This window comes from Artibeus jamaicensis, unplaced genomic scaffold (genome assembly GCF_021234435.1).
Source record: "Artibeus jamaicensis isolate MK-2021 breed Jamaican fruit bat unplaced genomic scaffold, CSHL_Jam_final contig_465, whole genome shotgun sequence".
Classification (NCBI taxonomy): Eukaryota; Metazoa; Chordata; class Mammalia; order Chiroptera; family Phyllostomidae; genus Artibeus; species Artibeus jamaicensis.
In genome coordinates, this window is record NW_026521843.1 from 22647175 (window position 1) to 22719263 (window position 72089).

The 72089-nt window shown below is 38.9% G+C and overlaps 1 protein-coding gene across 5 annotated transcripts; it reads right to left on the minus strand.

Annotated features, from left to right (window-relative positions):
• Positions 1–8614: 8614 nt before the first annotated feature.
• Positions 8615–56565, minus strand: ATL2 (atlastin GTPase 2). 5 transcript variants are annotated; one of them, XM_053666904.1, is made up of 14 exons: positions 56408–56565; positions 33967–34211; positions 24602–24736; positions 23972–24076; positions 21440–21490; positions 21075–21131; positions 19608–19700; positions 16891–17029; positions 15979–16106; positions 14849–14905; positions 13826–13897; positions 12745–13176; positions 11205–11219; positions 10642–11123 (listed from the first exon to the last, which is right to left on the minus strand). In XM_053666904.1, exons 1-14 carry the CDS (start codon positions 56523–56525, stop codon positions 11016–11018), a joined length of 1755 nt encoding a protein of 584 aa, XP_053522879.1. In that variant the 5' UTR covers positions 56526–56565; the 3' UTR covers positions 10642–11015. The 5 variants fall into 5 exon arrangements, with proteins under 5 accessions (XP_053522878.1, XP_053522875.1, XP_053522876.1 ...); XM_053666900.1 differs by lacking the exons at positions 10642–11123; positions 11205–11219; positions 56408–56565 and adding exons at positions 8616–10635; positions 55880–56071; XM_037165389.2 differs by lacking the exons at positions 10642–11123; positions 11205–11219 and adding an exon at positions 8617–10635 and having other exon boundaries at positions 56408–56564.
• Between the last annotated feature and the right edge of the window lie 15524 nt (positions 56566–72089).

A 72089-nucleotide genomic window follows, 5' to 3' on the forward strand; every position in this document is an offset into this window, starting at 1 on the left:
CACCCTACATTCCTGGCCCCTTCCTATACCATTCTTGTGCCCATAATAACATGTAACACACATGCACACACACAGCATTTGCTTTCTCAACATTTCTAAAATTTTCCTCTTATTCGTTCTGAAAGGCTAAAGATATAGGAGGGGCTACTCTTGCTAAGGGGGAAACAAGATTAGCTAATGATCATGAGGGTGTCTTTTCCCCCATCCTCCCAGCAGCAATAAAAATGCAGCTACCATTCAGCCTAAGCAAACACCTAAATGAAAATTCAGATTCATAGAAAATCTTAAGTTAACATTAAATCCATTGAATAGTCTTTCTTTTTGAAAGGATTCAGAGTAGAATTCCTTTGCTTAACAAGCCCCCCTCACAACTATTCCAGAAAATGTTGGGGAGAGCGGGGTGTTGCACATATTTGGAAGCAACGAGCAAAATGCAAAACCAGACTCCTTCAAAAGCTGAAATAGGTAACAATTTCCATTTGCTGAATCCGAAATGCTCAAGTGCCACAAATGATTTTGAAAAATGGATATCATCTGCCCCCTGCTGTATTCTAGGTAAATGACAGGATTTTCTAATTGAGCCTCAGGAAATGAAGCCAAACTTGGCCCCTACTACTAGCATCCTTTATTAGAATATAAAGGCTGTGGCCAAAGGGATGGTGTTTGTGCCACTGTTCACTCACCACTGTGTCTCAGCATAGTCGGAATATAGCAGGTGTCCGTGTGCCAGATGAGTGAACACCCAGGTAAGAAAGGTATACTTACATAATCTGTTTGCACGGGCATAGTGCCGAGAACACGTCGGCCCAGGAAAGAAAGCACTGCCCCTGTTGGGCACTTCTCTGTTCGTAAGTGTTTGAGATAAATTGGTGGCAATCAAGCATACCTGGGGTTCTCTGATAATTCCACCAGCTAGACAAAATAAAGTTGCAAGGATAAAAGTAGATTTTCTAAATGTTATGGCCAAGAAACAAATCTTTGAGAGTTTAGGATCTAAAAGACATGAGGTAAAAGACAAAAATGTGTGATTGTTTCCAAGGTGGCAGAACTAGTTGAGAGATCATAAAGTTCTGTGTGTCCCCTTTCATCCTTTTCTCCGGAGCCCCTGCTGCTATCAGCCCCCTGGGGCTCATCGGTCCCCCTCCCCAGGATTAGGGAAGCGAGGATAGGACAGGTGGGCCTTGTCTTCAGTTGGGGGTGGATTTGCTGAACACGAAAGAAGTCACATTATAGTAAAGATTTCAACATTTGATATCAGTATGTGCCTACCTGGAGCATCTCAGGCTTTATTAAGGAGTCAACGAATAAATAAGTATATGCAGAACAGTTCTAAAGGGAAACTAATTAAATGCCAATGGATGTGAGAGAAAATGTCCCAGAGAAAAATGCCTCCACCAGGGAAATATTTTAACCAGTTGAGACTGGCAGTCTCTTACCACCACAACTCAACAAGCAAATAAAATGCGGGAGGGGGAGGGGTGCAGGGGGAGCATTTACCATCTGAGCTGAGGTGGTTGCTGGCCCCGAGTAAGAAGGGAAAAGAAGATTTGGTGTACATGAGATGGGCAGGCAGGAACACACTGACCCATTTAATGGCGGAAGTTGACAGAGGACTGGAGCAACCCCTGAGAAGCAGAGGGACACCACCTGCTCAGATCTCTCGGGGATAAAGGTCACTCCCCCAGGTGGCCCAGGGCAAAGGAATGTGGAATGGGTAAATGTCGACTGAGGCCTTATCTGTTGTTCCTTTGTTGGTGAATTGCATAAATACACATGCTAATTCTCTTTTTGTTTGCCTCCCCCTTCCCCAACTATTCTACATAGCCTCTGTTGATTCATTTTACAATTCTTTCATCCATAGTTTACAGGGAGTTAAGACAGCGTTGTGTTTAAATTGGGATGAACACCACACCAAAATCCTGAATCGAGAGAGGTATGTGATGAACGGAAACTTTGGGCTTCCCCTCTGGAGGAGAGAGCAGTGTATTTATGTAAGGGGTGGTCGTATTAAGCTGGGCAGACAGAGATTTACTGATGGAAGAAGGGTGTGTGTGGATGATGGGCAGCCAGAGTGAACATCTGTCCATCTCCAGATCTTTCATACACCTTCTCCTCGCTTTGATAATTCCTCACGTATTGATCCTACCTCCATCATGTAGAATAACTTTAAGTACATTGAAAATTTTTAATTAATGCAACAGGTATAGTAGATTCTGCCAATCAGATACGCATGTGTGAGATTTTGTTTCGGAAGCAAGTTTTCTGAGAAAACAGACCGGGTAGCCCCGGCAGACCTTTGGCTGGCTGGCTGGCCCGGAGGTGGCAAAGGCAGGCTGGTTGCAAAGTCGGTGGGGACGGCTGCTCCCACCACCCACCCACAGCCCGGCTGGGTGTGGCTGCTGCTCCTTTGCACAGCCAGATCTGAGGTGTGGTCGGGGACTTGTAGCTAGAAGCTCAGCCTAGCCTCTCCCAAAATTCTGCAAATTTGGAATAGCGTTTGTGAAGCCCTTCCTCCTTACATCAGCTAGGGAGGATGCTGTTGTTAGAACTAAGAAATCTGGTTAGTTCCTTCTTGGATCCAACTACTTTGGGACTCTCTAGAGGGCAGCTAGATCAGGAGCAGAACCATAGACATGAAGAGCACATGGAGGGTTAGCAACAGGGGAGTGGGAGAAGGAGAAGGGGGGAGAAGGTACAGAAAATAAGTAGCATAGATGGTAGGTAGAAAATAGACGGGGGGAGGGTAAGAATAGTATGGGAAATATAGAATCTAAAGAACTTGAAGCGCGTGGTCATAAACTAAAGGGGGGGAATGGTGGTGGAGGGGTGTGCAGGGTGGAGGGGAATGAAGGGGGGGGAAATGGGACAACTGTAATGGCATAATCAATAAAATATATTTTTTTAAATGAAAAAAAAAGAAATCTGGTTAGGACAGAAAAATTGTCACAGGCCTACGGACAATTTGCTTTGCTCCTGTCAGCCTCACTTCGGTCATCTCTGAAAACTTCCGGGCACGGTGGTAAAGACTGGAAGTAACACACGATGCCTCTATGCAGGAAATACTCATATTATGGCCAACACAGTCATCAAAATATATCTGAAATCTATTTCCTTTCATCTGACGGAGGGTCATTACCACCTGGGTGGTTTCGGTGACACGCCCCCCAATTGATCATGCTTTTTCAGCCTTGCCCACCCGCCTGAAATCTGTTCTCATCTCCATAACCAGAATGACCCAGTCAAAATGGGAGTGAGCTCCTATCACTCATCTGCTCAAAATACCCTAATAGTTCCCAGCTTTCCTTCTACCAAACGTTCCTTTCAACAGCCTGTGAGACCTGCATGACCTGGCCCTCTAGCCTCCCCACAGACCCCACAATCCCGGACAAACTTGCCTTTAACATGACCATCACACCCACTCCTCCAGCCTCAGCACTTCCTGCCTGCTTCTTGTATCTGGAATGTTCTTCCCTAACACAAGGTAGGATGAAAGTCGCTTACAGCTGTGAGTACACGAAACACAGTTTATCCTTGTGAACTGTGATCCAGTTTATCCACAGTTTATCATTGTATTATTTTTCGTGCAAACAACTGTAAGCTTTTTTCCGCACCCTGTATACCTGCACAGCTCACTCTCTCATCTCCTCCCCTACCTCCCCTCACCACCCCATTTGAAATAGTAAACCTCCCACCTCCCCAACAGGCCTCGTCCTGATCCATTTTTTCCTATTGCACTTACCACCTTCTAACAAACCATATAATTTACTGGGTCACATTTATTTTTGCCTGACTTGCCTACAAAGGCTGACATGTTTGTCGCTTTTGCTCACTAATGTTTCCCTCATGCCTATAACTGGGTCTAAGATACCCAAGAGATGAGTGGATGAATCACGTCTTCAACTGCTCTATTACTACACAGTAGTCCCTGCTTATCCGTGGGGAGTATGTTCCCAGACCCCCCAGGGGATGCTTGAAACCGTGGATAGTACCAAACCCTATCTAGACCGTATTTTCTCCTACACATCCATACCTATGATAAAGTTCAATTTATAAAGTAGGTGCAGTGAGATGTTAACTTTAACAAAGATACACTGTAATGGAAGTAATGTGGTCTCTCTCTCTCTCTCAAAATACCTCACTGTACTGTACTCACCCTTCATGTGAGATGACAAAACACCAATGTGACCAGGGGAGGGGAAGAGAATGATGTAGGCGTTGTGATGTGACCGTAGGGTACCACTGACCTCACAGTGTGTCAGGAGGGTCATCAAGCTACGACGACACCCATGCTTGACTGTCAGAAGCACACAGCCTAAATAGTTGGGGACATTGAGTATTTGTGGACTGTTGCTGACCCAAGTAACCGAAACTTGGGTAAGTGAAAACGAGGACAAGAGGAGACTCCTGGGCTGCAGGACTGTCCTGGGCCTTCTCAGGTCACTTGTATTCACCTTACAACATGCATGGGCAGGAAGTGAAATTCAAAGCCACAGCACCTTTCCTCAGGTTCCTACATCTGTAATTACAACTCTATGAAGAATAAAAAGCTATTGGTTCTCAAATGCAATTTCGTTCTGGAGGGCAGGAAGAAAGGGAGGGTTCTTTTCATTTGTTGGTGCCCCAACTGCCCTGACTGATGAAACCTAGAAACTCATTCTAGCGGGGCAATGCTGAAATGATGAAGAGCTAAGGTCAATGGATCACCCTTAACTTCTGAGGAAACTGGTAATGTCTACAGCCGGTGCCCCCCAACAGGGCCATGGGCATGAGGAACTGAAAGCGCATTCAGTTGAGGAAAGTGCATTCAGTTGAGAAAATGAAACCACGTGACATTGTCTTTTCCCAAACAAAACAGCAAGGACTGCTACACCCTGCAAATGTGCTTCTTCTCTTCAGGAAACACTGTGCATAAAGTTAAAAGTAGGAATGATTTGGCAGGTGTGTTTTTCACAAATGTCACCGCCCTCCCCAGGTAAAATATGTTCAGAAGGACATCAACCAGGATTTTGGTACATATTCTCTCCCTATTCTCCTAACTCCAGACATGGATGTCCATTTAAAGATGAAGCTAAGGCTTACCTGTTACATGGGCTTAGCCAAGTTCAAAGGCTTAGAAGTGGTAGACTGGGATCAAACCTCAGTTTAAACTTCAAAGTCCATCTGCTTCACCTGGCACTGAAATTGAAGTATTCTCGCAGTTTGAGATTGTACAAATTTTTAGGTAGTCTTTCCGTGAAGTTTGTGACTGGGAAGTCTGAACTACTATTTTGATGACCTCTTTCTTGCTTTCTGGGTAGCTATGGATTCATTTTCCTCCAGAATGACTGTTCTTTAGTATGTAATCTTACTTCTTCAAATGCTACAATTCTTAAGTAAACATCCAAATGAATGCACCCCCTCTCGGACCCCCACCTCCCCCCTCCCCACCCCCCACCATTTCCCCAATAGCTAGAGCCTGCCTTCAAAATACTCATCAGACAACTGGTCGCAGAGCCAGCAGATGGAGCCTTAAGGCTGGCAACACTGAGTACCACCAACGTTCTAATCCTGTACCTATTTCCTAACCATCTTCACATTTCACTACTTGATTCTCTCACCACTATTGTGGTAGAGGGAAAATTGTCATAAAAAGTAGAAATCTGTTGTCAATAATCCAAGGTCAAGTGATCCCTCCTCAAAATCTCACCTCCCCTCAGAAGAATCAAAGCAACCACATGAGCACCAAAGAATTACTTGATGGCCCCAGAAAATTTTCACAGTATATGAGAAAATTATCATGTACAGGGTAGTTCTATTTTTGTATAAAATAAAAAATCAAGAGTATGTCTTATGCATACAGACATGGCAGTGAGCACAAGAGATTTCAATAGCACATATACCACCAAATAAGGTGCCTGTGGGGTGTGCATCAAATGAACAGGAAAAACTTCACTTCTTGCTTAGTATTTGTTTTTTAATGTATTACAGGTGATTTGTCACCTACAGTATTAACAAAATCTTTTCTCCACCTTTCAGTCCTTTTAGAACACAGCCAAGACAGAGCTTTCATCTTGAGTTAGGGACATTACTCATCTGTATTTGAAACTTTTAGATTCAAACCCTGGGAGGTATGTAGCCAAGTTTGGGGTTTGTGAGCCTGAGATACCCGACACCTTTTCTACATCTCATGGTACTGAGCTCTACAGAGGCTGCAGCCCCCTTCCCAAGCTCTTTTACACACACCTTTGGGGACTTCCACCTGGTCCACTGCTAGCTTGAGCTGGGATGAACCCAGAAAGTCACAAAGCTACAAGAAGCATAGTACTGGGTTGGCCAAAAACTGTTTAGTTTTCTGGGTTGTTTTTTTTTTCCAGAAAATAAGACATATTTTTCATTTTCACCAGTAACTTTATTGATTTGGGCATTCTGAGTATGTCAGCTATCTCCCACATGATCGAACATTGATTGTTAATTTGGGGGGCCATAAGACGCACCTAGGTTTTAGAGAAAAATAGAAAAAAGGTTTTGCAGCAAAAAAATGTGGTAAAATACTTCACAACATAAATAACATAGTATTTCACCAATGTAAATGTAAAGCTACATTCGGACTATAAGATGCACCCCTATTTTCCTCCCAAATTTGCAGAGTGCATCTTATAGTCCAAAAAATATGGTAATGTCTCGATTTGATCACTATCAATTTTAACTGGTCTACCTACCAATCGTGGAGCATCGTCCAGTGAGGAATATACAGCATGAAACTTCACAGACCACTTTCAACATGTTCGGTCAGTTACAGAACCTTTTCCATACACTGCAGAAATCTTTTTTTGCACGTTACCTTTCTTGAAATAATAAATAATATGCCAAAAATGTTACATATTTCCTTCCACCTGCAGTATTAAAATGGCTACACAAAAATTCACCAATTTGATGTTTTTGTTAAATGCACAGACATGACAGCTGTCACAATACAATCTAATAAAATTGTTTTGAATGAAGTTAAAGACAACTAAGCAATACCAGAGCCATCGCACAAAAAAAACTAAACTTTTTGGACAACCCAATAGTTATGTTAACCTAAAATATGTCAACGGTAGATCAATTCCTCAGCCTGAACTCCAGCAAACTGCAAATGTGCAGGAAAACAACCCTAGGGTCTAACGGAAGACTTAGAGGCAGTGTCAATCCTGTCCTGCTTGTTGGGACAGCCCTAATTTAGCTTTGTTTTCCCAGAAGCCAGCTGCAAGTTCTCCCTATGTGAGAGGCTCCAGACTGAAAGAGAGTGAGACAGAACCGGACCGGCACACCCTGGCCAAGGGGGGTGGGGGTGGGGAAGTGCTGCGGGAACACAGCTGCCAGCCCTCCAGGCTGATTTTCAACACCACCCCCAACTATGACACAGATGGAAAAACACTCAGGTGCACAGAGCCATTCTGGTCAAAGTACAGGAATCCAGGCCATGAATGAAACTGCTGAGCCCCAAAGTGCCTGCAACAGACACAGCAACCCATGCTGGCAGACAGGCAGCTGGTCAGTGAGTGGATCCCCCCAGTTAAAAGACTCAACTGCAGAGATGACTTTCTGAAAGGCCAATGTGAATACTTACAGAGTGCCCACTAACAGCATCCGTGTTTTCTGAAATTCTACAGCATATTTTAATAGGTCCTTAACCAAGACAAACTTTTTCCTTAATCCCATGATAATAAAGCAATGCAATTAACACCAACAGCACTCATACCTACAAGGGTAGCCCCTAGCCTGTCCAATTCTGAAGTACTGGGTTGGCCAAAAAGTCCATTTTTTTCATATGATGGCTCTAGTAGTGCTTGTCTTTAAACTCATCCAAAACAATTTTGTTAAGATTGTATTGTGACAGCTATAACATCTGTGTGCATTTTTTTAAAAAACTTATCAAAACTGATGAATTTTTGAGCAGCTATTTTAAATTGAAGATGGAAGTAAATACTCAACATTTTCTGCATATTATGTTGTATTATTTCAAGGAAGGTAAAAATGCAACTGAAACAAAAAAAAGATTTATACAGTGATGGAGAAGGTACTGTGATGGATCAAATGTGTCAAAAGTGGTTTGTGAAGTTTCTCAGTACTATTGACATTCTGAGCAAATAATTCTTTGCTGTGGGGCTGTCTTATGCAGTGGAAGATGGTTAGCAGCACCCGCGGCCTCTACCCATTGGAAGCCAGTAGTGGGAGACAGCCGACATACTCAGAATACCCAAATCAATACAGTTACTGGTGACAAGAAAAAATACTTATTTTATGGAAAAAAACCACAGACTTTTTGGCCAACCCTAGAAATAACTAAAGCAAGTTCCGCTCAGGGTTCTCTGAAAATATAACCCTCAAAGGTGAAATGCACTGTTCAAATCTACAATACACTTGTTCACTGAAGCAACAACGCCGGGTGATCTTTGAGAAATACATACATAAGGCATGCTCAAGAGCAGGGTCACAAATGAATTGTCCCTTCCACAAAAGTAAATTACTTGTCTTAACTGGGAAGATAAATCGTTTGTCATGAAATATTTCTTTGTAAAAACATACCATGTAATGTAGATCACTAAAAGATTATACCACAGAAATGTACTACACCGGTTTTCAGTCAACAGTTTTGAGTTTGTCTTTAATCCCTTTTATTGTTTCTTGCTTAACAATGTTCAGAATCTTCCAGCTGAAACCAAAGTGCTTTCTGGGAATTCTCTATAAAAGCATATCTTCTTTGGAGAAAACATTCTTTCCAACAAGAAATACTAAGAAATCCAATGGTCTAGATTTCACAACTCGTTTAAAAAAAAAAGAAAGAAAAAAGCTATGTGTCTTTAATTTCATTTAGAATCGCTATTATACAACAAGCTTTTTATTTTTTCATTCATAAAAACAGTCCACAGCATTCATAAAACAGGGTGGTAGAAGAAATAAAGAGAGACACTTTTCAGGTGGATTTTTTATGTTTAAGAACAGATGAGTTGGTAGCAATTGAATACAGATGGAAACAGATACAATCCATACAAAAACAGGAGTTGAAAGGGGGAGAAGAGTTACCAACCCAGGTAAAGTTAGAGCTTTCAGGCATGCAACTCAACCTCTGAGTTTTCTTCACTTAAAAACCAAAATCGGTGCTTTATTACGTGTTTATAAAGAGGCTACAAAAGTACTGCAAAAATGTTAGCCTTACGTGTACCACAAAAAAAGAGAGAAAGAAATTAATAAATCCCCAGCTACACCCAGGCTAATCACAAATTCTCCCTAACCAAGACAGACAGAGAAAAATAACTTTTTACAAGCTGGGCTTCAAGGTACAAACAATGCCTTTGAGCTCTCACTTGGGTGATTCCTGCTCATGCTCTTTTCAATATAAACAAGTGATTTATGTAATGGAATACATATTTGAAGAATTCCTTAAAAAAGAATCACAAGTTTCATTTTATATATACAACAAACTTTTAATTATGTACTGAAAATAAATTACAGGAAATAACCTTAAAATGCAACAGAGGACGAAGTCACAATAAACATTCCCATTGAATTCCCTTGGGGGGTGAGACTGCAGTGCTCAGGGAAGATAAATATCACAAATATATCAAAAACCTCAAATAGTCTATGCATTCACACACTGACATGAGCCACAAACACTCCTTCACAGGGACTGTACTGATTAGCCTACCACAGAACCGGGTTTTGCCATAAACTACAAAACTTTTAATACAAAATTGCTATTTATATATTTATAATTCATATACATGCCCTATCTGTGACTTTAGAAAATAAAAGCTACACACTGTACAGACACTCTTAACTCATAGCTGTAGGCAACGTTTTTGGATGGAATTTCTCCCCCAATAAGATTAATGGCATATTTTATGTACATGAAGACTAAACTGCATAATGACAGTTCAGTTTCCCAGATATGCATCTCCTTGTAGGGCAGGTTTAAAAATTTAAAAAGGCAAGAATAATGTACACCTCAAAATCACTTCCTTAGCTACGAGAGTTGCCACGTAATTTCCGGGGAGTTCTGATACATGCATTTGTGTAATACTGGTATCGAAGGCAGTAAAGCAGTATGTACTTTTAATGTAGTGGCTCAAGAAAGGCTTCATTGTCATTCCAGTCTGATTCTTTACAGTGATTCGTAACTTCTCTAAAAATTAAAATTCAATGGGACGCTGTTAAAAGACTCTAAATAGATTTCTTAAAATATTTTCCCTGAAATATCCTTTTACATAAGACAAAATTCACTGACATTAGATTAAGTAAAAAGGAAACGAATTAAAAACATGGCACAAATGTGCGTGATAAACTACTGCTCCTCAGCCAATCTCCATGCCTTAGGAGCCATGAACAGAATGCTTAAAACCAACCAACAATTTTCACACTCTGTGGCAGCCATCTGTGAAGCCAGTTGTACTAAACTACTTCTACAGTTGATTGTAAACTTTGGTTTATTCGTGTCTGAGTTCTCATTATACAGCAAGCGTGAAAAGGGGAGAGGAGTCCATGAGGAGATGACTGTCAGTCTGTCTTTAATCTGGCTTGATGAGACACCTGGTCAGTCAGGCCTGCTTTGATGGAGTTTGTTACAGACTGCCTTACGTTTTCCTCCATCAAATTATCACCCAGGGGCTTCAACACCTGTGGTATGAGAAATGTGCAAAACAAATAAAAACATGAGGTAAAAAAAGAGTTACATATAAAAATAGATACAAAAATTCAATTCAAAGCAATGAAGAAAATAACCAGGAATGTGGGAAATTAAAAGATGCTTCTCCCAAAAACAAAAGTCATGATGCTACAAATAATGCAGTTAGACATTTTATAACGCAACAAAAACCACGTTCCTCTTAGTCAAACCATTCACACTCCCTATGAGACGGATGTGCAATTCCATACCCTATGTGCAGCATCAAATCTGGTATGTACACAGCATTTATGCAGACCGGCCCAGTCGGTCCTGCTTATTGTCCTACATGTGTAAGTGTGAACACTTCAGAGAGAGAAAAAAGTGTAAAATACTAATTTTTCTTCTTGTTATTGTTGGACGACAGTCTCTGTCGCTGTGCTGATGAAAGAGCACGATGGACCATTCGACGTCTAGTAACTTCAAACACTTTGGAAAACACCTAAAACACGGAGTGATTTGTTAGGAGAATGGCTCAGATTGTTTAAGACTACAAGAATTTGAGACTTTGTAGGTTTCTCACCTTCCTGGGACTCCTCTGAAGCAAAAGAGAATGCAAAAAAAAAATTTAGACAAAGTATGTTGACACAGCACAGACCTCCTCTGACTAGTGATCACCTTACCTCAACTACCCTGAAAATATTCCACACACTTTAGATTCTCCCATTCAACTGTCTTGTAATGATGGTACCTCTCAAATCCTAGAATCAGTGCTGTACTGGAGATGACGGTTTTCACAGGAAGACACTGGACAATTATTGAAATTCATGTTGCAGAAAATGAATAATGGTGCAAAATTTTCAGGTGGATAATACTTTTTTAAAAAGTGAGGTTGTAATAGCTTTTAATCCATCTTCTACTAGAAGGTACCAAAGGAATGTGAAGAGTGACATTTTTGAGATAAAAATTTAAATATAACAAATATCCAAACAGAAGCTTCCAAATTAGATCTGAATAAAAATGAGCATTTCTCTAAAGAATAAATACTAAATTCAAATTCATATGTGGGTCACTTTATAAAATAATAATGATATTATTACAAGAAGAGCCAACATTCAACTGAACTTCCAAACTTTCTTCAAAAATGGTTGGCTTCCTCAGTCTTTGAATTTAAAGCCAAAACCAACACAGACCTGCATATTCTAGACCTTCAAATAAGCCCAATACTTCAACAGCCCAAAAATGGTATCTGAAAATGCCTATTTTACTGTCCATCAGTAATAACTGTAAGCTTTCATCCTGGTCCTTGATATGATGGCTCAAATATTTCATGACGACCATTTTAATGATAACATCCTTAAATGGAATTTTTTGTACACAGGCAATTCCAACCCACAGTTGGCCAATAAGCAACATGGCTTTCCTTAGCAGGTATTTGTCAGGCTCAACTTTGATTTCTGGTTTAAGGTAAAAAAAATTATGATATGAATTCTGGTTAAAGTAAAGGTTACGATTAAGAGTTGGTCTCTGTAGTGCTTTGCTTTGTTCACTAGCATTTCCATAGTACACAGAGCAAACAAAGTTTTTTGGTGTAAAGAAATCCCTACTTGATTGTTCCTTGTAGTGCACCAGTAACTCACTACCATCTTTATGAAAGGCAGCGAAGACCTGAATACCATCTACTACTTTTCCTGCAAAACAAGCATGCATTGCTTCTTGACAGTTATTAGTAAGAAACTTTTCTTGCTTTCCTAAAGCACTGAACTTCCAAACTTCTTTTCCTTACCTTCTTAACCCTCTCACCAATTATATATTCTTCTCTTAGGAAAATATCCTGAGAGACAAACGGGCCCTGCCCACTGTTTGGTAGAGTCATGTCTATGATTAAGAATCTGTGCAAAGGATATTAGAGATTTCAGCCAACCAAAGCACTCTATAGTTACAACTTTAAGGGAAAAAACACTCTCCTGTTCACACTTTATATTCAGATTATACAACCAAACAAAACAGAAAACCCTTTTGATAGTCCTCATAAAAAGGAACAGTGGGAATGCAAATACTGTGTGGGGCGGGGGGGGAGCCGCAGGGATTAGTCACTGAAAAACCAAGAGACAGATACCAACCTGTTCCCACAGTATCTCAGCAATCTGATCAATCATTGTTCCAATCTCTCTGAACTCCCCAGAGTATTTAACATATGCCCAAGTACAAAGAGAGGTCAGTGCCAGCCCCATGACCAGGTTGCACAGGACGGCTATGGAGGTCAGGCCAATGAATCCAGTCAGTCCTGAGATTATATACATAGCAAACATGACAGCGAACAGTGTGGCAGGGGTACGAGCAGCATAGAAGATATTTTTCCCATCATTGTGCTTTATAAAATTTGCATAGGTTTCTTCGATTTCGGCCTCAAGCTGGTCCTGATAACGACGGCAGAATTCATCTCCACCCATTTTTTTTACTGAACGAAACTGTTTAATCGCCACTTGCTTAAAATCCAGGTGTTTTCTCTCGAGATCTGAAGGTGCAATGTAAGGCTTGTCGCCACCACATACCTGTATGGACACAATCACGGTGCGGCAGGTTACATGCCAGCAATAAGTGACACTTGAAAATTCCCTTCTCATAGCGTTTAGTCCCAAAAAGTCAAACCACCTACATGGTTCGGTTTTAAACCACAACACATAACCATAAACTATTTGTTGATAACCTATGTTTAACAGAGGCAGGCAAAATAAGTTTTCCAAGTATGACTAATACAAGTAAAAACCAAGAATGATTACACCTCAATCTGCACCTGACTTCGCTTAACCCACCAATTAGCATAAAAGTACAAAAGACTGCTGGCAAGAGTCAGTAAAACGTAATAAATAAAAAGGTACCTTAATGTTCAAGTTAGCAACCTTAGCATAGAAATTGCTACTGGCCTTAAGCTAATATTAATTACATCAGAAGCTACTAATAAAGAGCACCTGAATCACCTGCCAGAAAATATTTCAGTATGGTTTATAAAAACACTGACTACCCATATCCTATACTCTGTGTGAATTATTTTCTTTGTTTACTTCTAGCAGAGATGATAGAGAAGAATTAAGAAATGATATAACATAACAATGCATTAGAAGTAAAAACTATTTCAATTATTTTAAACAATAAAAATCTTCTATCTCACTCTAGTGTCAAATTTAAATCTTAGTTACAAACCTGTTCCATACTTTTGGAATAAATCTCTCTTGCTCCTGCTACTGCAGCAAGATTATTAGCTTCAGCTGTTGCCTAAAAAAATAAAATATGTGCCAATATTATGCAAAAAAATAACCGACGATTCCATAAATCCTGATTAACACAGTAACTTATCTACAACAAACAAGTCTGAAATGAACCACAAAAAATATTACCAACTTCTGGTTTTCCTTTCCAATGGAAGGAAACACCAGTATAAAAGATAATAGTAAATTTTTCTAATAAGACTGCCCACCTAATTTTGTTTTGCTTAGGTTTGTTAAAATGGGTATAGAGAAAATACCACATTTGCTCAGGAAATTAAATAGATACAACACTAAAATGTGTCAAGTCTCCAGATGTAAAGAGTGAAGTATTACCTATATGGTTCTTTATCAATATTACACGAGATACTTTTAAATGCACAACATTGCCTATTTAGGGTGAGTATTATGAGAAAATACTGTTTAACACACTATAAAACTGAGCAATTGCCTAAGGTAACATTAGAAGCAGCTCTAAATCACTAATACAAAGAGAAAACGATCCTTATTTCAGACAACATTCACTGTCAAAGATTCAGCGATACAGAAACGCTTGGTTCCGGGAGGCCCATGTTCCTCTATCTCCTGCAACAGAAATTTTCCTACACTTTCTGGGCAACTGAAGAGAAGGTACCGAGGACTCTTATTTCTGGTGGCCTATGTGTAAGCAAGGTCTGTGATCTGTAGTTAGAAATAAATCACATGAAACCTTCAGGACCCAGTGTGCAGATGTTGTGTTGCAAAACTGTGCACCTGAAACCTGTATAATTTTGTTAAACATTGTCACCCCAATATATTCAATAAAAAGGAGAGAAAAAAAACCTTCAGGAACCATGGATGTATTGCCTTAAATATCTAAAATTTATGTGCGTGCGAAAAAGCACCACCCCGTTTCCAGCCCTTATCTTGAAATCAAAGATTTCTTTCCTTCTTCATAAATAATGTACAACGCACACAGTACCTGAAGCATGGACTTTGGATGTGGAAGTTCCTCTCCTTGATAAATTTTAATGTAAGCCTGAAAATACAGAGGACTCATTATATTGGTAAATTATGCAATTTGGCTCGATAATCCCAAAAAGGAGAAATGACTAAATATAAAATTATTCACTCTATTAAAAGAAAAATCTAGGCTTTAAAAATCGCCCACTCTCATCCCAACAAACTTAACCCCATGCTCAACATTATTAAATACACAGGTTGCTAAATAATATCCTAGAGAAGTATTTCTAAATATAATTCTAATATACATTAAAGTTTTATCTCATTTAAGTTATATATAAAAATGTCATTTACTTTATGAAAAAAATCCATAAGTCTCTCCTACTGCCAACGTTTAATTATGTTAGAAAACATTGTAATTCAGTATTTTACTTTGACCAGCCCTAATTATACTTTGGTTTAAGAAAAAGAATTATAAATTGTGGTTTAAGGGTAAGAAGGCAAGACTGGGGTTTTATGAAGTCCATAAGGAATCTTTCAACTTTCTAGTGACTCTAAATTAATTTCATAACTAAACAAAGACAGTAGATGTAAAAAGAATCAAGTGTCTGTAAAATGGTCACAAATACACCCTCAGTTAACTGTTCTCCCTCCCACCTATCCATAGCTACTATGAATAAATACAACCCTCTGATGGTCTTGCTTTGCCAATCAAGCTATAAAAAGGAAAAGAGCAGAGATAAAAAAAATCTATGAGTAATTTACTTAAGCCCAGAAATCAGTTTTGATACTTTCAGCTGCTCTTATCAAGTCCTCAGAACTCTAGAGGAGGCTTTTGTGAGCACTCAAGACGGAGAATTATGCTCCTGATCCCCACCACAGCGGTGTTACAATAATGTGGTGAGTAGCTCCTGTCTCCGTGTCGGAGCTGGAGAATGAGTAGGGTCATTCTGTACCAAAATCACTGTCTAGAAGATACAAATTGTCTGCCAGAATCTTAAATATCCTTAAATATTGGCACACCCAATTCAAGGCAGAAAAATAAATGATGTTACACTTTTGCTTTAAAACAATTTCTTGTACACATAAATGAGTTTTAAGTGAGCTGCATTTCTAACTTAAAATTCCTTAATGTAAGAGTTTTCCTACCTTAAAGTATTCCACAAGAGCTCTACAAGTGACTTTAGATCCACTTATCTCTTTTTCTACCAAATTTTCAGGGGCAAGCAGCAATGGAACCAGATTTCGAAGTTCTCGTTTAAAGTCTTCATCAATATCTAGTTGACATGAAATTAGTCAACATATTAGTCCCAAAAAAGTGATGAAATCCCCATTGGTAAGAGTTCATAAAATTCTGTTTCGTGAAATAAGAGTTCATAGTATCTATTACTTAAGTAGATGCACTTTAAAAACTCACCCAAACATGTCATTATCTCCTAAAAATAAATATAATCCCCCCCCCAGAATTCTTTCAGCTCAAAGAATAAATGAACCAAATTGTGGACTATCCAAATAAATCCCACATTAAGTACTAACTATCCCTTTTGGAAGGCAAATAATTCATGAAATTGTATTAAATTTTAATATTAGATTGTTTTCCCAGCCATACATTATAAGTTTTACCTATCCTCAAGCCTTTTACCATCCTTCTCAAGATAATCCAAAAACAATCACAAAAAATTATACTATCACCAAAAAACAGAGAGGCTTAAATATGGTCAAAGCAATATAATACAATGATAAAGCTTTTTAGCAGAGAGTAATCAGATAAAATACTGAAATGTTCTTTGCCTTCAGAATTTTTAGGACATCGGAGCTGAGCAACAAACTGACCACATTATAAATTATAAAATGTTAATCAATACGCTGGCTGTTTGCAAATGTTAATCAATAGGGGAGCTACAAAGACCACAGAGAGCACTTCAGCCAATCACATCATTAAGGATGCCATCAAAATGTCCTCCAGTATAAGACGTAAACTTTAAGAAACCATGTAGTTTTTAAAAGCTTTCAGCCCCTAAAAAAATAAGTTCTGATTTTAGCAAGAATGGGAATTCCCACCTTTCAATCTCCCATCAAAATTAGGATTAGTTGCAACTTTAAGACCAGGATGTGGCAAAAGGAAGCAACCAAGATTTGAGAAACAACTGTGAATGTGCTTCCTTACATTCTGCAGCTCTTCATGTTGATTCTGTTTTACCTGAGGGCAGAAGGAGACAGAGTGAAGGTGCAAATGGGAGGAGAAAAAAACTTGAAAGAAAACACATACATATTCACATGCATGCACACTTAACTCAGATGCTATTCCGATAGGTGTCTGACAATGTAGAATTTTACTAGACCCATTTCTGACCACTTTGGTAGGATCCCACTTTATCTTAAACTAGAAAAGATGTTTTTCCCCTTAGCTGCCAAAGATGAGAAAAATAAATATTAATAACTAATCATGGTATCTAACACCAGAATAACAAGTCGTGGTTGTGATTTACTGGTCAGGTAATAAATTGTAATAAATTAAGAATTTGCCTTTAAAATACTTACAATGGCAAAGAGACAAAGTATTAACCTGCCCACAAATAGAAAGGTCAGCCCTGTGCAAAATAATAGCTGAGGCAAACCGCTCCAGTGCAATCCAAAGAACCTTAGAAATCTGTCAGGATTTCAGCACTCACTCCCAATGATGATGATTAATGCTAACGCTAAATATCAGTGTTTGGGGAAGAGAGACTGCTGTGTATTTTCTGGAAGAAAACCTTAACTTTAGATTTTTAATAACTATCACAATATAACTCATATACTCTCCCAAAGATTATTCTCAAAAATCATTCTAAAAAATACCAAAAATACACCATTCATAATCAGCGAAACTGGAAACTGCCTAAATCTCCATTTAGAGTAGAACTGAAAAATCATTGCCTATTCATAAATGGAATAAAGGCACAGCAGTGAGCATAAATGAACTAAACTACATGCAACATTATGGATTAATCTCAAACATAATACTGAACAAAAGAAGCTAGATACAAATACATACACACTGTATGATTCTTTCCATAAAAAGTACAAAAACAAAGCCCGTTAGAGGTCAGGATAGAGGTAGAGAGGTTGGGTGGGGTGGTCGGTGGATGGAGGTGGGCGTTTCTGGAAGCTGGTCATGTGGCTATGTTTAATTTGCACAAATTCATCAAACTGCACACTTATAATTGAGCATTTTGGCATATCACGTCAATAAGACATTAAAAATCCTTTTTGGCCTCAAAGTATGTAGTTCTGAGTTTAGGTGATATGCCTGATGTGCTATGTGTTAATTCCTTCTGAAGAGTAGGGTCTGCAAATGCCTTTCAGATACTCCAAGACTGAGGAACTGGTTTTTAATCTCATTTTAGGAATATTGTACTCGAAGTTTTTGAATGCAGTTGGTCAACTAAATGCGTCACCACATAGGCAAACAAAATTTTATTAACAAAAAGAGAGAATACCCCTACTTATGAATAACAAGACCTTTATGTATCTTTAGTGTATGTGAGTAGATGAGTAGTAGCTGACCAGAGGGTTTCCCAAGTAATTCCATGGGAATAAAGGATCATGTTGGTGAGATTATTTTTGAGGAAAGCCTTGGTGTGGCAGGCATACTGCATGGGCCCGGAGTCTGGATATTTGGGTTCTAGTCCAGTTACCAATAATTACTTAAGGGACCAAAGGCAAGTCACTTTTATGGGTTCCAGTTTTGTTACATAGAACTTAAAAAAAAAAAGGCTGAACTAGATATTTAAAATCCCTTTTCTAGCTCTATATGCTCTCTACGAGATAGTATTCCTTGGAGAGAGGACCTTACATCCTCTGTGCTCAGTAAGTGCACATTATACGAGGGGGGCCTGAAAAACCAGTATTATCTTCTGCAGGACAGGCCCCTTGTAGTTCAGGCTCCCCTGCTCGGTGAGTGTTCTAGGAACCCATCTGTATCACTGTACCAGCTGGCGTTGTTGGGAGAGGCTGTGTCGACTTCAGCGAATTTTTTTTGAAGACTCTTTCTACACCTTTGTCCATTTCTAGATGGGTGATTTACTAGCGTACCTGCCCACACCACACTGAGTACTTAGCAGTTTTTGAACAAAAATGGCATGACACCCCCCTTCATGCCCCTCCATGCACTTGATTTCACTCTGGGAGACGCTTTTTGTTTCCCCAGATGAAAAAGGTCCTCAAAGGGAAATGTTTTGCCAATGTGGAAAATGGTGAAACAAAAAACACTAAAACAAGAAGCACTAAAAAACATCAAAATCAATGAGTTCAAAAACTGTTTTGAGCAATGGAAAAAAACATCTCAAGGTCTACTGCATCATACGGAGAATACTCTGAGGATGCCTGAAATGTAAAGATGTAAGAATACACACACATTTTTTAAATTTTTTCACACATTTTTATAAATAAACTCCATTTTTTCAGGGGGTCCCCCCTAAATGTTTAGAAGCTCAGCCAGGCCAGAGAGGAACATGCAACCTCAGTAGCTCAAAGTTAGTCTCCTTCAAACTTTTAGCCTTTGAGTATTGATTTACCAAGGGGGCAGGTGACTCTGAAGAGAAATATTTGCTCCTTGATTCCTACTTGTGGTCACTGTCCTTGTTCATAAATCACACATGGAGCCATCTAGGCTAACTGGGGTGCTCAGTTTATTGCAATGACACCTAGAGATCAGCAGTCTAAGCAGCCAGCCAGGAAGCCCACCCCTTCTCCCAGCCTGGTACTCATGCTCTCCTCTCTAAGAAATAGGGGCTTACCTGCAATCTCTTCTCAAGGAATTGTTTTCCACCTTCCAAACCATATGAATGCTCGTAAGGATAACTCCAATCTCTAATCAAAAACATTAACGTCTATACACAGGGAAAAAAAGAAATCATTTCTTACAAAGTTTTACCAAAAAAGTCACTACTCTAACAATTGAAGCCTCCCTTATTCCCTTTAACAATCCTTATCAAAAGTTATAGTAACAAAATGGTTAATACTGTTCATAGTTAATAGCAAGGACCTACCTAAACCAACACTTCAGTCCCTAAACCAAGCAACTGCCTCCATATGAGAACCCTGCTGTATACAAAGAGTCATCAACAAGCAATAATACAGGACTTTTAATATTAACAAAAGGCATATCAAAACATACACATCATAATATTGTCAAGGTTATTTAACTAGAAGACCAGCTAACCTAATTCTAGACCAACTAATTCTTTTCACAGAAATTCTGAATATTCATATATGCTTAGGTTTCTCAACCTCAATCGACACTCAGGGCCTCGTAACTCCTAGCTGTGCGTGGCCGTCCTGCGCATTGCGGGACACTGCACAGCATTTCTGGTCTCTAAGCACTAGATGCCAGTAGAATTAACCTCCTCCCCCCAAAATGTGACAACGAAAAACACTGACAAATGTCCCACCGTTAGCAAAATTACCCCAGTTCAGAAAAAATAAACCAACCAAATAGAGTGTATATCAACCATACACACAAAATGAAGCTATAACCTACCCAAAAATTTCATAAAAGTGATCACTTAAGCCAGATAATACTGAGGCAGAATCAACACAAACCCACTAAGAATCAACAGTAATGCCACACAGGAAGGACTTCACGCACTGATGAGCACGCAGGGTGGAGTCATTCTCACCTCCTAGAACACAACTGACCAAAGAGTACTAATGCCAACTTAGAAATTAGCTTTGTTTTTAATTAACCTCTCATTTCTTAATTAACTCAACCAAGGTTCTATCCTGACTCAATATTCTGTACCTAGCATTTAAAAAACACGGTGATATAGGAGCTAGAGTTGGGGGAGAGATAAAATAAATTGTATATGAAACCAAAATGAAGAATAACAGGACTAACCTCAACTAGTAACACACAGAAGAAAACTGTAATATTTTGTGGTAGTTTATAATGTTAAAAGAAATTTAAGTGACCATCTTAAATCTTGGAATTAAATAACATCTAATTAAAAAATTAATCTCTTAATCTAGGTAAAAGTATTAAGAATCAATCTATAGACAACTGTTATATTTCCTATCAAGTTATCCTACTACTGATGAGTTGGTGATAACAGTACCTACCATAAGTCAGTATCAGTTCTGCTGAATCTATTGCTAACAATGAGTTTGTTTTCACATCCTCATGTTTTCAGAGTTACAAGATGAGATGGCTTAATAGTTGTTTGGTTCATAAGTAACTTTTAAGAAATAATAAAATATTTATTTACCTGAAATGGTTTCTGGTAGATTTCTTCCATTGCAAGTCTACCGTACTCTGTAAATAACTATTAAATCAAGTTATTTAAAATAATGCCTCCAAAGAGATTGAAAGAAGACTTCTGTAAAGTTGTTCTACATCAGACCACTAGATGTCAAAGCCTTTAAAAATCATTTGAAAGTTCAGTATTTAAGTTTCTAACAGACTGGGTAAACATTAAAATTTAACAAATAAAAAGTTTAATATACAAGAAGTCAAGAAGTAGTACATCAGTTTAAGTCATGCAGTATTCAATCTTCTAGGGGTAAAGTCACAATAAAGTAGGAATTAAATTTTCAATAATACTTTGGCATGCATCCTTTAAGACATACGTACTTGCAAGTGCTGAAGATCATCTTCCTGAATATTCTGAGACAAATTATATACCTGTTAAAAAATTTGTTTTTATTAGTGTTTTATTTTGAACACCCAGCTGTGTAGAGCTTTACTTGCGGAAATGAAGGCTATCTTATACCTCGCACGAGTGAGTCACTGAGCCACTGGCTCACCTGGTGGCGCGTAAGAAGGATGTCCTCTTTGTTCCTGACAGCAGAGGAGAGTAAGGGAAGCACTGGTGGTAAACTATAAAACCATGAGTACATAAAGGGCCTAAAAATGCAGACACTTTTTAAAAGTGTAGTATATGTAGTAAGTTTCTTTTTCTCCTTTTCAAAGTTACTTTAACGTTATAAAATGGTCTTTTTTTCTTTTTAGTAAAGAATGTTTCCACAATTATTTTTCTAAGTTAATAAAGGTGAGGGGCATAGTTCTACAAAGATATATTCCTCCCTGATACAATCATAGTACCTAGTTTATCGTTATTCAGTGGGTGTTCCAACCACCATCAATTCTAACATGGCTCTCTTTTTACTTAAGTAAACAACATGAAAATTTTACCAGTCTGTGTGGTAAGGGACAAAATAACAGTAGGTGGCACTCTTGCCCTTTCTACAGTGTTTAGGAAGCTGTCCAAGGCACAGAGACCAGAGCTTGTAATGGAAGGTCTAAGTACCCTCAAAGGAGAAAAACCGGAGAAAAGACTCACTAGGCCCAGTCCTTCTAACTCGTGTTTTTAAAAGGTGACCTAAGCCACCACAGGTAAAAAAATGGATATCCACAGATGTCACCTCTGCTAAGAAGTTAGTTATGTCTGAGAAAACAGGGTTACTCCAAAGACAGAACATTTTGTTCTAACAGCAAATGAGTGATAATCTAGCTGAATCACTTGGAGATCAAAAATATAAACAGCCCTGGACAGGCAGCTCAAATGGTTGGAGCACCTCCCGTACACCAAAAGGCCATGGATTCGATTTCAGTCGGGGCACACTCCTAGGGTGCAGGTCGGTTCCCAGCTGTAGTGCTTAAGGGAGGCAAATAAATCAACATTCGTTTCTCTTTCAAATCAATAAACATATCCTCTGGTGAGGATTTGAAAAAAATATATATATATATATCACCAATATAGGTCAGCAAAATTAAAATAATTTTCTCAGCTGACTAACTTCAGAGTATTTAAAAAGTCTTTAATGACTGAATTGATTAAACCCTGGATTTAAACTTAGAACTGAAAACACAACCAACCTATTTTTACCCATATGGACCTTAGCTTTTAGGTAAGAGGCGCAGACCCTCTCACTGTCAGAGCCAGGGTACAAAGAGCAATGAGAAAGAGGATTTGTTTATTTAGGTCATCAGTAGTTAACACAGTGTACTATACTTCATAGATGCTCACTAATTATTTGTTGAAAGAATAAATGATCAGAGGATCAATATGTCATTGATCTACCAGCCAGGCAGTTATGTAAGGAAGGTCAGAAATCTAGCTTCAAATGCAGCAAAGAAAGCAATAATAAAAAATAACTTTGATCTTCTTGAATACTGATAGTTTACAAAGCACTTTCTTACACACTCTCTCATTTGGATCTCCTAGCTGATTATACACAACCATATGTGAGACAGGCAAGATGGGTAAAATCCTCGTTTTACACATAACAAGGAGTATGTAATGAGAGCAGATGAGTGGCCACAAGTGGTCGGTTGTCCAAATCCAGGCCTTCTACTAACATAAAGTTGAATAAATAAACAAGAGAACACCAAGGTACAAGTTTTAGGCCAGAGAAGTCCCCATTATAATTTAAGGTAAGCCACAGAGCCAGCTGATGTGAAAGGCTATAATGTGGTACTACTATAAAACAAACATGTGGCTTCTGCTTACCATAAGGGATCAGGTCTGCCACCTTGCAAGATCAGGGAAAAAGAGGTTGAACAAAATGAAAACAAAAGACTCGGAAGGTCCCCAATACCATCAGTTGGTTGATAGTGACAAATATCCCCAGCCCTATAACAAACAGAAGCCAGACTGAAAAGTCTTCTTCTTTTATCTCATAATACCCAAAACTTCTTCCACTCTGACAACTGGGTACTTCAAACTGAGGAAGGCTAGAAATGGGAACTTAGAGACTGACTTGTCACGTGTCCAGACATCACTGGAAAGCAGAACAAAACTGCCAAGAACTGTGACAGGATCACCTACCGCCCACCGCTGAGAAGAAACATTTCTTGCATGACAAAGAATACATTATCTGGCAGCCACTGAATCCGACTAAGAAACACAAGCGATAACTTTTCCTTAAAACAAACCAAAAAAAGCATGAGATGCTATGATGAAAAATCAAAGGGATTGGCTATTCATTTATTACATCCTTGGTAAATACTCAAAGTACAAAATTTCACATTGTGAGCCAGAACAGCAAGCCTGAAACATAACTAGCTCTCATTTCAGTCCTTTTTTTCTTCAACCAAAGGCACTGGAGGAAGAGCAAAGGCTCATCTGAACTGATCATCCCACAGTCCTCCTGTCTCTCTCACCTGGACGGAGCTCGTCATGGTGCTCAGAGCAAACACCGTGGCACAGTCTTTGATGGTCGACTGGCTATCGAAGGCACCCTGAGTATCCATTAGCAGCACGGCCACCTAGGAATGTAAAAGTTTAAAATGCTAAGTAAAAATTTAAAATACTAGTAAGTAGAATACTAACTAAAAAAAAATCAAACATAAAATAACAAATGCCAAAATCAGTAATTACGTCAAGAAAAGTGCTCTAAATTAAATATCTCAGTTTTGACATAATAATCCATATACAGGGTAGGGAAAAAAAGTAGGTTTCCAGACAAGGTTATGCACAACAGAGTTGATCTTGTATTATTATTTAATTATTGTATTATTTTCCATATGAACAGCTGTAAACCTACTTTTGTCCCACACTTCATGTTAACATTATCAGACGTTAATAGTTTTGTGTTGTTTTGACCTGTAATACTAGAAAATAACTCAAGAAAGAATACAGAAGAAACACAAAGTAAAAAGAGTAAGCAGATTGTTACTTTTGTTCCATTAGGTCTGTAATAGTTTTGTGTTGTTTTGACCTGTAATACTAGAAAATAACTCAAGAAAGAATACAGAAGAAACACATAGTAAAAAGAGTAAGTAGATTGTTACTTTTGTTCCATTAGGTCTGTCGATCACAAACACCTCATTCCAGACTTGTATGCCAGTTGTTTCTCTTTCACAACCACCTCGCCATGTAAAGCCAGTCAATGGTTCGTTGTTTCCACCAATCCAATTTTGAGATTCCTGTTGAAGTCAAGCATAAATGCAAAATAAAGCACAAATCATTAAGAACCAAAAAGAAATGTAAGAAGTCACCCATTCTTCATTTCCCCAGCTGAGGAAGGTAACCCAACCAGAGTAAGACACATGGGACCACCACACAAGCAGCTCCAGAGCAAAGTCGAGTCTCATCTGAGGGTCTGAGAGGTGGTCCCCCACCTGAACCTTCTCACCTCTGCTCCCATTTTCACTCTCTCGGCATCTAGATGAGTGAGGTCGCAACCACTTCTACCCATTTTGGAGAGACTTCCTATGTTTAGAAATCATAAAAAATAGCTACTATTTCAACATTTCTTATACAGATAAGCAAAACTATGTTCCAGACAGAATGAGTGTCAAAAATAGTACTGCTCTCTGAGAATAGCTTATACTAAAATGTTTTCACACTGCCTTTTCTCTTTAAGAAAATAGCAACTTTAAAAATAACGCAAGACTTGTTTGGAACCTGATTCAAACAATCCAACTGTAAAAGGTTTTTTCCAAATCCTAAAGAGAATCTGAAACCAGAGTGGGTATTATTTTAGATGGTTTTAAACCAGGATAAGGCTGATTGCTCGATGTGATAATGGTATTATGGTTGTGTTAATAATAATAATAATAATAATAATAGAGCCTTTATCTGTTAAATACGCAAGTATTTATGGTGAAAGGATATGCATGCCATTTGCCTTAAAGTGTTACGACAAAAATAAAATAAAAAAGAATAAAAGAGCAGGTTGGATAACGAATGAAAGAAGACCAGTAAAGCATTGACAGGTATACTGGGGTTCACCATACGTATACTCTAATTTATGGTATTAAAATTACCCATAATAAAATGTTTTGACTAAAACCACAGGCTAAACTGCCACAATTAAATATTATGAAATCATTTAAAAGTTAATATATCATAAGGTAACTGATCTAGAAAATTAAATCTGGAACATAATGAGTAACTTGGACAAATATCAATATCCCTATACTTTAGTATACTTTAAGCCTGCACACCCTTTACTCAGAGCATCCCAAAGGAACAATCCCTTTATTTCATTAATACACTTGGTGAGCCTAGACACACAGTCCCGAACAGATAACAAAGCTCAAATTAGGGGTGGAGAAAAGATGCCAACGTAGGCTCAGTGAGGGATAAAGCAATTTATGAAAAGCAGATGGGGGGGGTGTTAAACAGACCATCACCTAAAGTGAAGATCAGCTGTAACCCTCAAATCAATCACCTCCAATCGTTTTAGTCCACAAAATTCCCGACCGCAGGTTACCAATCCTATCAAGTACCAATGTCTTGGACACTCCCCTTCACTTTTCAGTATCTTCAACATAAGGCCCTCATCTCTCTCTCGGTCATAAGGCTGACACAAGGCACGAATCCATTCACTCACACTATATATACTGCTCTATGGACTTGTGCTTCATAGACACCCCTCGCAGAGATTAAGAGATTAACAGTACCACCTAGAAAGGCCCAACAGTGGTCCTGCCCCCAAATTATAATTTAGATTCTCCAAATAGGCCCTTCCATTCTTTCCTTCCCATACTCAATTTTATCAACAAGGAATGTAATCATGCCACTGTCTGCTAGAAAGTCATCTATGGCTCCCCATTACCTACAGGACCATCTAGAGATGTTTCATATACTTCACCTTCAATTTACTTGTCGCTCCTCTGCCTGTTACTCCCTATTAGATGTCCCTAACACCCATACCCACACACCCACACCTTCTTGTGTCTACCACACTAAAAAAGTCACCATTCCCCCATATATATGGGGTCTGGAAAGAGTTCAGCCATTGTTAATATAATGAGAACGATGTGCAACACATCAGTGTAACTTGGCAGCCACAAGACTGGACTGTATGTGAATAATGACAACTTCACTGTACTAGTCAGTTGAGGGCAGTAGACACCATTGAGTGAGCATGTGTACTGTGTGGCCACTGCATTCAAAATGACTGAGCTAGTACAACAATGAATCTGCATCCAATTTTATGTTAAGCTTGAACATTCTTCCACGAAAACTATTTGGATGATTCAGAAGCCACAGCTGTGGGCAACTGGTGATTGGCAGTTTCATAATGACAGTGCATCACGTCTCGTGTAGTTTTTTGGTGAAACATCAAATCACCCAGGTGACTCAGCCCCACTACAGCCCAGATTTGGTGCCCTGTGACTTCTGACTTTTCCCAAAACTAAAATCACCTTAGAAAGGAAACAGATTTCAGACCGTCAATGAGATTCAGGAAAATAAGATGGAGCAACTAATGGAGACTGGGAGAACTGTGTGAGGTCCCAAGGTGGCTCCGTTGAAAGTGACTGAGCCTGTGTACAATGTTTCTGTCCTGTGTACAATGTTTCTCGTATCTTCTTCAATAAATGCCTTTTTCATAGCATGTGGCTGGATACTTTCTGGACAGACCTTGTACGTCGTTTAGCGTATCAATACCTGTATCTTTGTTCTACCTGTTCTTTGCCTACACTGAGCCAATGGTCAAGAAAACTCCCACTTTTCTGGACTCTGAAATCACATCACTGACGCTGCAGGCAGTTATCTTCACATGGCTTTGCACGGCAGTTCTCAGAGAGTCTGGCCCGCGGGCACTGCCACCTCCACCCCGTCTGCCGAAGGGGCCCCACCGCAGCACCGTGCCCTGTCCTGGGCTCCCCGGGTGGCGTCTCGCCCCCAACCATGTCCGAGTGGCGTTTAATGAACTGATTACTTTTAAAAGGCCCAACCTACAGAAGTCATTTTTAAAAATCTATCCTTAGACAAATTTACTTTTACTTTATTTATTTACCTTGCTTCTCTATCTCCTTTTAAGTTCTATGAAGTTGTTTTCTCCATTCTGGGTTTTCTTTTTTTATTTTCAAGAATATAGAACAGTGCTTGGCTTTCAGCAGACACTCAAAATTTATTTTTTTCAATAAATAAGCACTTCTAAAACTTTTACTATGAAGCTTCAAAGGTATTCCCTTTTTAGCACAGGCAAGAGATATGGGGGTGGGAAATGATTCTTTTTATTATTCCTAGAAATAATACAATTACATAAACAAGAGAGTAAAAATAAAATTTTTAAAGTACAGATGACTAAAATCATAGGCTAGCATGTTTGTTAACATTAACCTCTCCAAATTGGTATCTTATTTTTTAAACATCTACTGACTATATATCATCTCTTCTTAGTTTGCCATTTCCTTAGTAATGGAAATGTTTAAATAACATTAAATTTATCAGTCAATAAAAGGACAAAAAGATAAACTTGAGAATGTAACTAATCGAAATTAGTAAGTTTTGGTATGTCAAAAAATTAAGTCTGCTTTTTCTAATATATCTAATACTGACTTTCATAAAATACATTCATATCCATTCAACACATGCACTGAAGCCCTACCATCTGCCAGCCACTGTTCTAGGTCCTAAGGATATAGCAGTGACCAAGAACAGTGGTGCCCTCAAAGAGCATTCTAGTGAAGTCTAGAAGCAGCCTCACTGTAGCAGACACTGTCTGCTATATTAATTTTCTAAAAGCAAACCTAGAACTTGAAAAACAGTAATCCGGTGCCATTTACTACTGGGAAGACCCAAAAAAGCCTTCAAATTTGAAATTCCAAAAATAACTTCATTCCTCCAGTAAAAGAAAAAGGAAAAAAGAAGATTCTTACAAAAATAAATCTCAATTTCAAAAAGCAATCTGAAAACACCTGTACTTTAAATGTAGCCAAATCCTGTAGTATAAGCTTCCCAATGTAATATAAGTTAGCAACAATGAAGAATCCCTACCTACTCTAAATAATAAACAAATTTATCTCACCACAGAAAAGATAATATTCCCTAGCAACAAAGTAAAACAACAGCTAGGTAAACTTTAAAAGACAGAGCTGGTGGTCCAGTCAGGTCTCCATGTATCAAAGCATAAAGACCTCCCTGCTTTGCAGGCCTACCAACCCCAAGACGGGAAGGCTGGAAGAATAAAGGCCCATCCAGAAGCTGTAAAAACTCATCACAGATAAAAGGAAGAGACAAGAAGTAGGAAACAGAAGACCCAGTAACATGATAATAAAAGGAGATCCCCACAACAACACAGCTGAAACTCGTATCCTGTGTAAAATCAGAACCTAATGCAGTAGACAGACTAACACTCAAAACCCAAATTCGTGAACAGAATGAGGAATGAGTGGTAGAAACACATTCTGATCACCAAGCATCATTCAGTGTTTTCATCTGAGTATGTAAATACTCTCTACAGCCCTACCACCGTGAACTTGCTCAATCTATCTGAATACGTAAATACTCTCTCTACAAGTCCCTGAACACATTAAGAAACATTAGACTCTTAAAAACAGTTTAAAATTGTCTAACATCTTACCCATCCCCCTGTCCAACTCCTCCCTTCTGGGGCTGGGCAAAGAGATGATATTATGTGTAACCTAACTCACAACAGACACAGGACAACTCTATAAACTTAGGTACAAACTAACGAAGAATAATTTTTTTAAAGAATGTTCTAGTTAAAAGGTGTCCTTGACCTCAAAGACATTAGGCTAAATGAAATAAGCCAGACACAACAAATATTGTATGATTCTACTTATATGAAGTGCCTAGAGTAGTCAAACATATAGATACAGAAAGTAGGGAACAAAAACATAGTAGCTGACAGTAACCAGAAGGGAGGTGGGAGGGGATAATGGAGTGGGGAGGGTTTTCAGAAACATCTATAAAGGACACATGGACAAAACCAAAAGGGGTTAGGATCGATGGCTGGGGTTAGGGGAGGGGAGTGGAGACAAATGTACTTGAACAACAATTTTAAAAAGTTTAAAAAAAAACCACTGTAGTTGATTTAACATCTCTCACAGTTTCAAATACACAGTTTGTTGATGTATGAATCCATAGACTGGACATGACCAAGAAAGTGAACTTGGAAGATATGTCAATAAAACTTCCCAAAATGAAATGCATAGGGAAGAAAAAAGAAGAATGATGGAATAGACCATCCAAAAGGATAAATAGCAAAAAATCTACACCAGGCATATCACAGTCTAACTGCAACATAACAAAGACAAAAAGAAAATTCTGAAAAAATCCAGAGACAAAAATACTTTGCCTACAGAGGAACAAGAATATGAATTACTTTGGACTGCTCATCTGAAACTATACAAACAGGACAAGAATGGAGTAAAATAGTTAAAATGCTGAAAGAAAACAGTCACCAACCTAAAATTCTGTATCCAGTGAAGTTACCCTACAAAAATAAAGAGGAAATAAAAACTTCCTCAGACAAAAACTGAGGGAGCTTATCACCAGTACACCTGCCTTACAAGAAATGTTAAAAAGTTCTTCAAAGACAAGGAAAATAATATAGGTCAGAAACTCAGACAAACATAAAGAAAGTGTCAGAGAAGGACTAGAAAGTAAAAATAAAATCTTTTGTTCTTTATATTCTTAATGGAGCTAACAGACAACTGTGTGTCCAAAATACTAATAGCAACAATGAATTGGGTGATTGCGGTATACAGATGTGATAAAGCAATGTGATAAAGGACAGGAGGGATGCACTGTCATAAGGTACCTGCACTAGTATTTTAGAATAGCATTATTCTAAAGTAAGCTTAGATTAGTTGTAAATGTATACCACAAACTCCAGGTAACCAGTAAAAAAAAATTTAAGAAGTATAATGGTTATCCTAAGAGACAAGAGAAAATGGAATCATAAAATGTTCAATTAAAACTATAAAAGGTGCCCTGACTGGTGTAACTTAGGGGATTGAGGGTCATCCCACAAACTGAAAGGTCACCAGTTCAATTCCCAATCACAGCACACACCTGGGTTGCAGGCCATGTCCCTAGCTAGGGGCGTGCAAGAGGAAACCAACTGATGCTTGCCTCACACATCAGTGTTTCCCTCCCTCTCTCTCTCCCTCTCTTCCCCTCTCTCTAAAAATAAATAAACGAAATCTTAAAAAAATAAAACCTTTTTTAAAAACTATAAAAGCCAAAAAGAGAGAATAAGATATAAGATTAAAAAAACAAAGAACAAGTGCAACAAACAAAAATAGTTGCAAACATAAAAGATACTAATCCAAGTATATCAATAATCACTTTAGATGTCCATGATCTAAATAAACCAATTAAAAAACAGAAACTGCCACATGGATTAAAAAAAGGCCCAACTATTTCTTGTCTACAAAAAACCCACTTGAAATACAGACACAGGTAGGTTAAAAGTAAAGAAATTGAGGACAATATACTGTGCAATCACTAGTCAAACAAAAGCTAGAGCAGCTACATGAATTTTACACAAAGCTGACTTCAAAACAAAGAAATGATCAGGAGAAAGAGTTGTATTACATATAATATAGCAGTCAATTCTTTAAGAAAACTCAACAAGCCTTGACATGTAAGCCAACTAACAACTCAGCATCAATCTATATGAGGCAAACACTGAACTGCGAGGAGACACGGACAAACCCACTATTATACTACTTGGAGACTTCAACACTCCTCAGTCAGTAACTGACAGATCCAACAGGCAAAAAATCAGTAAAGATACAGTTGAATGGAACTATTTAGCTGAAATTACAGGACACTTCATCCAATAACAGAATATACATTCCTCTTGAACTCACACAGAACATTCACCAAAATACATCACATTCTGAGCCCTAAGACAAATTTAAAGAAATAGTTATAATGGAATTAAACTAGAAACCAATAATATCTGATCTCGAAATAATCTGTGGCTGGAAAACCCCAAAGTAACTAGAGTTTTTATAATACCCTTTTAAATAACATATGAGTCAAAGAAGTCTCAGTAGAAAATTTTTAATATTTTGAAATTTAAAAAAATACAACTTATGAAAATGTATGAAATGCATAAAAAGCAGTGCTTAGAGGAGATTTTATAACACTGGGTTCACAGACTGGGAAAGATGAAAGATCTAAAACTAATCATCCAAATTACGACTTAGGAAACTAAGAGCAATATAACCTAAACAAGCAGAATACAAGTAGAGCAGAAATCAATAAAATGGAAAAGATAACAGGGTACCAATAGGATAAAATAATCAAAAAAACCAAAAGCTGGCCCTTTTAAAAGATCAATAAAATTGATTTGAGACAGAGAAAAGACAAACTAATAATATCAAATCACAGAGTCGTCAAAACTACTAATTCATGGATGTCAAAAAGATAATAAAGAATTCCATTGTTATTCTCCTTTCTTTTGAGTAAAAGCACATCCCAGCACTAAATCAGTACAGGCATGTTATCCCCAAAATCAGACACTGTTTAGTGCAATTTTCAATTAAGAGAGTAAGATTACTTATATCAGGAATTCTATATAGAAAGCTTCTGAATAAAAATTAATAAAGATATTTCAACTTAGAATCCACTACCTAGGTATGTAACCTCACTCAGATCCCCATAACCTTTCCTGCAATGACGTCAGTGACTTCCCTAGCAAAAGGGGGAATTCTATTAGCCAGAGACTGCAAATACATAACACATGTGTGAGCCGCTACTCTACCTCTGAACAGCCCCTACTAATTGATCAGAGATGGAATCGAAGTGGCACTTGAGGTGGTACTTATCTGTCATTGCCATACAAGTGATCTAAGTAAGCCTCCTTCCCCTTCTAACATTCTACTGTCTATGACCTCCTTGAAATCAAATGCATTTGCAGTGAACACCTCAGACAGAGATCGATATAATATATACAAACTAACTTGAGCTGGAACCACAAAATACAGGAATTCTTTATCAACTTTAAATGTACAGTGTTCTTTTATTAGAATACACCATGATTTATATACATTTCTCTATTTCAGATGTGAAACTCTGGGGGAAAAAATCAAGTCTAAATGGGAAAACTTTAAAATACTGTATCTTTCTCAATTTCTGATAAATGTAAATAGCGTTAATATGAACTACATTCTGATTCCCAGGCATATCTGAACATGCCTGAAGAGACCCCTATGGAAAGAACAATCTGAAAAGCAGATGCACACCCAACTACAGATTTACATAGAACTCATACAGGTAAGCACCCTGACAATTGTTTAGACAACTACATAATTCTGTCTGTGTTACTTTTAGCATCTACATGTGCTTCTAAATGTCCAACACCCCCTGAAAAGCCCTTCCCACTAAATGCTCTGTTCCAATTCCCTCTTTATTCCTATCCAACTCACATTCCTTCAGTCCAACTTTCAAGTGTTATAAAATAAACATTCTAATTCAAGTAAAAAAATTTTTGCTTTTTTTCTGGGAAAAAGTCGGAGGTTGGGGAGGTGTTTGGAGGGAAGTAACAATTCTCTGGTACCATCAAAAAGTGAAAATGTATAGAGAAAGGGCTATCACTGGCCAAAATATAAAGTATGTGCTTACTGTAGGCCAATTATCGTGCTAGGGGCAGGAGATACGGTATTCAAAATAAGACCAACCCCTGACAGAGGTTAAACTAGCCAGAAAAAATAAGTAAAAAAGTTGTATCAAGCAAACAAAAAAAAGCGTGTCAACGAAACACATGATCTGTGCCTGGAGAGTTGGGAGGAGGGCATGACGCAGTCTTAGACATCGGGGAAAGCCTCCCAGGAAAAGATTAGCCAAGGGCAGAGCAACATTTGAGAAATAACATGACACACTCGAGGAACTACAAAAACCACAGACACTTTACAAACAAAGGCAAGAGAGGAAGCTAGAGCATGGAAGGCCATGGAAGCCACGGTAGGGAACTGGACTTTATCTCAAAAAGTAATAGTCACTGAAGGTGATTTAATTGAGGAGCATGGCTGTACTTTTACAAAAGCCTCTCTTGGGCTACTTCCCCTACTGCTGTAAAGATGATCAAGAGGGGAAGGTGTGAGGAAATAACAAAAAGGGAGAGTTGAACAGGACACTTCAGGGACTCTGGTGAATGAATACTCAGACATCCTAGGTTAGAGCTACCACGCCTGGAACACAGATGCTCCATCGTATGCATCAGTATGTACTATAAGCAAAAAGGAATTATGGAGATAAAGGAGAATTAAGTGATCAAACAAACATACTACTGTCATAACTTAGAAATCTTACCAAAACTATATTTTTATAAAAGTAAAAATACAGCTCTTACTGTTTATTTTTTCTATTAGTTTTTAAGTAAGATTGGTTGGTTGGTAGTTTGTTGTTTTTAACTGGGTTCAATTTAAAAGACACTATTCACCTTGTTGTACATATATCTAAGCATGAAGTCCAGGAGAAATGATTTCCCTTTACGAAAAGCTCCTGCCACGGACACCACTACTACGTTAAGATCACGAATGTGCTCCTGTAACAATATCTGCTCCAAAGCTTCTTCATCAAGCTCAAAGTTATGGTCATCTTCATGAGCAAGAACAATCTGTACTGGACATGCTTTCTTCATAACCCCATCAGAGTTTACTAGGTCATCATCTTCATAATTCTCACCTAGAATTTTAAAAAGAGAACACATTACTTGAATTCCTGCATTACAGACTTTTCTAAAGGATCACAACTAAAGCAAAATTTCAGTTACTTCCCACACCACACCACCCCCATTTTCCCCATTATAACCATTTGAAAACAGTTACAACTGATGTTCCAATACATATTGGATTTGTCATTCCCTCCATAATAGGACCAACAATACCAGTAAGATTTCCCACTACATACCAGATAAACAGCAATACTAAGTATGGCCTCTATCTCAGTTAAGCTTTTAACTTGAACAACTAGATATGAACAGCAGTTGTTCTAAAGTTGAAGTTTCTGTTCTTAAACAAAACAAAACAAAAAACCACCTAGCTAGTTTCAGAAGTAATGTAGCATGTCTGGACTTCCTCCTTGCTTCATCCCATGTAGCAACAAGTGACTCCATGGGAACTCACCCTCTCCCACATCAACATTTTTAAGAGACTCTCCCCTTAAGCCTGTCTACTAGGTGCCAATTTCCAGTCTCAGGAACACACGGAGTTCACTGCAGTAACAGTCCCTCCTCTCCCAGGAGACAGCCGGTCCACTGAGGAGTACCCAGCAGTGGGACAACACTTTATCCACAGAACCACTACGCTCAGAACAAAGATTACATACCCACGTTAATGAATTTGGAATCTCTTTACAGGAAAAAAAAAGCTAGCTTATTTGATCTGCAAAGCCTTTACCTCCACATTACAAGGCACCTTTTAACTGTACATATAACAAAATCAACACCACTTCAACATGTGCTACAAATGGTGAAAATATAAAGAACAAGAGATTTCAATGGTATACAGATTTAGCAGGGGGAACTATTTGCATGCAAAAAAAAAAGGGAAACTTTCCAGGAAATGTACAACACAGTTAAATTTCAATTTAATATAATATTAGGTGAATTCAGATAATTTCACAAAACAAATCATTTTAATATTATTTTATTAACTCAACATATCCTTTAGTCATTTTGACTCAATCAATATTTTAAATATTCATTCTTTCACAGTGTCTTTGAAATCCACTGTGTATTTTACACTCACGGAACATTTTAATTCAGTCACTAAGTGCATATTGAAAAATGAATGATCACTTAAGAGATTTTATAAAATTTACAACCAAAAGTAGCTTCACATATACAAGATGTTCCAAATATAAAGTTTTCCAAAAACAGAATCAAATGCCAAAAAAATCATTTTCATTCATATTTGCATCTATACTGACAAAACTACTTCAGTTTTTCTAAATATAAATAAAATTCAAGCTTGAGCTCTTTAGTCATGTTACCCATATTGATTTAATATGCACACATTTGACTTGGGCTATGTATCTATGCATGCATTTGTTTGCTTTTGAATTAACTATCTATTCATAATCTAGATCTCTTTAGGAGTAAAAATACTGTAAATTTCAACCCAGAAGTCCTTTTACTTCTATGGTAGCAAAGTATCAAATATTTAACAGTATTTTGCAGATAAGATAGTTTTTAAATTCAAAAAAGATATGTGCTGCTCTCATATTTAAGAGTATATTGAGATATTTTATATACAGTACATAATTTAATGCTGAGAGCTCATTGAAAAGATTAATAGTTGTCATACATTTCCTTGTATATCTTTGACTTACATCTTACAAAACATTAGGTCAAAGTTTCAATTTAACATTAGGAAGCAAACTTTTTCCCAAAGGAACAATGTGGTTCTCTCAACTGATTGCGGGTAAAGAGCTAAAACTGGCTGTAAACAGACCGCAAACAGCAAAACTGGTAAGGCCCCAAGCTACAGACTGACAAAGCCTCAAACTGAAACTGCTTTACTTTCAATAACCCTACCCTGCTTTTGTGAGCTTTATAACTGATTCCCACAATAAGGATTAAAATTCAAATTCATAACTATAAATACTATGGCCAACTCAAAACTAAGGATCATTGGCAATCAGCTGATGTGAATCATCTAGATGAAAATATGGAGTTGTTCTTAACACACATATATGTACTCTGCTCTCTATTTTTTAATAAGTTTCTTAAATTTTGGAACTTGTTTTGTTTTTATTATGATCTCAAAAAATAAGTAAACCACCATAATGTCAAATTTTTTTAGAAATAAAAAATTTGACACTCTAGAAATAAAGCATGGCATTTTAAAGGGTATGGAAGTGAGGAATAGAAGAACATGAATTATCTTCCGGGTTCAAACTATCATGTTCAACAAAGCACAGCTGTGAAGGACAAAGAAGGAAAAAGTATACATCTCTGGGTCTCTACAATTACCAGTAACTCTTGTTAAATGTGACAGGCTGATTAATGATGTGGGACAACTGGACAGAATGCACATAATCTGCAAATCCATAAAACCGAACCGAACAGGCCATTTCCTTACAGAGACACAACCGACAGTCTTCAAAATATTCAAAAATTGGATAGGTGGGCTGGCGAAGGAGTAAGTTTTTAGCTCAAAAGATGGTTTGAGAGGTTTGGGAACAGAACTGACTAGCAATGAAATCCAATGGAAAATATTAACTGCCATTACAAATGCACTGAAGAATTTTCCAATCACGTTACCTGGAAATTGTGAAGAAATTGCTATTTGAGATCAGTATCAACAAAACAAAATTTCTCAAAAAGTGAATGCATTAGTAAAGCCAAGAAAGAAAAGCAATGTAGAATTTCAGAGCAAACTTGACCTGTTAGAACTTCATACATAGTGGTTCAGCAACAAAGCACTTCCAAAACGGAAAAGCAAGGAATCGCTGAAAAAAATCTTCTCTAGCATTTACTATCACAATTTTAACACATCAATAAGAAAAATATGAACTAGATGACAATAACTCTGGATATAATCCTAAGGTCTTTAAAATAATCTACAACTCCTATGCTTGCTAAAACAAATTCTACCAGAGAAGGAGGGTATTGCAATTTGCACTTTATATCGCTTTACTTAAAGAACCTCTGAAGAGACTCTAAGAAGCCTCAGTCAATTTAGCCAATTAAGAAAAATTCTTTAAAAGGTTATATTAGTATTAAGTATATAACCATTACTAAATAATTTATTTATATCAAATATCTAGTTTATATTCCTAATACATGTTCTTAAAAGACTGTCCAATATTCTTTTCATTTATTTTCAAGAACTATCATATACAATGAAACAGATTTCCTAAATCAAATTCCCAATGAGAAATAACACACACAGGAACTAAAGACCTGTCTGACTCAAGACTGTTTACCCAGGAACCAATGAAATAGTACGTCAGGTCCTGCACAAATAGAATCCAGGTAGTCATCACTCTCCAGCAATGAGAACTTCAAAAAGGCAGCAAGGCACCATGACTGAGACTACTGGGTGAAAAAACCGATGGGATGTATCAGCAATTTTCAACCTTTTTCATCTCGTGGCATACATAAGCTAATTACTAAAATTTTACGGCACATCAAAAAATATTTTTACCAATCTGACAAAAAAATAGATATAATTTTGATTCGTTTACACCAAATAGCTACTGTGTTAGCTGTTGCCTTTTTTTTTGACAATCCAAAGGAAAAGAAGTCAGTGGCCCTGAATCAATAGTCAGGTATTACATGGTGTAAAAATTCTTGCAGTACGCCAGTGTAAAACCACTGTCTTATAAACAAATACAGGTACCTGGTTTATTCAAAAGTCACTTTGGAGCAAAAAGGTAAGTAATTACTATTATATTTTGTAAAAAACTTAAAATTATACCTGTTTTTTGTCAGATTGCCAGAAAAACCTTTTTTTTTTTTTGCTGTGCTGCAGAATTTCAGTAAACAGTGTATGTGTGCATGAAGTGAAGAAGGTTGGAAACCGCGCTGTAGCTCTAACAACTGGGAAGGAGATGTAGGAGACACGTTCACCACCCCCACAGAGTCAGGGGCAGTAAACTCCACACCACGGGAAATCCCACTGGACAAACATGAACAAAGAGATTGCACAGGGAATAAAAGATCTACAGAAAACAGACTTAAGAGGCTTATCAACTAAATGCAGTGTGTTTAAGCAAAACAACTATAAAAATTTGAAACAATCAGGGAAATATGAACTCATGATATGTGATATTAAAGAATTATTTTTCTAGTGTTATAATAGTACCATGCTATGTTTTTAACAACTTTAATCTTTTAAAAAGACAAAACATACAATCTGCTCTTTGCTTCAAAATAACACGGTAGGAAGCTGGCTATGAGAGAATAGATAAAACAAAGTCTCCATTATATTAACAATAGTTGAATCTGGGACATATGTCTACATGGTTTCCTGTACATATTTGAAAATTTCTATAATAGAAGGTTTTTTAAGTAGTGAATCTAATAAAGACTTTATTAGGAGATGAAGCAGACCCAAATACAAAAAGATAAGTGACACAGGCCAGTGCTATTAGAAACGAGAGAAAGCCTCTCAAATATTCTAAAACACTTTCTCAACCTTTCTTCTACTTCCACAGCATTTAGGTTTTTGTGAGGGGCAGAAGGGTGCCACGGAGGATCCAAGAAATATACAAGACAAGTGATGGTAAAATCTGTGCCTATCCCACCGTTCACCTCAATTCACTTCCCCAGAAGTAGCTCTAAATACACATTAATTCTTGCCTCCTAATGTCTGCAAGCGAGATGTTAGAGCTTCTCTAAGAAGCTCATTAGTAGTTGGCTAAAAGAAGGCACTCACTTTTTCGCAGGGAAAACTGAAAAGAATCAGGTTTAAAAATCAAATCCATTAAATATCCTATAAAGACAACTTGAGGCCCAAGTGGCTTCACTGGTGATTCCACCAAACACTTCTAAGGAAGAAATTATACCAATTCCACACAGACTCTTACAGACAAAAGAAGCAGGGAACATTCCCCAACTTATTTTATGAAGCTAGTATTATTATCCTAATACCAAAACCAGACAAAGACATTACAAGAAAACAAAACTACAGATCAATATCCCCCATGATGGACATGAAAATCATTAGTCAAAATCCAGTATTCAGAATATATAAATAACTTCTACAACTCAGTAAGAACAATTCCATTTTTAAATGGACAAGAGATTTTTAACAGACTCCAAAGAAGATATATGAATGGCCAATATGTACATGAAAATATACTCAACACCATTACATGTTAAGGAAATCAATTAATACCATAATGAGATACCACTGCACCCTCACCAAAATAGCTAAAATTTACAAGACCAACAAGTGAGTTTGTGGGAGCAACTGGCACTCACATGCATTTCTGGTGAGAGTATAAAATGATAACAACCACTTTTAAAAACGTTCTGGCAATACCCTATGTACAGTTACACAAATACCATACAACCAGCAATCACACTCCTATGTACTTAAAAGAGAATTAAACATATGACAACAAAAGAACTGAACGTGAATGTTCAAAGCAGCTCTATTGATAATGTCCATAAACTGTAAACAACTCGAATGTTCACTTACTGGAAAATGAATAGGGATCTCCTTGGCAATGAAATGAACTACTGAAATACACAGTAACACAAATCTAAAAAGCATACTAAGTGAAAGAAGCCGCATGCAAAATACTGTATTGTCTGATTCAATTCTAGAAACAGCAAATCTGTAAGTAACAGAAAGTAGATCAGTGATTGTCAGAAACAGAAGGGAAGAGAACTGACTAGTGCCACGGACTGAATGTTTGCACATCCCTCAGATTCATAAACTGAAGTTCTAACCCCCAGTGTGACGGTACCTGGAAGTAGTGCCTTTGGGGAATAATTAGGTCAGGAGGGCAGAACCCACATGAATGATATTAGTAACAGACTTGAGAGAGATGATCTCTCTCCACCAAGAAGTTACAGCAAGAAGACAGCTATCTGCAAATCAGGAAGAAGGCTCTCACTAGACACTGAATCTGCTGACCTTAATCTTGAACTTCCCAGTCTCCATAATTGAGAAATGTCTGTTGTAAATGTCCCAGTCTACAGTAATTTGATATAAAAGCCCAAGCTAAGCCAAGTATAAAGGGATACAAGAGAACTTTTTGAGATGATGGAAATGTTCTACATCATTATTGTGGTGATGGTGGTTACAAAACTATGTAATTGTCAAAACTCATCAAATGCTACTCAAAAACCACTGGATTTTATGTAAATTAATTAAGTACAGCAGGTTTTGAAAAAAGTGTCAAATCCAACCTACCCCTCTTAGCACTTTCATTTATTAAATGAGCAGGATAAAGAGATACAACCAATTTATTAATCATTTTCCAGGAAAAAAAATTCTAATTAGCATTGTCCCCTTCAAGGGTAATTACCCATATTACACTCCAATGTCATGAAAAACTGGGGCTATCAATTCTGACACTGTTCAAATTCCATTTAAAGTATTTTCTATTGACCTGAATTCAGGATCTGTAAAATAGAATTCTATGTGTCTCTAATGGCAACAAATTTACTCCTTTATGAATGAATTCCTATGAATCCAGTACTTCATCATGCCAAAATATTTTGGTTAAAAAATAAAAAGGAATTATGAGGTTACTAATACTTTTTTCTTAAAGAGCTAAAAAGATAGCTGTTTATATTGGTGAGGGACTTCTTTATTCCTACAAGTGTTTTAAGTTTAAGCATCAATAGAATATGCATACACTACCTAGACTAAGAATGTCAAGACACATGAGGACATTCAAGTTCTAGTACTGCAGACCCTTGAACAACATTATTTCACTTAAAAGTTTCACTGTAACACTAATGAGAAAAAAATATATCGATACAGGGTTCCCCAACCCGTCCCCCGCCACCGTCTGTGCGGAGTTCTGCACGTTCTCCCCTGTGTGGGTTTTCTCCAGGTATTCCAGTTTCTTCCCACATCCCAAAGATGTGCACATTATGTGAACTGGTGTGTCGACCTCGTCCCAGTCTACGTGAGTGTGGGTGTGGATGTGAGTGACCCTGCAATGGAAGGGCGTCCTGTGCAGGGCTGCTTCATGCCTTGCACCCTGAGCTGTAGGGATGGGCTCAGGCCACCTGCTACCCTGAACTGGAATAGAGTATTGGGAAATAATAGCCTTGCTTCTTTTTTTTTTTTTTTTTTTTTAATTTTTAGACAGAGAGGAAGGGAAAAAGAGAGGGAGAGAAACCAATGCGTGGCTGCCTCTCACACTCGCCCCTACTGGGGACCTGGCCCACAATCCAAGCATGTGCCCTGACTGGGAATTGAACCAGTGACCTTTTAGTTTGCAGGCTGGCACTCAGTCCACTGAGCCACAACAGCCACACCTCTTGCTTCTATTCTTTTTAAATGTATATACAACTCACATTTATTTCAATGTATACTATTCAAAGTGTTTTAGGTCTTTCTTCTGAAGTTTGGTGATGTTTCCGTGACCAGAAATGTGCCATAGGAACCTAACTTTTGTTTGCACCAATTAGCTTATGGTAAACTTGGTTTCGCTATCCATAATTTCACTGCAGTTTCAAGAACCAATCAAAGTTAAGTAAGGACTTACTGTACTTAAAATTAAATCTAACATATCACTCACAGGGGTTTTGAACATTATGCAGCCAAACTTACTCATTGTAAAGATGAGGAAAACATACACCTGATCACTGTTGAAGGGCCAGGTCTTATAATTTTGCATCATTTCCTCTATAGCAGTGCTTCATAAACTTTTAACATGCATATGAAAGACCCGAGGATCTTGTTAAAATGTATGTCTGATTCAGTAAATCCAGGGTAGGGCCTGAAACTGCATATTTCTAACTCCAGTGAAATACCAACCATGCTGGTCCTCAGAAAGTAACAGGGTACCCAGGATCACAGTATTTTACAGGTATTCGGTATATTATCATTTTATTTTATTTTGTGTAGTTTCTAGTGATGTTAAAAGTTTTCAAAGAAGAAAAAAGCTTTCAATCTAAAGTAAAACCTGACATTCTTCCCAAAAGACAAGTTGATACTCTGATACAACTAACCACTCCATCCTAGCTACTAAAGACTCTGAATAGAGGCAGTGTACATGGACATCCCTACTTTAAAAATGTGAACGTAAAAAACATTTTAATATCTTGACATGACATAGAGCTAGAGTTGAAAATCAGTGGTGCGGAATCATCATCAGTCACGTGGGCGAGCTTTTACAACAATGCTGGACTTCCCTCCCCCGCCCCAGATACCTGCAGCCTAGAATAAGAATATTGAAAAAGACATAAACTTGGACTTCAATAAAGTTTGTCGTTGTTGTTTTCTGAGCCCTGGCTGGTATGGCTGAGTGGACTGCGTGCTGGCCTGTGAACCAAAGGGTCGCTGGTTCGACTCCCAGTCAGGGCACATGCCTGGGTTGCAGGCCAGGTTCCCAGTGGGACCCCAGTGGGTGCTCAAGAGGCAACCACACATTGATGTTTCTCTTCTCCTTCCCATCCCCCCTGTCTAAAGATAAATAAATAAATAAATCGTTTTTTAAAAAGGTTTTTTGGGTTGGGTTTTTTTTTGTTTGGGGAGTTTTTCTGGAAAGACAGAAGTAGTTATTAGACAATCGGGCAGGTACTACAAAAAAAAAAGTTTTAAGCATTTGCTCCTAGAAAACAATGTTATTAAGAACTTGCAAAGTTAAATTTCTCTCATACAAAACTGGAACCACAATGCAAGTTGCCAAAATAAAAACCCAACAGACTCCTAAAGAGGACCTATTACCAATGACAGCAGGGATGTAGGGAAGGAAGAAAATTTACTCCACCCTTCTAGGTTCTTCCAGTTGGTCTCATTGAATTGACATGAGTATCATTAAAAAGAGAAAATAACCACATTTAATTACATATACATATGGGAACCCCACATCCTGACAGGTTCGGAGACAGAAAAGTCAAATGAAGTCTACACAGCACCCCGAGCCAAGCAATGAGGTTAAGAGGCCTTGAGGCTTCAGAGGAAAGAAAAGTTGTCGGCAGGATGGTAAGAACAGAAGTTCAGTAGTTAGCAGTCTGCCCTGCCCTGTAAGTCATAAAAGGTCATGTCTGGTAATAGCTCTCTAACATGGGCAAGGCCCCTAGGTGGGGTTCTTTGAGGCAGTTAAAAAGCGGTAGGGCCTCGCCTGCCTTCAACTCAAAATAATCCACGGGCCAAAAAGGCATATCTTGGGGAGGCCTGTTTTGATTCCCTTCAGGTAATTTCCTCTATTAGCTTTGCCCCTTTGGCCAACAAGACCACCCTAAATCACCAAGTTTTAGAAATGCTTTTAAAGAGTATACAATGTAGTTCATCTCCTTCCTTAATTACTATCAAATTGGGACATAAATAAAAAGTTGTTTTCCTGTAAGATTCACATATTATTTTTCCACTTGAAATCTACTGTTTCCATAGTAACCAGCACTGATGTAATAGAATTTCTGCTGCTCCCATTTAAAGAATACTGAGTCATAAAAATGCCTTTACGCATTTATCTAAACAAAGAAAATTGTAAAACATTATAAGTACTTAAGCTTATCATCAAATACTAGCCAGTTCTTAAAGAATATTATTTGAATATCAGCATATTTTGAGATAAGAAAAAAATCTTTCAACTAAAGTTAATTTAAATTAAATACTTTAAATGAGGTTGGAGTTCACAAAGTCAATTTTGTTGGCTAGTTTAGAGGTGCTAAAATGAACAATGGCTCAGAGGACTCTGAGCAACGGGACGAATTCAGAAAAATCCTGTTCAGGTTCTGCAACCTAAAGGGTCCTCATCAAGGTTCTTCTCCATTTTCTTCTAAAGGAAAGAAAGTCTTGCAGAAAATCTCACCCAAGTCACCCCGAGAGTCTTGCATCTGCTCTTTTTGAGGGGCGGCAGGGCATACTTTTGTTCCCTGATCCAAATATTTAAACAGAATGCACAGTAGTGAAACTTTTTTTTCCCCGCCACTCGCCAGTAGTGAATCTTTTAAAATTTAATTTCTAGGTAATTTCCAGGGGTGTCCAACCTTTTGGCACCTCTGGGCTACACTTCAACAACAGTTGTTTTGGGCCACACATTAAATACACAAACACTAAACAAAAACTGATGAGCAAAAAAAAAAAAAAAAAAGGTTTAAGTAAATTTACAATTTCATGTTGAGCCACATTCATCGCCATCCTGGGTCCCAGGTTGGACAGCCCCGACTAGAATTTTTTTTTTAAGATTTTATTTTATTCTTTAGAGAGGGGAAGAGAGAAAGAGGGAAACAGCAATGTATGGTTGCCTCTCATGTGCCCCCTACTGAGGACCCGGTCCACAACCCAGGCATGTGCCCTGACTGGGAATCGAACCTGCGACCCTTTGGTTCACAGGCCAGCTCTCAATCCACTAAGCCACACCAGCCAGAGCCTGACTGGAATTCTTATACACACTCACAGGAAGAAAGAGACAAAGTCCCTTGTTTACTAAAATATTGTTTGTAATTGTAAAAACAAACAAAAAACCCCACTTTGGAACAACTTAAATATCCACAGATAAATAAAAAATGAAATAGTCCAAGATTTGAAATTAACAAGATCTAAATGTATACACATGGATAAAACTCAAAACCAATGGTCATATAAAAAATCAAGCCACAAATACACAGCTTAAGCCACTTACTAAATAAACTTTAATACAGCACAATACTATATATTACTTAGGGGAAAAAAAACACATAGACATGTTAAGAACTACTGAAAAACCAGGAAACATATCTACCGCTTCAAGATCGGCATATATCTCTAGTGGGTGTGGCTCAGTGGACTGAGCACCAGCCTGTAAACCTAGAGTTCTCGGTCAGACTCCAGGTCAGGGCGTATGCCTGGGCTGCCCCATCTGAGGGCCCAAGAGAGGCAACCAATCAATTGATAGCTCTCTAGTACATTGATGTTTCTCTCCTTCTCCTCCTCCCTTCTCCTCTCTCTAAGAATAAATAAATAGATAAAAATTTTAAAAGGCATATATCTATAGAGGGGAGGAAGGCAAGAAATGTTGGAAGAACCATTCGACTGTACAGTAACATTTTATTTCTCTTTTCAAAAAAAGATTCTAAACAAATATAGCAAATAGTATTATTATTAGATCTATGCAATGGGTACTTGGGGCATCTATTAGAGTTTTCTGTCATTTTTATAAGTTCGAAATGTGTTACGATGGTTTTTAATGAAGCATTTTAAGTTGCTTCAGGATTTACTTCCACAGAGAAAGGAACTTACATCTATTAAACGACTCTGACTTCATGCTGGCCACTATGACAGGAATCCTCTCAACAACCCTGTGGCTTAGCAATTATCCCCATTTCAGAGAGGAGAGTTGTGAATATTCAAAAAAGTTTATAAAGTTTTCTTGAAGATATTACAGCTAAATATGCAACAAGGTCTCTATCTAGGTCTTTATAACTAAGTCCAAGCTGTTTCCTCTACACCAAACTGCCTTTAAATGTTATAGGATCAACCACTCTTCCCCAGTGGTACAGCCATAGAAAAAAGACTAAATCAATCCAATTTTGAATGATGCTTTTCACTTAAATCCCTGATATCAGCTTATCCATTCTTACTGTCAGTAGAAAAATGACAAATACAGATTAAGTGTGGGCTTAAAGGATTTTATTTTGTTTGGGAAAAGTGAAATGATAAACATCTAGTATTTGAGATTTCTAGATCCTTAAAGATCTAGATTAACAGGATTTCTGGACAAAAACTAAAGTAACCAAAAGAATCAAAACTACAGATACATATAACTCTTCCTAGAGAGATCAAAAGGGAATAAACTTTGCTACAGAATGGTCATTCATCTGTAATTTAATTATACATGCATCTACAACCGAGTTACACTGTCAATATATAATTAGATACAGCCCCGTGATAAACAGTGAGTCCCATGCATATTAAAGCTTAAGAACCACCTGGGCAGCTTGTTTAGAATACAGATTCTTAGACTTATCTCCAGTGTTGGTACAGCCGGTCAGGTAGAGTCCGGTAATCTACCTTTGAAACAAGCACCCCACTAAAACAACCAAGGTTACTTTGATGCAGGGGATAGAAAGAACACAGTAGTGGGGAGGGGCATAGGGAATAAGCCTTGATTCCCTCAATAAATATTCACTGAACACCTATGACATGGTCCTGAGAACTGCAGATCTGGTAGTAAACAAAACAAACACACAAGCCCTTAGGAGTTTTTTAGATTCTAATGGTGAGGAAATAAAAAACAAATATATGACATCAGCTGGAGTGCTATGCTACAGAGAAAAAATAAAGTAGATTAAGAAAAATGGAAGCAGAGCTTCCCATTTTATACAAGAATGCTCAAGCAAGCCTTTAATAAGGAAACAGTTGAGCAGAGAACTGGGAAAAGTGGTTCTCTGGAAGAAGAGGTGGAGACATATTAGTAACGTTCTCTTTCCTCAAGATAATTTACTGTATAAAATTATTTTAGTTGTACCTTTTACTATAGAAGAAGGAAGAAGATGGTTATGTTATTCAGAGTGCTTTAATAACTACATATCATCTCCATAATCTTCAAAATCACTTTGTGGCATAGTGATGAGTTTCCTCTCCTTTATAGAAAGAATAGAGGCTCAGGTGAAACAATTTGCAAGGACATAACATTTTTAAGTAGTCAATATGGATGCACATTCAGGTCTTTGTACAAAAATAGTCAAATTTATCATCTTCCAACTGTGCCAAGGGAGCAAGTTTGTTGAATAAACTCAAAGCTGAATTCTTATGTGCTCAAGATTTCCAGAAAAATTTTAAAAACTTACCAAAATACAATATGCTAACAAAAAGCAGGGTATATCTCTCATCTTTTTTTTTTTTAACTTTTTTTAAAGATTTTATTTTTAGAGAGAGGAAAAGGAAGGGAGAGAGGGAAAGAATGTGTGGCTGCTTCTCCCATGTCCCCTTCTGGGGACCTGGCCTGCAACCCAGGCAATCAGCGACCCTTTGATTCGAAGAGGGGCGCTCAATCCACTGAGCCACACCAGCCAGGGCTCTCTCTCATCTTTGTAACAAACATTAGCATACAGCTATTTTTCCCTTTACTTTTTCCAAAAGCTTCCTTGTCAAAACTTAATCGTACAGTCAGCACCTTGTTTATATAGTCCTCCATTTAAGGAACAATCTCTTCTTCCTTCATAAACTTTACTGAAGGGCAAGTTTTACACTGTAGACTTATAAAATATAAAATGCAGTAAAATCATATTTGCCCATCTTTGGTAAGATATGCTCATATATTTATATGTAAGAAAACGTGTAACTCATTGTTTCATATTCATTGACACACTGCTTGGTACGTACATACAATGTGCCATGAATAAGTAAGGAAGGTCCCCACCATACCTTACCTCAAGCCAGTAATTAGGGAGCAAGACACTATGCTAGACAGATACTGGAGAAGTACAGTTTGCTAATAATATAGTCCTAACTCTCAGGGTCTACCACAAAAAAGCATAAAAGGACAGTATAAAGAAAGTGCTATAATGGATTATTTAAACTAGGGTTATTAATGAAGATATCCTGGAGAAGGCTATATCCCTCTGAGCCCTGAAAATCAGATTAAGGATAAGCTTAAAAGTTTAAGCTAAGAGTGCTGGGCATTATCCTGGAAGAGCCAGGGAAAGTTTTGGAAGCAGAGTGATAAGATCCAAGCAGGGTTACAGAGATAAGCTGAAAGTGATGAGTGAGTAAGCAGTGTAATGAGAGTCTAAAAACAGAGAAATCGGATATAAAGCAACTGGAAGAGACTGAGTATAAGATGAGAAGCCCAAAGTCAGGAGGTGATAGTAGAAAGGGAAAGAAATGCATGCAAGAGTTCAACACCCTTCTTTGGACTAGGCAACAAATAACACTAAAGTATTCCATGTTTTTTGGAACAGACCTTCTCTTTTTCTTGTAAGTCTCTATAAAACTAACAATGCACTAAATTTTCATCTCCAAAAGTATTTTTGATACAATGACTACAAAGTTTTGTGACACAGTGATCAGGAATCCATCAAAGTCAGAGGGTTTCCTTGACCCAGACCAATAGTTTCAACATTCCCTTTTTGGCTCCAAAATTAACTCTATATTAAGTTAAAAGATTTTAAACCCACAGAAGAGCTATTGAAATTTGGGATAACCAGTTAGAAAAGGAGTCATTAAACACACACACACACACACACACCCAAGCTTATATTTAGAATAAGGTTTTCATGACAAATCTCAAACAGGTATCTATCTGCCAAGACTCTGGAAATAAGACTCTGAAGTTCCATTTTGCCACAACTCTCTACCTCGGATGACTCATTAAAGCAGCAGTTTAAAAAGAAGAAGAAAAGTAAAGCATATACTCAAATCCCAAGATTGACTCAATACAAGCAAAATTCCTACTAAGAGAGCAGTAGTTTAAAAAGGGAATACTGCTAAAAATAAACAAACATCCCTGCAGCTAAATAAAATGTGGGTAATTTGAAAAACCAAAGGGATAAGGAAGTCAAAGGTTCTCACCATACTCTCCTTTCATCCTTGTTCTAATTTGACAATTTTAAAGTACACGTCAGGATTTCTTGTGGTAGATAAATACACATGCTCAAAAACAGGGGGAAACGGATCTCCAAGTTTTTAACAAGTCAGCCACATTTGGGGCTATTCAGACAGTTTTACAGTTTGTCTGGGTATTTAAATCAATTCTGTGCTCAACTTGGGTACAGAAAAACAGCCCATACTCCTTTTTGATTACACATGTTCTAACACCACTTGCTCTTTCAACTGCCTCAACCTAATTGCTTTTAAATACTCTTTTAAGCAACCCTTTTGGAAAAATTCTTAGAAAGTAGAGACGAGTGCTTGAACTATTTTGTAAAAAACTTACTAACATACTGCCTATCTTTATTATCTTCAAACAAGTCATACACCCTATGCTTTGCTAAGACCCACCTATTTTTCAAGGCCTGACAAAGACCACTTTCCAGAAGTCTTCCTTAACATTAGCACACAGTAATTACTACTTCTGAAAGTCTAAACTTACTGATAAACTGTATTCACAAATATGCATAAGGTCTATCTGACCTCCCATCCCCATGAAAGCTTAGAGCAGGGGTCAGTCCTGCACTTTTCTACATAGGTGTGCATTACAAGCAACCGCAAGACCCTTTTATAAGGCAGGAGCTCAGTGTGCCAACTTATAATATCAACAGAAAAAAGCTAGTTCTTCTCTAAGCATGGTCCTCCATCTGCCTGCCCTCCTCCCCCCACCTCTTTACCCCAGAAAGAACACTAATCCAAGCCCCTTAAGGTTCTCCTTTACCCTGAAAAGAGGATAACTTTCTTCGAACACTCAATACATGCCAAATGCTTTTAAGACCTTATCTTTTAATCTTAAAGTTCTAAAGAGAGAGTGTGTGAGAGTGTGTGTGTGTGTGTGTGTGTGTGTGTGTGTGTGTGTGTGTGTGTGTGTGTGTGTTTTAAGTTAAGGAAGCTAAAGCTTCCTTGTGGTGGTGGTGATCTGAACCCAGCACCTAAACTTGGGAGTTTCTACCACACTACTGGGCACTGAAGCAAATGCCCATGGCTTTAAAAAGAAAGAGGAATAAGCAGTATCTGACAAAGAATTTAAAAGTTAAAGAAACTTTCTCAACTAAAAAACAAAAAAACCCTCCACTAGCATACCTAAACATTCAGAGGAGATTAACACTAAATCAATAAATTGAAAAATTGCCATTTTATTTAAGAAAAACACTCATATGGAAACATTTAAAACTTTTTTTATAAATAGTTACTTTATTTTTATTTTTTTAAGACTTTATTTATTTATCTTTAGAGGGGAAGGGAAGGAGAGATGGAGAGTAATATCAATGTATGGTTGCCTCTCATGAGTCCCCTGCTGGGAACTGGCCTGCAACCCAGGCATGTGCCTGACTGGGAATCCAACCGAGATCCTGTGGTTCACAAGCCCGCGCTCAATCCACTTAGCTACACCAGGCAGGGCAACATTTTAAACTTTTTAAGCATACTACTTCTCCAAACAAACCCACAAAATTAAAAAGCAAATATGAAAAGAAATTTATGCTATGCAAATGAGCATTTACAAATGAATAAGAGAAATACTGAGCTGGTCAAAGAATATAAAAATGCAATTAAAAATAATTCACATTCGGTTACCCAATTAAAATTTCAGTATCAACTGTAATCAAAGACATGCAAATGAAACAGTAAGATCCCCATTTTCACCTGTGTTGGCGTTTCTAGATAGCAACACCCACTTGTAAACAAAGGTATTTTGTAAAGAAGCACAAACCTAACCCTAATGGGAGACAGAATAGCTGGATATAACTTTTCTGAGTGGATTTACTGAATTTGTTTTCAATGGTGAAAATATACATGCCATTTGACCCAGAAATCTACTTTTATAACCTTATCCTAAAGATCAAGACTTATGTACAAGATGGTTAGCCAATATTTTTCACAAGAAATAACCCCACATCCAAAAGGAGGATTAAGTAGCACTACAATGCCACTTAAGAAATTTAATCACACAGGGAAATATAATATGAAATGAAAAAGTAAATGACAAAACTACAGTAAGATCTCAGTTTAGGAAGAATTGAATTATATATTTAAAAAGAATATAAACTAAAAGATGTACACTAAAACATCAGCAGTGGTTAACACCAGTTGATATGATATTTATCTTCTTCCTTTTTATTTGGTTTTCCAAGTATTTACAAAGATTATTGCTTTTGAAATTTAAAAAGAAAAACTTCCACAACAAAGTATTGATTACCATATTAGTATTAGGTAATGAGCTGTGATCACAAGTTTTTGTCCAATCACAAGGTTGGCTGTAACTTAAAGGCAGTAATCTCTATCACAACATCCAGTTGTAAGACATTTGGCATCAGCTACATTGTTGACCTTTCCTCGACCTTCTAGCCTACTTTAGAATTTTTTGAGAAACAATATCCAAGTGCACTGTCATTTTCCTACCAGAAAAAGCCTCTCTTTTCTAAACAAAAACTCCACATAGCGAGTTTATAGTCATATTTATTTTAAAATTAAAGTGCCGATAAAAAGAAAACAGCAATTTCTGAAGATCTGATTAGTAATTGTCTTCAAAAAAAAAAATCTGAGAACAAGGGTAATTTTCCTGTCAAAATTTCTCTCCAATTTATTTTAAAAAATCACCCCATTCTGGTAAAAATGAACTTAATCCAACTTCTAATAGCTCATAAACCCTTGCATTCAAATATAGAAAGCACAGCTTGTTTAGTGGGCAAATTTCATCCCCTTTAAAAAGAGTTTAAGGGAGGCTTTAAAGCTTCGAAAGTGGCATCATAAACTATTTAATAATCAAAAAACTTTTTAAAGACCTGTAAGTCTGCTAGGGTTGACATTAACCCTCACCAGGAGGCGCGGAGCGGGTGGGGGGTTACTGAGGTAGAACTAAAACCCAGGCCTCTACTTTGAACCCATTCTGAACATCACAGGAAGCTTCCAGACTCAAAAGGAAGTCTTGGGTTAAAAACTATGTTCTAATAGCTACCTGTGACTCTACTGTACATGATTACATGAAGGGGGAGTAAGATTTTTATGATAGTCACAATTAGTATAGTATCAAGTAAATCATTTTTAGGCATTCCTGTGCATAAAAGACCCTAGTTAAATTATGCACACTTACTGTTTAAAAAGCACTCTTCTTGAAAATTGCCATGACCTTAAGTAAAAAAATTAATTCATATTAGATCCTATAATTGAAATTAAAAATTTCAGAAGACTGTTTTGACATACCATTCTCTAAAATGCAAGTTTATTAAAATGAAGACAACAGAATGAATGCATATTTTTATCTTATAATAAAAACTGAACAAAGGCCTTTCAGTCACCTATTTTATAAATTAACTTTTAGTTCAAAGTCTCATCATTGATAACCACACATTACAGTAATAACTACCAACAATAAAATGTTTTCCAAGCACTTTTGTCATATTTCATACTCACAATAACCCTAAACATTAACACATTATCACCATTTTACAAATAAGGTTAAAAATTGATTTATCACCCTTGCCCAACCTACACCTTTGGCCACATTACAAAAAAAAAATTAGAAAAGAATTTCTGATTGCAAATATTCACATAACAAAGTAGTCAAGTTGACACAATCTTGCACATATATTACTGGGTCCTAAGCACAGACAACTTTACAACTTACAAAACACTTGTACCCTGTCATCTCATTTGTTCCCACAACAGTTCTGTTAAGGGATTATTATCACTACCCTATGTTATAGGCTTCAAGGCACAGAGAGTTTAAGTGAAGTCGCTCAGGTTTTTATTCTTCATTCTTTTTTCCATACACTATCTTTCTTCTCTATGATTAATGAAACATTACCCCCACAATCTGAGTATCATGCAATAAAAAGATGAAACATAGTAGAGGTCCTAAACTAGCATCTTTCATCAGTTACATACTTCACCAAGTTAATAGAGTTAACTAGTAACCTAGTTATTTTGATGCCAACCACACAAATACAAATTGTACGAGTAATTTTTATGAAGCTGGTATGTTTGCAAGGGAATCACCTAGATTCTACTTGTACTGGCCAGAAGACCAAACCCAAAGTCAGCTGTAAGTGCAAACTATCTCCCTAAGGTGTATAGGATGTGTACATTAGTCTTTCACAACTTAGTGATTGTTTCAAATATGCATTATCTGCCAATAAAGCCTTCTAGTCATTTGCTTCAGAGTAGGTAGTGAGATTGGCTACTTACACACACTTTTCTACAAAAAAAAAAAATCTACCTAAGTTTAGCAAATACGTGTACAGCCAAACACACAGAGCTGTGCTTAGCAATAATTTGAAAAATCACTTTTAAAATAGTTATCTTGGCTTTGCATTTGTGAACACTTCAGGCTTCTCAATGTCCACAAGAAGCAAAATTATTCTACTTCATCACTTCTACTTCTTTCTATAATATCTACCTTTTCCCTTCCTACTTAAAAATTTCCCACTTCGCTCAGTGACTTGCCCCACCTTTACTTTTTAGCAGCCCTATCTTCTCGTTAGTAGGATTTCAGACTTCATTCAAAGTCTTACCTAGCCATCTCTAATTACATGGCAATCTTCAATGGAGAAAAAAGCCTCCACCCTCCTCTACATCTAGTGAGGAGCACAAAGTGCCTCTGAGTAGTTTTTGTGACTGATAAAAAGTCACAATCCCTCCCTCCAATGGGAATAACTAGATTCCCTCATGGGAAGGTTTTAAGAAATAACCAAAACAAGATGTTTAAAGTGCTTTATAAAGTAACAAATATTAGCATATTGCCATATTTTCAAGTTGATTTTTTTCAGCTATTCATTCTTAAAGCTATTAGAGAAAGCCCTCAACTGTTCTGCTGTATTATGGGTGCCAAGAAAACAGAAAAGGATGGGAAGAAATTTACATGAGTAATGAATTCACTGGGTGATCAATTTCAGTTATTCTATATTCCCCACTACCTCCCTAAGTTAAGCAATGCTCAAGAAAGTATACAACACACCTGAACTTTGAAACCCCAAAATAGCTATACAGACTACAATACCATTACACTTTAAATAAGAAAAAAAGAAAGCTGTTTCCCAGCTCCCACCCCAGAGAAAAACCTCCTTTGGTAAAGCTGTAAATTACCATTACGAAAAAGTTTAACTTCTATTCTCATCCCTTACATTTCTGGCTCTTAAATCTGAGAGCTGCCAAATAGCTCTGCTTAGAGTTGTGTGTCAAATATGTCTTCCAATGGAGCATAAATAATTTTTTTAAATATATGTTGCTCCTAAGTATCACAATTTTTAAAATCTCTTGAACTATAGCACCAAACTAGGTGACAATCTCCTGGGTAGTTGCTCTCAGCAGCTGCTTCATATCCAAAGATATATATATAAATCACAATTTTGGGGAAATTATAACAATTTCAAGAAATTACTTTTACTTGTGAATATTCAAAAACTTTACCCTAAAGTTATACACAACAACAAATGAAAAAGGAATATTATCCAAAACAAGTACACTCAACTTAAGGCCAGAATCTCAATTTAAACTCATGGGTTACTTTCCTTGTAATAAATACCTCTTTGCTGTAAAACAGATACTCCTTCTTCTCCCCCAGACCCGAAAAAAATAATTTTAAAAGATTTCAAAACACTTACTAAATAGGTTTAAACACATCCACTTAACTCCTATCATCCTACGAAGTCATTAATATATGACTGTTGGTGCTTTATATAAAGATCCTACATCCCTGAAAAGAGTAAGCATTTCTCTTAAAAGAGACACTAATCATCTTCCTAAAACTACTGGAATTGCACCTGACCTGCCCCAACTTAGCTCTTCAATTCGACTTCTCCAGAAAGCAGAGGGAGACAAAGAGTCTACAGTCAAAAACAGACAACTCCCTACTCATTCACAGCCTATTTGCTCTTACTTTAAACACAAATCTCAACAAGTTTATTTGGTTTTTAATGTAGTAATGGGTGACTCAGAGCAAATTAGCAGGGAGAGGAATTGTTTTAGGTATTCATTTGTCAGGAATGACTATTAAGTAAAGGCTAACTCCAAAAGGAAAAAAAAAAAAGACTAAAATCTGTGAGTAGCAGACTGAGCATTTAATAAATGGTGAGCCCTGTTCCTCAAGTCTTAAGAATTCCACCTCTTCTCAGAGTACCACAGCATAAAAACAATGTTCACAGCCATGACTATGTCATAAAGCTGTGCTTCTGATTAGGCAAGTACATAAAACACGTTGAAATTATTACCTTAAAAAGAAGGACAGACAGACAGATACACACACACATCCCTTAGGATCCAAGAGATAAAGTAACTAATCCTACCAGTATTCCAAATATTTGAGAATTTCAACCAGAAGAGATCTAAGACAAAACTTCTCTTTCCTTTTTTTCTGTGTAAACAGTTCTCATATGCTTTGGTTGGCAGATAATAATAAATAAATTTTATTCCCTGTTCTTTTTCTTTACCAAAATTCTACTATTTGTCATCATCACCTCTGACAACATGTTCAACACGTCCAAGGGCTACCGTGAATGAGGAAATGTATTTCACATAAGCTATTAAAGTGATTCTTCATAGTTAATATCTTTTCAAAATATTTTACATTTCATCTCGCAAGATCTTAATCAGATTTGGGAAGAGAAAATTCTGAAAAACACAAGTTCCTATTTAATGCAGTTAACAGACTGTTACCTATGCCATGGCTGTACTGACCTAACTGTAAACTTTTATTATTTACAAGCCTTTGAAAAACGTCATGCCTTTAAGTACCATCGAAATTCTCAATCAGAATTTCATGCGTACAATTCACACTACAGTGAAAGATCAAGTGCTAAACTCCTAAAAATAGCGGTGCTATGATTGCGAGGGACACCACGCTCTGCTGCCAACGCCAAGGCGTCTTCGAAGGGGCACGGGCACTCCTGGTACAAATACAGTAGGAACTGAATTCAGCAAAACCCGGGAGCCAAGGGTCAAGTGACATCGCACCAGACACGTTTACTTTGATCGGGCAGTCAAGGGGTCATACCCCAGTTTAGCAACTAAATCTAGACTCGCAGCCTAACCACGCGCAACCATGGGTTCGGGGCCGAGGGGCCCCGGGGACGCGGGCTCCCGGGCACAGCCCTGGCCTGCGGACTGCGGCTCTCTCCTGGAAGGGTGTCCGGAGAGGTATCCGACCTGACAGTGAGGTGTCTGCTCTCCCCGCGCGCTCCGCATCCTCCTCCGCGGGGTTCGTCATTCCCTAGTTACAGCTTCCACCCTTTCTGCACGAGGGACAGGGAGTGCCAGACCGGTGACAGGTCGCCCTGCCTGTCCTAGCTCTCTGGTACTGAGCTCTGCAGCCGCTAACCTCCCCGCGCACGGGTCTTCGGCCCCGGCTCACGGCCGCCCCCTCAGGTCAGGGCGGACGCAGCTCCCAGCCACGCGGCGGACGGGCAGGGGGCCGGACCCGGAGCAGACGCGCGCACCTCCCAAGCATCCGACAGCTGCGGGAGCTGCGGCCCGCTGGGCGCCCTTTCAGGACGCGCGCGGTAAGAGCACGGGGCGCGGCGGGGGCTAGGCCCGGCGGCCCGACGCGGTGGCAGGTGGAAAGCCGAGCCAGCCACGGAGGACGACCCCGCCGCCCCTGGCCAGAGCCCGCGAGCCCGAGCGGCCCGCGCTCTCTGCCCACCCGGGCCCTACGGCCTCCGTCCCGCCGGCCCTTACCTAGGAAGGTCGTGGACGAGACGTGGTTAACCCCGGTGCTCGAGTCGCTGGTCCGCCGCCGGCACCGCAGCCCCGGGCGCGGCTGCTGCCTCGGCGATACCTCGTCCCTCTCCGCCATCTTGTACCGATTTAAAATTAACTCCCCACTGACGTCAAACGCCGCCGCCGCTTTATCAACCTCCCGGGAGCTGGCTGGGCGCTGACGGGTCCTAGCGCCGCCCTCAGCCAGTTGCCTCCACGCCCTCCCCTGTCACGCCCCTGGGCGCCCTCGCTCCGCCTCCGCACCCCCGGCCTGCGGGGTTCTCCTGGCCTTTCCCTTCCAGGAGCAATTGGGCGGCTCTCTTGCCAACACTGTCTCACACCCCTACTTCACTGAGATCAGTACCACACCCCCTTAGCACTGGGCTGGTGCGTATAAACCCAGTAGGGATCTCCTTAGACCCAAGTCCGTTCTTCCCAATTCAGTAAAACAATGCTCTTTACAGCTCTTCTCCCTAATAGTTGACTGACTCCTGTCCTACACGTGAGGCTGCTTTCCACTCCTTTCCCTCCTTCCTTTTTATCCCCACCTCCTCCACAGCTCTTCCCTCCTCCCTCGCTACCATCCTGCCCCCACTACCCAGCAATTGCTTGTGCCCTGCTTTTCCTCGTGATCTTTTCTCACACAAGTTCCTAACGTTGCTTCCCCTCCACAGACCATCCTACGGTTTATTTGCGCACAGCTCCCATCCGCTTATGAGGTCCTCCCCCTATGTTCTTAGCTGTGCATACCCTTGCCCTCCAGCTACTAGCATCTTGCAGGGGCAAGCCACAAATCACTCAAATCAGAAAATGAATTACAGCAGATTCTTTTCTAACTGTGATGAACTTTCTTGTAGGGACCCAGTGACCTCCTGTAGAAAGTTCATGTCAGTTTTAATTTTTTTAATTGATTTATACAAAGAAAGGAAGGGGGAAAGAGAGAGAGATCAATTCATTGTCCCACTTATTTATGCATTCATTGGTTGATTCCTGGATGCGTCCTGACCGGGAAGGAACCTGCAACCTTGGCATGTGATAAGGATGCTGTTATCAACTGAGCTATCCATCAGGGCCTCCAGTCACTTTTACAATAGCCTATGGAGACTTCTATGATACATGATCGCTAATCTTTTGGATTTTTACCATAGCAGCAGCTGAATTAGAAATTCCTTTTCTCTGGGACAAACTAATAGTTGCCAGAGAGGAAGGAGGGTTGGGGAACTGGGTGAAAAAAGATGAAGGGATTAAGAAGTACAAATTGATAGTTACAAAAGAGTCATAAGGTTGTAAAGTACAAAAGAGGGAATGTAGTCAATAATATTGTCATATCTATATATGGTGCCAGGCGGGTACTGAAAATATGGGTGGGAATACTTTGTAAAGTATGAGGTCTATCTAGAAAATATTCGTCCATATAATATGAAAAGTAGAGACATTTATTGGAGAAGATACAAGAAACATTGTACATAGGACAATGACCCCGTGGTCACCTTTTAAGTAGGCACCTTGGGACCCCGTCACATTTTCCTTAATCTCGTTAACAATCTGAAATCTCTTCCCTTTCAGAGGTTTTAGTTTTGGGAAAAGCCAGAAGTCACAGCACCAATATGGGCTGTAGAGAGGCTGAGTCACCTGGGTAATTTGATGTTTCACCAAAAAACTCTGTACGAGACATGATGCATGACGAGGTTCAATGTCGTGATGAAGCTGCTAATCACCAGATGCCCACAGCTGTGGCCTTCTGAATCATCCAAATAGTTTTTCTGGAGGAATGTTCAATCTTAAAGCAGAGTTTTTTGCCGAATCATTACTCTACTTGCTCAGTCATTTTGAATGTGATGGCCACACGGTACAGATGCTCACTCAACAGCATCTACTGTGTCCAACTGACTACTACAGTGAAGTCGACATTGTTCACCCACGTGCATTCCAGTCCACTCTCCTTGGCTGCCAGGTTACATCAATGTCATGCAAACTGTTTTTGTTATATTAACAATGGCTGGACTTTTTCCAGACATACTTTTGTATATGACTATCTAACCACTATATTGTACACCTGAAACTGATATGAAACAATATTGAATGTAAATAGTAATTGAAAAATCTGTCCATGCACAAAAGAAAGGAGAAAGGCCATTAGGCCATTTGCAGACCCAACAAGATGGTAATTTGCAAGCCAGGAAGACAGCCCTCACTAGAAACCAACACTAAATGGCACTTCCATCTTGCACTTCTTACCTCCAGAACTGTGAGAAAATGCCTACTGTTTAGGCCACCCCATCTGTGGTATTTTGTTATGCCAGCTCAAGCTGACAAATGAAGAGCGCACCATTAATCCAGTTACCATAGTGGGCAACTGAAGTGTAATTTTGCTGGGAAACCTATCTCTACCCAAGGGGTGAAGAAGCTGGAATGTCTGCAAATCAACTCCATAACACAGTGGCTGATGCCTGTTCTCATGGATTATCAACTTCTCTAAAGATTCATCTAGACACAGAGTAGCTTCCTGAAATTTAAGGGCGGAGTGGGGAGGAGACCTCACAAACACATGTGGATGTCACAGGTGGAAACTTGGTGCTGTTGGTGAGAGGACTGACTGAGGTCTGGTGTCTTTGAAACCGCATATAATAACTTACTCCAAGGCAGTTTCAGAAGATCTCTGGGACATCTGACCTTATTCAAATCCACATCTGCTTTTCCATCTGCGTCTCACTTCCTTCTCCTGACCCTTTCACCTAAATACAGCAACCTCTCAGTAGGGCATGAGGTATGTGTTCTGTACCTTAATCACACCAAACTTATAACAGTAAATTATTGCAAAAGCCCTTCATACAAACTCTGAAAATCAAATGCAAAACTCTATGAAGAAGAAATAGAGAAAGAAAGAGAATAAAGAAAGACAGAAAGAGAAAGGAAGGAAGGAAGGAAGGGAGGGAGGGAGGGAGGGAGGAAGGGAGGAGGGAGGAAAGAAAGAAAGAGAGAGTTAAAAAAAAAAAAAAGAAATCCCTTTGCTCTGGTGAAGAAAGGTGAAACAGGTGTCCAGTCACTGTCTTGATCAGGTCTTCTCCCAAGTCTGAAACTTTCAGCCTTCGTCCTGCCTGATCTCTACCAGAAAAGTATCAGTGTCATCAAAACTCGCAGGGTTCCATTCTATGGGTGTTTTTGTAGGGCTGCTTGTTTATTCACCTGTTTTCTGTCTATGGAAAGGGGTTTGGGGCTCCTCCTGGACTTTCTAACTCCCTGCCTCCTGGTTCAGTACCCCTGGAGCAGCCAAAGCCCCAAGCCATAAATATTGCTTGATGATGGAGTTTCTTCATAAATTCCCTATGTGGCATCTATTTAAAATTGTCCACAGTCTGCTTTATAAAAAGTATAATCTTGGGCACGAGAGGAGATGCAAAGATGAGTAATTTTGCTGTCAGATAATGAATTTCCAGTTAGAATTAGTAGTTAATTTAGCACCTCATCAGGGACACCCCTCAAGAAAGTTGGTCAGTTGGTGCCCTAACTGGTGTCCTTTCTACTACCATAGTCCACCCTTTATCTACGGGAGGGGGACATTCCAAGGTCCCCAGTGGATACCTGAAACCATGGATAGTACCACACCTTATACATACTATGTTTTTTCATATACGTGCATACTTATGATAAAGTTCCATCTATAAACTAGGGACAATAAGATATAAACAGATTCAATAATAAAATAAAACAGTTATAATAATATATTTTAATAAAAGCATTATGAATGGCTTTGGGGCCATTATTAAATAAAATAAGGGTTCCTTGAACACAAGCACTGTGATACTATGACAGCCAATCTGATGAGCTGGACCACTACTTAAGTGACTAGGAGGACAGTATGGGATGTCATCACAACACTCAGAAGGGCGTGCAAATTAAAACTCATGAGTAGTTTCTTTCTGGAATGTGCTATTTAATATCTGTGGACCATAGTTGACTGCAGATAACTAAAACTGTTGAAAGCGAACCACAACCAAGGGGCAACTACTGTATTAGATACTGTTTATCTCATGGGCCACCACGTCTGTGCCCTGGGCAGGTCCACAGCTCCCGACTCCAGTGCAGTGTACAGAAGCCAGTTGTAAGTATATAGTCAAGAGATTAAGCATTATCTCATGGTCACGTCAAATCTGTATGCTTAAAACACCTTCTGTTTTCCCCTTCAATTTCTTATCACAGTGAAACTTCAGTTCTAGTACATTTACATCCAACAAGTCTCTCTTCACACCTCATACAGACCCTGCCACCACAAAAACATGAGATTCAGAAGCTGAAAGATTTGTTTTGTATAGGGTATATCTCCAGCACCTAAACCAATGCCTAGTACATAGAAGGACCTTGAAAAATACCTGTGGGAAGCAAGGAAGGAAATGGAAGGAAGGAAGGAAGGAAGGAAGGAAGGAAGGAAGGAAGGAAGGAAGGAAGGAAGGAAGGAAAGAAGGAAGGGAGGGAGGGAGGGAGGAAAGAAGGAAGGAAGGAAGGAAGGAAGGAAGGAAGGAAGGAAGGAAGGAAGGAAGGAAGGAAGGAAGCAAGGAAGGAAAAAGGAAGGAAGGAAGGAAGGAAGGAAGGAAGGAAGGAAGGAAGGAAGGAAGGAAGGAAGGAAGGAAGGAAGGAAGGAAGGAAGGGTTATAATTCTGATTCTACCACTGATTCTCTTCATGTTTCTAAACTTCCAGGGATCAAGTTGAATAATGTGTTGAGAGTGTTTTCTAGACTGTAGAATAGCTAACATTTGTGGACTGTTTTACTGTTTCAGGCACTGTCCCAAGTACTTTAATATATATATGTTGTCATTTAATCCTTACAACAATCCTAAGAGGGAAATGCTATCGTTATTGTATAGTCATCTTACAGATGTAAAAATTGAGGCACCAAGAGGTTTAAAAAAAAGCAAAAGCTTGCCTACTTGGCAGAACTGGCATTGAAAGCAGGCAATCTGGGTCCAGAGCTTATGCTCACATCCATTGTGATTGGTCACAAATTAGAACAATACTAAGAAACTATTTCTCACCCATCAGGTTAGGTTGGCAAAAATTCAAAAGTTTAGGATTAAACTCTGTTGGCAAGGATGTGGGGTTAACCAGGCACCCGTACACTGCCTTCTCATCAGGAATGCAGAATGGAATAATCCCTATGGAGAGGAATTTGTCAATATCCAACAAATGTCATTCCCACTTAACTCTTTGATCTGCCAACCTCACTTCCAGGTGTTAACTCTGAAGACACAACTCCAATAATACAAAACCATACACTTGCATGAGATTGTTCACCGCAGCAGTCTTTGCGATTGCAAAATCTTGACAACTGTCTAACTGTCCAAGCATAGGTGATCGGTTAAATAACTATGATAAATATGGAGCATGATGGAGCACTTAGTAGCTATTAAAAAAAAAAGCAGAGGTAGATCTCTATGAACTGACAGGGAATAATTTCCAAGAGATGTTTTCAAGTGAAAAAAACCAAACCACAGAACAGCGTATGCAGTGTGCTCCCTATGAGCAGAATATTTTATGTGAGAAAGAGAAATAAGGAAATATACATATGTCCACATAACTGTCCACAAATAAACTCAGAAAATGACTTTGACACCCTTGGGTTAGGATTAGGGTTTGTGCTAGGCCTAGGGCTAGGTCTAGAGCAAGGGTTAGGTTTAGGTTTAGGGTCAGGTTTATGGTTAGGGTAGGGTTAGAGTTTAGGTTTGGATTTGCATTAGGGTTAGGGTTAGGGTTTGGGCTAGGTTTAAGGTTACAATTAGGTCATGGGCTAGGGTTAGGGCTAGCTCTAGGTCTAGGGCTAGATATGGGGTTAAGCAGAAAACAATAAAGTTAGTTCCCTCCAAGGAGTGGAGTGTGGAGGAATAAGCAGCAGGAAGACGGGATAGGGCTGTGTTTATCTGAGTGTACCTTTCTGTACAGTGTTGACTTGGGGGAAACAGGCTTCTTTGGGCCACATTTAAATCACGTTCTACACTATCAGAAAAATAAAATTAGCAAGGATGGGAAGTGGGAGCTAAAACTGAAAGCAAACGGAATAAGATCATAACAGTTTTAAAAAAAATAACCAAACTGAAGAGGAAAAGAAAGAGCCAACTGATCCAGGTAATTTACAAACATACTATTAGATGATAAATATTGCTCTGCCTTGATCAGGGTGGAGGGAGAACATCAAACAAATCCTGAGTTCTTACTGGTTGGATTGTTTTTGTAGAAATACGGGCAAAGTAATTCTTAGCCTATTTTACATGTACTATAGAATTAACAAATGTGTAAATATCTGGATGTTGAGAGCCAGAGTTCTCAGTGAGGAGGAAGGAACATACAAATAATGAAAGGGGAAGGGCAAAAGAAATTCTGTGGGATAGATTAAATTGGAGGTATGGATATGGACCAAAAGTTTCTAAGATATGTGTATGTATATATGTGTGCAAGGGTAAAAATACATGTCTGTATGTATGAATGTGTACAGATGCATATATGCATGTATATACATGGATATATTTCCTAGCTCTAACCACAGAAGAGAACTATAAACAAAGACACCAGGGCAGCAATGGTCATACCTGGCGCCCCGTTTTTGTCTCTGATACCACTCCCTACTAAATGGGAACAGGAGTCTTTGGAGAAATGGCTGGTTCTAGAACTGGGGCAGGGTAGGTACAAGGTGAACTATGAGCATCATTTTCGTGGTAGAAATTAAGAAGGAACTCAAAAATATAATGGAGCACATCTCAAATATACAAAAGTCAGCTTGAAGAGGCTCCCACTGACTAAATTTGGAACAAAACAATTTGAGCACTAAAGCAACTAAGGCAATAGTGAAGTACAGATCTTTGAAAAGACAAGAATCTATCAGTGCATACTAATGACAGATGGATAGATATGGATACATAGATAGGTGTGAAGGGAGGACTCCTGTTTACAGTAAAATGCTGAGGGTTGACTGATTAATATGGAGGAAGCGCTAGAGTTGGAAAGTCACCAATTTGCAATCACTAGGGCAGAGATTGGTTCAGACAAGAATCATCGCTGGTTGCTAAATTAGGGAACTATATCATATTCCAGAAACCCTTTTTCAACAATAACAAGGAAAGAGTGAATGTGCCACCAGGAAACAGAAAATGTGCTTGTATTTTAAAGCAGACACTGAGAAACAGGGCAGTGACTGATACTCATCCGGACAGCCTGTCTGGACACACCAAATGTTCCCCCCACCACCTGTATCCTCCCTCAGGAATGCCTTTGAAGCCACTGGGAAATCCATGTTTCACAGAACAAACTGCGTATCTTAGCTTCTTTTAAGATTCAGACAACATCTACATTGGCCTTATTACAATCAGCGTATTTTATTTGTAACTGGAGAGCACCCTCGCTTAATTCTAAACTCCCCAAAACTGACTGGCTAGTTGGCAGGCAAACCTCTCCACCTTGACAAAGCCCTTAGAATTAATTGTCCTTGCTGTAATGTATTTAACTCTTGGATTCATGGCCACTAGAGTAGTTTTGTCATATTTTGACAGCTAAATCTGAACCTCATCTCAAACATTTCCCCAGCCCCTCACCATTTCCCCCCACCCTCAATATAGTTGAGGTCTGTCCTCAGAAATAAATATTTAGAATGTGAGTTCCTTCGTTCCATTTCCCCATAACAGCTCTGTGCTCAAGCTGAAATGTCGGCAGATAAAGCTACTGCCACCAGATCTGCCTGGCAAATATTTATCTTTCCAGCTTCTCCTTTTTTTTTTTAAACTGTGTTTCAAGCTTGTCTTGATTACCATCCAAGAAAGTGAGATACCATAAAACATAATGAAATGATTGCATTTGAAGACATTATGTTTTGGGGAAATTTGTTGTATGACAGCAACAGGTAACCAGAATGCACACACATGGAGTGACAGCAACATGTAAACACGGATATACAGTGAAAGTGTAAATAAGCACAGAGCGATAACAAACACTGACTTCAGGACTGTGAGGACCACCTGCTGATAAAGTTACGTGTTTGCCTCTGCCATCTAGAGCAGTAGTTCTTCATTTTCACTGTCGCTGATGTTTTGTTTTATTTAAAAGTAATGCAAATGGTAAATGGCATTTGCCTGCGGATGTGTGGCCATGGACATGCCCGATACCCATGGGTGACCACTGCAAACTAGACTGTCGGAGTGCAGCTCCTATCAGGAGCAGATCCAAGATCTGTGGGGCCTAAGGCATCTACAAATCAGGGGAAACTTCTTTAAGAAAGCAAATTAAACGTGAAAGTGTTTATTTAGAATGACAAAAGAAATCCCAAGAAATCCCAAATTTTATAAAGTTAACACCACAAGCACACAGAAAATTTGTGGTTTTTTAAATTAAATTCATGGCATTCCTCTCTAATACTTGCTGTCTTACTTCTTGGTGTCGTCTTCCGCTGGTTCTTTATGTCATACCATTTGGGGATATCATTTTCTGAAGAGAAAATAGAAAGATGATTTAGTTTTCCTTCAGTATAGTAATAAAGTTTTTACTTCTTGACAGCCTCAAAAAGTCTCTTTTAGCTCCATAACATTTTACTATTGATGGCATGTAAATTTTTAGGATTATTGTCAAATTTGAGATAATCTCTATCAGACCTCTTTCATGTAGGGACTTCAGATTTCAGGACATACCCAGTTTTCTTTCTTTCTTTCTTTCTTTCTTTCTTTCTTTCTTTCTTTCTTTCTTTCTTTCCTTCTTTCTTTGTTTTCTTTTCTTTTCTTTGCTTCTCTCATTGTTGGTGTTACTTTGAATTTATTGGAGCGACATAAAATTATATAGGTTTCAGGTGTACAGTTCTGTAATACATCATCTGTATATTGTTGTGTTCACCACCTAAAGTCACCATTTACCCCCCTTCACCCTCTTCTACCCCCCCCCCACCTTTCCCTCTGGTAATCACCATACTGTTGTCTGTGTCTATGAGGTTTTGTTTCATTTTGTCTTGTTTTTTTTTTTTTTGCTTAATCCCTTCTCCTTTTTCACCCCGCCTCCTAGCCCCACTTCCCTCCAACAGCTTTCAGTCTGTTCTCTGCATCTATGAGTGTTTCTCTTTGGTTCGTTAGTTTATTTTGTGTTTGATTCCACATATGAGTGAAGTCAAATGGTACTTCTCTTTTCATGACTGGTTTGTTTCACTTAGTACATTGTTCTCCAGGTCCATCCATGCTGTTGCACAGGGTAAAATTTTCTTCTTTTTTATGGCCAAGTAGTATTCTATTGTGTAAATGTATAGTAACTGCTTTGTTCACTCATCTACTGATGAACACTTGGCTGCTTCCAGATCTTGGCTATTGTAAAATAATGTAATGCTGCAACAAGTTTTCTTTTCAGTGGCTAGTCCCAAATACCTCTTGAACTCAAAATGTATCGGGTGCATTATGCAGTAGATTCTTAACAGGCAAGAAATACTATTTTAATCATCTCTGATGAAGACAAAATCTTCTTTCTACAATTTTATCCATCTAATGATTAGAAAGAATTTTCCAGAGAGTGGTTTCTATCTCCATACTTCTCAATATTATTTTTCCTCCAATCACCTCACACATACTGTTGACGCTGGGCACTGCAGGACACTTTTACTTCTGCCTGGCCACCTGTTCTTATCACCTTTGAGTCTGAGAACACAGGGATAAAGAGACAAAGGATGCATGAGACAGAAGGGTCTGCCCTTTTAGTGCTTAAATCCAGGAAGTCAATGTTAAGTAGCCTGAAGGGAAAACAGAGAGCAGAGTGCGGTTTGTGCCCCCCTTTCCCCGTTTGGAACTCTGGGAGCGGGAGACTGCTCCACAGAGTGGCCTTGCTCCTTCAAGGAATTGTCATGACAAATTAAAAATGATGGTGCATGGGAGTGAGGTGGAAATGGGCCTTGGTTCTCACTTCTGAGACTCCCTTAACTAGGCCTGGAGGGCACTATACACAGTGCAGGACTAGAACAGTAGCTGAGTTGGGGACCAGAGGTCATTGTTGTGAGCACAGTGTTCAATCTGAGGGCAGGAATCACATGGAGGGTATAGGTGAGAATCAGACTGGTGACCTGAATCAGCAAAAAGACTGGTAGTGCTGGGCCCTGGACACGCCCAAGAACAAAGCCCAGGCAAGTCAGCTCCAGCTCCACAGATGAGCAGAGGTGCCCAGGGACCAGATCAGGCAGGACACCTCACAGCAGAGTCCCGCTGTGGTTCCGCAGGAGAGCCCTGGGATCCAGCTGTGCATCCTGGCCCCGCCCCTGCCAGTTACCCGTGTGAACTTTCCACTTGTCTGCAGCCCTTCAGCTGTTACTAGAAATAGTGGGGCCTAAGATACCAAAAGCAGATTTTCAAGTCACAGGGGAAGGACCCTGGAATCTGCTACTAAGACTTAAAACAATATTAAACACTTTGGTGTCTGGCCATTCATATTACCATAATAAGATAACATAGAATATTACTTGTTTTTCAGTTAAGCTTTACAGTAACTTTACAACAAAGATATTATTCCTATCTCCATTTACAACAAGAAACCTGAAGCCAAGGGAAGTTGAATAATATGCCGAAGGTTATCTAGCTTATAAAATAGGGCAGCTGGGCTTCAAACCAACAGGTAGAACTTGGAAGTTCACACCTGGAATGACTAAGTTCTGTTTTCCCGGAACAGCTTGAGAAACTCCATGTGTATCATACCAGTAGCTTCTTGGGGTTAGTCTATCTGACCCACACCCACGAGTCCCTTTCTTGTCACCATGAGACATCAGTGTCCAATCTCAGAAGATGAAGCCATCGATGCTCCAGTGTTTTAAGTACAGTCTGCTTCTCAAACCCAGAGTCCAAACTGCTTCGATAGGGGGTCACATGTTGCTAGAGAAACACCACATCAGCTATCACTACTCTGGATGCCTCACAGGGCCATGCTGGCAGTGGCCAACCATGCCCTCCATCTCATACCTACTATCTGCTGCACTCCAGAAGCCTCTGGAGCATTGTAAAAGCATCTTTTAACCCATGAAAATTCAACATCAGATATCTGCACTTGGTGTGGATAACCCAGAAACTGAAGCAGCAAGGGCCTTGGATTGCAATTTCAACACTGTGATCAGAACCCTCGAAAGCATATTTAATTTGTGTACTTTCATTTCCACAAAACTGAAGGAAGTGCAACTTACCACTATTGTTGATAGGCTGGCTGGTGTGTTTTCGTCTTGAGCAAGTGCTCATGTTCGGTGTACTTCTCTGCCCAGCCTCACCATCTCCTTCAACACCTCCCCCCACATCAGCATCTGCTTCCTTTGGGGTTCTTGAAGACAGAGCCATATCCTTGCTGGTGCTGACAGTGCCCATGGAGACAGCTAGGATCTAGGCCAAACATGGGGATGTCTGATGCTCCTAGCACCTCTGGTCCACTGGGTACCACAGCTAAGATTCCATACAGGGGCCGCGAGATCAGCCTGCAGCCAGCCCTGCCATGCTCTGTTCTGAGCAGTTCTGCATGTGCCTTAAGATTCCCACAGTCTCTCCTTAATAGAGACTTTACAATTTCCTCCTCTCAGTTCTTGCTGGATTTGTCTCAAAGTCTCATGAAGCCAATTCCTCTGTGTTTGGTCTCAACCCTGTAACCAGAGGTCTCCAGCAGATCCCAGAAGGGCAGGCAGGGAACAGATGCTGTGCCTGTCCTCCATCACTCACCTTTCAGGCCCTAATCTTACTGGTTCTCCCCCTAAGAGAACTGGATGTTTGAACAACACAGCACAAAACATGCACGCTAGTGATAACTGTGCATGCAAAGCTGAAAGGGATTTGCCTGAAGGACAAATATTGTCCTCACCATCTGGAGTTTGGCCCAAGCTCAGTAGAGCAGAATTGCCCTGTAACAGATGATAAAAATAAAAATACTTAGGAATTTAAGCATAGATTAAATGTTTTCTCCTGTTCTTATTTTACCTCTGTAGAACCAAAATATGCATGTGCATCTGGCAAACAGCATTTTTAAATATTAGTTCATGGGCACATTTATAGCTAAAGGTCATGACCAACAGCACCCTGTATCCTTTACTGGGACTCTCTCCTAACCTACATTCATGCTTTATTTTATTTCACCCTTCATTGACAGTGATTGATAGGACTATTACATTTGGGTTCATGAAGGAAAATTATGGGCAGCACATCCTGACTGTAGGTGGAGGCTTGTTCTTAAGCAGGTTATTTCTCATGATAAAAGTTGCAGTTGTCAGCTGATTTCTCAAAAGAGACCTTACAGGCAGGAAGGGTCTGGAAAGAAGTATTCCAAGTCATGAAAGGCAAGGACCTACATCCAAGATTGCTCTATCCAGCAAAGCTTTCATTTAGAATGGAAGGGCAGATAAAGTGCTTCTCAGATAAGGGCAAGTTCAAGGAGTTCATCATCACCAAACCCTTATATGAAACGTTAAAGGGACTTATCTAAGAAAAATAAGATAAAAAATATGAACAGTGAAAGGAGAGCAAACTCACAGTTATTAACCACACCTTAAAAAAAAGCAAACTAAGAGGACAGCTAGATCAGGAACAGAACCATAGAAATGAAGATCACATGGAGGGTTAGCAACAGGGGAGTGGGAGGAGGAGAAGGGGGGAGAAGGTACAGAGAATAAGTAGCATAGATGGTTGGTAGAAAATAGACAGGGGGAGGGCAAGAATAGTATGGGAAATGTAGAAGCTAAAGAACTGATAACACACGGACATGAACTATAGCATGGGAATGCAGGTGGGAGGAGGTGTGCAGGGTGGAGGGGAATGAAAGGGGGAAATGGGACAATTGTAATAGCATAATCAATAAAATATATTTAAATTGAAAAAAGTTGCAATTGTCTAAAAGAACACAAAATTTTTCAGTCTAATACTTTAACAAGAGTGGTTTTAACGTATTTCCTAAAGTTTATGTGGGAACTGAGGAGCTAGTTGCCATTTGGGGCACAGAGGGAGTTAAGCAGAATAGGCAGAAGACATGCCCATTTCCCAAAATTAAGTCAGGAGAGGAGCTCCAGAAAGCCACTGAAATTTCAGGTGGACACACAGATTCTTGAAGGAGAGTGGAAGAAAAATAACAGACCCCTGGTAGAAAGACAAGAAAAGGGATAGTATGGATGGGATAAAGGAGCTAGTCGTGACCAGTCAAGAATGGGAAAGAGACAAAGAGGAAGTTAAAATTAAGAGGGTGAGAAAATGTCCATTGTGGGTCAAGAGGGAAAAGAGAAATTACACAACAAAAATTCAGGAACCAGAAAGAAGAAATAAAAAAAAGAGAGAGAATAAATGAAATGCATGAGAGTCCCATACGAGTCTGAGGAATCTGCATCCGCTCACTCCATGATGGTATTTCCAAGCCTCACAAGTAAGGAAATGAATGAATAAGATCTCGGTTTCTAGTCTACCCTCTTCCACATCCACTAAAGCAGGGGTGTCAAACTCATTTTCATCAGCGGCCTCAGCGGCCTTGTGGTTGCCTTCAAAGGGTGGAATGTACAGAGCTCCTTGCCCGTAGTTAAGGAGTAGTTACATTTATACAGTCCTAAAGTTACATTTGACCCTTTGAAGGCAACCTCGAGCTGGGGATCCATTTGGTAGACTGGGCCTCAGAGGGTCTGCAATGGACTTGCAAAGAGTGATTGTACATTCTCAGGCACAGATGCGTTGATAATTTAGACTATTTGCATTCAATGAGAATGGATGATTTAAACTAAGACCGTGACTGATTCTCCGAGCAGTGCGCCTAAAGATATGGCGTTGGTGTTGGGCACAAGCGCCAGGCCTCCACCGGTGCCAAGATCGCGCTCGTCTCCTGCCTGTGAGATGTCCCATCACACCCTCGAGCTTTCAGCAGGTCCCTCCGCACGGAGACAGCTGTAACCTGCAGGGGCTTCTTCTTTAAACATAAAGGGCAACATTAAAATTCATAGGCTGCTCCTAGCAAAGCCTTTGAGGACATACACTAATTTACAGAGGAAAGCTAGGTTATTTAAATATGACAAGTAAAAGAATAACTGATATGACTTAGGCTAAAAATAATAGAAAACCCAAACAGGAACATCATCAACAAAGAGGAGGATGTAGTAGTACCTCATGTAACAATAAGTTCGAAGATAGAATATTTGCAAGGTTGGTTAACTCACTGTTCAATGGCATCATTAAGACATCCGGGGCTTTTTTGTTTTGTCTTTAATTATCTACTTTTCCTTCCTCTACAGGTTGACTATACCTTCTACGGTTATAAACTGGTTGTAAACCACATAAATTGCCTGATACCAGATCATAGGTGAATATTACTAGGAAGGAAAAAAGGGATGAGTGGCCGATGGAAGAAGTAGCCCATAGTGTCTGTCACAGACCAGAACATAGGCTTACCTTTCAAATACACCGTGACCTCCCAGCTCCTCCTCTTCTGCTCCAGCGATCCACTTGCCACAAGGAAAATGAACCCGCACCTACCCCCTGGAATTTGAGCATAGCTAAAGCAGAGTAGGCCCTTCAAGAACAGGCTAGGAGAAGCCTGAAAGTCCTGAGACCCAGCCAAGTATTTTATAATTACCAGAGAAACTAATGTGAGTCATAGGCAGTTTATGTTGAAACTGCCACCAATCGAGAAGCGTAAGTTACATCATTAGTGATGACAAAGGATCTTCCACTTCTCTGAAAGTATTAGTCACGTGCTCTTTCTGAGCACCCCTTGGCCTGGGGTGTTTATAGAGCCCTTGGGTTTTTGTGAAGCCTTGTCTCATGGCTCAGAGTCCTTACCTTGTCACACGTATCCTTGTAAAATAATCCTCCATAACTTGAAGTGACTCAAAGTTAGGGTTTTCCCACCAGACAATTAATTTAACCTGGATGTTTGGGAGCTAAACAAGATCTACAGGTTTGTTTTGTTTGATTCTCACATACTGGGCCTACAAAGTGATTTTTGTTGTTGTTGTTTTAAATTAATAATAGGTATTTTAAAAACAGAAAATGATATACATTTTTAAATGTGGATTTCTGGCTTTTCTAAAAAAAAAAAATCAAAAATTCTGAGCATGTAGACCAGCCAGCTACATAGTGACCATTATCTGAAGCTGACTAGTCGGTCCCTATTTGGAAGGGAAATGGATTCTCTAGCTTGCTCCAAACCACATTTCATATTTGCTCTGTTTGCCTGATCTACCGCCAACATTTGAACTTGCGGTCCCTGGCTACCTAATCAAAAATATCCATGGAGGTGCCTGATGGACCTGAATTTAATAAACTAAAGAGGCATAGCCAGTTCACTCTGAGATTGAAAAGCAAATATTTATGGGAAGGGAGAGCCGTATATGAATGTGATCTATGATCTATCAGGAGACCTGAGACAAGGGGCGCGTCCCCAGAGGAAAAGCCTTCTGAAACCCACAGCCCTCCTCCTCTCTCTCCCCACACATCTTGGGAAGCTGGCCAGCCCTGATAGGAGAGAAAGAGGAGAGACTGAAACATCCCATTGTTTTTGGTCTAGTCTACAGCAATCACTGTGTCGTGGGAGGCCCCAGAGCACTAGATCTGATTACCTGCTCATCGTGATTTCAGCTTGCAGAACAAGCCTGTTCCCATTAGTGGTTGTATACAGTTACTATCTGATATGCTTTGGGGATCGCACCACAATATTCTTTTCAG

What these genes read in the sequence shown, in the direction of transcription:
- ATL2 (XM_053666904.1), bottom strand. Translation starts at nt 56,525, where the DNA reads ATGGCGGAGAGGGACGAGGTATCGCCGAGGCAGCAGCCGCGCCCGGGG. An exon ending in CTCGTCCACGACCTTCCTAG is followed by an intron (nt 34,212 to 56,407) that starts GTAAGGGCCGGC and finishes TTAAAATTCTAG; the next exon opens with GTGAGAATTATGAAGATGAT. An exon ending in ATTCCAAAAGTATGGAACAG is followed by an intron (nt 13,177 to 13,825) that starts GTTTGTAACTAA and finishes GTGTCCATACAG; the next exon opens with GTATGTGGTGGCGACAAGCC.